Source organism: Folsomia candida, unplaced genomic scaffold (assembly GCF_002217175.1).
Source record: "Folsomia candida strain VU population unplaced genomic scaffold, ASM221717v1 Fcan01_Sc050, whole genome shotgun sequence".
In the NCBI taxonomy this organism is placed as follows: domain Eukaryota; kingdom Metazoa; phylum Arthropoda; class Collembola; order Entomobryomorpha; family Isotomidae; genus Folsomia; species Folsomia candida.
The window spans coordinates 468,625-530,318 of NW_019091242.1; the positions used below are offsets into that span (position 1 = coordinate 468,625).

The 61,694-nt window shown below is 37.3% G+C and overlaps 13 protein-coding genes across 17 annotated transcripts; 7 read left to right on the forward strand and 6 right to left on the reverse strand.

The window, feature by feature from the left end:
- The first annotated feature begins 6,672 nt into the window (after window positions 1-6,672).
- Window positions 6,673-7,172, forward strand: LOC118433383. Its single transcript, XM_035845295.1, has 2 exons — window positions 6,673-6,777; window positions 6,841-7,172. The coding sequence occupies exons 1-2, from the start codon at window positions 6,699-6,701 to the stop codon at window positions 7,170-7,172; spliced, it is 411 nt and encodes a 136-aa protein (XP_035701188.1). The 5' UTR covers window positions 6,673-6,698.
- Window positions 7,173-9,259: 2,087 nt separating this feature from the next.
- On the forward strand, window positions 9,260-10,678 carry LOC118433399. Its single transcript, XM_035845311.1, has 2 exons — window positions 9,260-9,657; window positions 10,222-10,678. Exons 1-2 carry the CDS (start codon window positions 9,338-9,340, stop codon window positions 10,436-10,438), a joined length of 537 nt encoding a protein of 178 aa, XP_035701204.1. The 5' UTR covers window positions 9,260-9,337; the 3' UTR covers window positions 10,439-10,678.
- LOC110862175 (PRKCA-binding protein) lies at window positions 10,428-15,163 on the reverse strand. 2 transcript variants are annotated; one of them, XM_022111352.2, is made up of 8 exons: window positions 14,977-15,152; window positions 14,798-14,869; window positions 14,493-14,709; window positions 14,155-14,398; window positions 13,307-13,714; window positions 12,591-12,784; window positions 12,386-12,519; window positions 10,428-11,423 (listed from the first exon to the last, which is right to left on the reverse strand). In XM_022111352.2, the coding sequence occupies exons 3-8, from the start codon at window positions 14,612-14,614 to the stop codon at window positions 11,164-11,166; spliced, it is 1,362 nt and encodes a 453-aa protein (XP_021967044.1). In that variant the 5' UTR covers window positions 14,615-14,709; window positions 14,798-14,869; window positions 14,977-15,152; the 3' UTR covers window positions 10,428-11,163. The 2 variants fall into 2 exon arrangements, with proteins under 2 accessions (XP_021967044.1, XP_021967045.1); XM_022111353.2 differs by lacking the exons at window positions 14,493-14,709; window positions 14,798-14,869 and having other exon boundaries at window positions 14,977-15,163.
- Window positions 15,164-15,207: 44 nt separating this feature from the next.
- Window positions 15,208-19,750, forward strand: LOC110862174 (ruvB-like 2). The gene is made up of 7 exons (XM_022111350.2): window positions 15,208-15,454; window positions 15,533-15,804; window positions 16,274-16,469; window positions 16,538-16,614; window positions 16,773-17,004; window positions 18,565-18,924; window positions 19,317-19,750. The coding sequence occupies exons 1-7, from the start codon at window positions 15,338-15,340 to the stop codon at window positions 19,476-19,478; spliced, it is 1,416 nt and encodes a 471-aa protein (XP_021967042.1). The 5' UTR covers window positions 15,208-15,337; the 3' UTR covers window positions 19,479-19,750.
- A 668-nt stretch (window positions 19,751-20,418) lies between these two features.
- Window positions 20,419-22,502, reverse strand: LOC110862200 (trypsin-1). The gene is made up of 3 exons (XM_022111379.2): window positions 22,350-22,502; window positions 21,613-21,884; window positions 20,419-21,096 (listed from the first exon to the last, which is right to left on the reverse strand). Exons 1-3 carry the CDS (start codon window positions 22,429-22,431, stop codon window positions 20,566-20,568), a joined length of 885 nt encoding a protein of 294 aa, XP_021967071.1. The 5' UTR covers window positions 22,432-22,502; the 3' UTR covers window positions 20,419-20,565.
- A 2,177-nt stretch (window positions 22,503-24,679) lies between these two features.
- LOC110862201 (trypsin-3) lies at window positions 24,680-27,490 on the reverse strand. Its single transcript, XM_022111380.2, has 3 exons — window positions 26,884-27,490; window positions 26,561-26,820; window positions 24,680-25,433 (listed from the first exon to the last, which is right to left on the reverse strand). Exons 1-3 carry the CDS (start codon window positions 26,957-26,959, stop codon window positions 24,909-24,911), a joined length of 861 nt encoding a protein of 286 aa, XP_021967072.1. The 5' UTR covers window positions 26,960-27,490; the 3' UTR covers window positions 24,680-24,908.
- Window positions 27,491-29,844: 2,354 nt separating this feature from the next.
- On the forward strand, window positions 29,845-32,268 carry LOC110862198 (nuclear pore complex protein DDB_G0274915). Its single transcript, XM_022111377.2, has 3 exons — window positions 29,845-29,974; window positions 30,244-30,606; window positions 30,714-32,268. Exons 2-3 carry the CDS (start codon window positions 30,433-30,435, stop codon window positions 31,944-31,946), a joined length of 1,407 nt encoding a protein of 468 aa, XP_021967069.1. The 5' UTR covers window positions 29,845-29,974; window positions 30,244-30,432; the 3' UTR covers window positions 31,947-32,268.
- LOC110862199 (2-oxoisovalerate dehydrogenase subunit beta, mitochondrial) lies at window positions 32,175-34,906 on the reverse strand. The gene is made up of 6 exons (XM_022111378.2): window positions 34,500-34,906; window positions 34,323-34,436; window positions 34,140-34,240; window positions 33,396-33,746; window positions 33,224-33,334; window positions 32,175-32,818 (listed from the first exon to the last, which is right to left on the reverse strand). The coding sequence occupies exons 1-6, from the start codon at window positions 34,735-34,737 to the stop codon at window positions 32,591-32,593; spliced, it is 1,143 nt and encodes a 380-aa protein (XP_021967070.1). The 5' UTR covers window positions 34,738-34,906; the 3' UTR covers window positions 32,175-32,590.
- A 26-nt stretch (window positions 34,907-34,932) lies between these two features.
- Window positions 34,933-36,475, forward strand: LOC110862203 (mitochondrial import inner membrane translocase subunit Tim13-like). Of its 2 annotated transcripts, XM_035845312.1 has the most exons (5): window positions 34,933-35,124; window positions 35,213-35,277; window positions 35,387-35,482; window positions 35,570-35,618; window positions 36,077-36,475. In XM_035845312.1, the coding sequence occupies exons 3-5, from the start codon at window positions 35,408-35,410 to the stop codon at window positions 36,214-36,216; spliced, it is 264 nt and encodes an 87-aa protein (XP_035701205.1). In that variant the 5' UTR covers window positions 34,933-35,124; window positions 35,213-35,277; window positions 35,387-35,407; the 3' UTR covers window positions 36,217-36,475. The 2 variants fall into 2 exon arrangements, with proteins under 2 accessions (XP_035701205.1, XP_035701206.1); XM_035845313.1 differs by lacking the exon at window positions 35,213-35,277 and having other exon boundaries at window positions 34,942-35,124.
- LOC110862202 (nucleolin) lies at window positions 36,460-39,360 on the reverse strand. Its single transcript, XM_022111381.2, has 3 exons — window positions 38,931-39,360; window positions 38,238-38,441; window positions 36,460-37,728 (listed from the first exon to the last, which is right to left on the reverse strand). Exons 1-3 carry the CDS (start codon window positions 39,052-39,054, stop codon window positions 37,325-37,327), a joined length of 732 nt encoding a protein of 243 aa, XP_021967073.1. The 5' UTR covers window positions 39,055-39,360; the 3' UTR covers window positions 36,460-37,324.
- Window positions 39,361-47,041: 7,681 nt separating this feature from the next.
- On the forward strand, window positions 47,042-50,307 carry LOC110862185 (beta-1,3-galactosyltransferase brn). Of its 2 annotated transcripts, XM_035845303.1 has the most exons (6): window positions 47,042-47,228; window positions 47,645-47,815; window positions 48,256-48,761; window positions 49,427-49,751; window positions 49,837-49,860; window positions 50,168-50,307. In XM_035845303.1, exons 1-4 carry the CDS (start codon window positions 47,191-47,193, stop codon window positions 49,747-49,749), a joined length of 1,038 nt encoding a protein of 345 aa, XP_035701196.1. In that variant the 5' UTR covers window positions 47,042-47,190; the 3' UTR covers window positions 49,750-49,751; window positions 49,837-49,860; window positions 50,168-50,307. The 2 variants fall into 2 exon arrangements, with proteins under 2 accessions (XP_035701196.1, XP_035701197.1); XM_035845304.1 differs by lacking the exons at window positions 49,837-49,860; window positions 50,168-50,307 and having other exon boundaries at window positions 48,256-48,757; window positions 49,427-49,693.
- A 2,400-nt stretch (window positions 50,308-52,707) lies between these two features.
- LOC118433392 (beta-1,3-galactosyltransferase brn-like) lies at window positions 52,708-55,573 on the forward strand. The gene is made up of 5 exons (XM_035845305.1): window positions 52,708-52,941; window positions 53,326-53,514; window positions 53,932-54,222; window positions 54,509-54,726; window positions 55,224-55,573. The coding sequence occupies exons 1-5, from the start codon at window positions 52,904-52,906 to the stop codon at window positions 55,544-55,546; spliced, it is 1,059 nt and encodes a 352-aa protein (XP_035701198.1). The 5' UTR covers window positions 52,708-52,903; the 3' UTR covers window positions 55,547-55,573.
- On the reverse strand, window positions 55,564-58,137 carry LOC110862211. 2 transcript variants are annotated; one of them, XM_022111392.2, is made up of 4 exons: window positions 57,829-58,137; window positions 57,025-57,295; window positions 56,361-56,478; window positions 55,564-56,289 (listed from the first exon to the last, which is right to left on the reverse strand). In XM_022111392.2, the coding sequence occupies exons 1-3, from the start codon at window positions 58,063-58,065 to the stop codon at window positions 56,378-56,380; spliced, it is 609 nt and encodes a 202-aa protein (XP_021967084.1). In that variant the 5' UTR covers window positions 58,066-58,137; the 3' UTR covers window positions 55,564-56,289; window positions 56,361-56,377. The 2 variants fall into 2 exon arrangements, with proteins under 2 accessions (XP_021967084.1, XP_021967083.1); XM_022111391.2 differs by having other exon boundaries at window positions 56,384-56,478; window positions 57,829-58,136.
- Window positions 58,138-61,694: the final 3,557 nt, after the last annotated feature.

Consider the following 61,694-nt stretch of genomic DNA (forward strand, 5'->3'; position numbering starts at 1 on the left):
TTAATAGTAAAGAAAGCGGGGTCATGATCCACCCAGAAAGGATGAACGCTATTAAAATAGAGCCTAAAAGGTCGTCCCCCGCCTTAACCGAGTGGTAGATGGTGACCAATTTGGAGCGAAATGAAGTGTCCAAATTACGTCTTAAGGTGGTATTGTATTAGGGTTTTGAGTTTGAATTGTTATGTCTCAAGTTTCCCTTCTTGCATGGATTCAAACGGCGATTTTGAAACGTATTCATCTCCGTGGGTTTTTTACAATATGAAGATTTTAATGCACCTAAAAATCGATAAATTTTGGGTTTACAAAGTTAGGAGGTTAGAATTTTGATTTTTTTCTTAAATGAGAAAATATTTTAATTTTAATTTATTATTTTTCATCTATTTTATATTTATTTTCTCATGGAAGAAAAAATCAACATTCTACCCTCCTAACTTTGTAAATCTAAAAATTATCCATTTTTGGGTGCATTAAAATCTTCATATTGTAAAAAACCCACGGAGATGAATAGCTTTCAGAATCTCAATCTGAATACATGTAAGCATACCTGTTCAAAAATTTAGTGTTCATTCAAAAGTCAGTCATCCCAATTTCTGACTAAAGATTTTCATTCAAATTCAGTCATTTTCTTTCAAATTCATTTCACTTCATCTGACTTCATTTCTCACTTCATGTATTATTAAGCATAGGGTGAAAAATGAATGAGTGAGAAATCCTTCATTCACAGTCATTCATCTGAAATGACGGAATCCTTCAGTCATTTTCATTCAAACGACAGGAAAATCATTCTTATTCACCCAAATGAATGAATGTGAACAGGTATGTATGGAAGAAGGGAAAGTTGAGGTACAACAATTCAAACTATGACACCTTATATATTTCCAAGGATGGAACTTATTGTACAACTTGAGCATGCAATTCGTTCCTTCAACAATGTCTTCCAAGTGGAGAAAGCAACTACAGAATGCCGATACAGCCGAGATAAGCTCAAGATTAGCGTAGAAGATGGATACCCACAGTTTGCTGGTACTTATCACTTCATCATTTTCCCCAAAGGACAATCCTGTTTGATTGATAAGCAGAGCTTTATCCTCTGCTGGCGAGCCGTGGTGGGGGAATGGAAGATATAAGTCGAGAACTGTTAAGATATCCATGATAAGCAGGACGAGGGTGGGAACCAGCTTTCGAAGAAGTCCTATTCCTCGACGAGTATCACGGAGGAGGACTAAATAATGCGACTTCTTATCCAAGGTGAAGGGCCATCTGTACAAGAAAGGGTAGTGGTCTTGGTACAGATAGACGAGAAGTTGGACGGCTTGACACTGTAGGAAGGACATGTTTTCTGGAAAGTTTTTGGGGTATCCGAACTTTTTGGGGTATGGGAATTTTCACAGAATATAGATTCTACCAGAAGAATCGATCTTATGTATTTGAGTGACGCTTATGGAGGAACGGGGAGAGCCAACCAAATAACTCGGTGTACATTTCGCCCACCTCGGGGAGGCGCCTACGCATCATCATCATCGCCACATTTTCTGGCATCAAAAAAGATGATGAAATCACCATTTTTGTTACATAGGTGGCGGTGGCACCCCTAATTGTGCACCAGAACACACCATTCTGAGCTGCGTCTCCACAAACTTGATGCTCTACGACGGTGTGTTCTGGTGCACAATTAGGGGTGCCACCGCCACCTATGTAACAAAAATGGTGATTTCATCATCTTTTTTGATGCCAGAAAATGTGGCGATGATGATGATGCGTAGGCGCCTCCCCGAGGTGGGCGAAATGTACACCGAGTTATTTGGTTGGCTCTCCCCGTTCCTCCATAAGCGTCACTCAAATACATAAGATCGATTCTTCTGGTAGAATCTATATTCTGTGGGGAATTTTTCGGGGTGTGGGAACTTTTTGGGGTATGGGAACTGTTTGGAGTATGAGAATTTACTGTTTTGGGTATGATATTGCTAGTGTTTCTCACGGGTTCGGGTCCTTACTTCGGGTTTCGGGTTCGGGTTCGGGTTCGGGTTCTGCTTCGGAAATTTAAGAACCCGAAACTTTCGGGGTCGGGTTCGGGTCCGAAAAATGTCATGTCAAAATTTCGGGTTCTGGTCGGGTTCGGGTACGGATTAAGAACCCGAAACAAACTTTTTTGGATCGATATCACAAAAAGATATTAGAAAAATTGTTGAACTACATGTTCTTCAGCGGTTGCAATACTGAAGTAAGTAATTCCAATTTCTAGTTGTCTTAAATTCGTTTAATTTCAATGGTTTCCAAAAAGGTAAACGATTTACAAGAGCCTGATTCAATTAGTGTTACGGTGCGAACTATAAAAGAAATCGAATTTTTATCCTAATTTTGCTATGCAATTACCTGAATCATACCTAATGATATAAGTAATAATATTGGAAACGTCAAACTGGAAACAATTATCCAATTTTGGACTGATTTTCAAATTTCTAAAGGTCTCGGAAAGCCATTCTGGGGCAGTTTTTGAAATATTATAAATATTGTTGATTTTTAAGCTTTTAAATAATTTTTAAGTACAAATTCAGCCCATGCCTTAAAATTAAAAATATTTTCGGGTTTTTGGGTTCGGGTTTCGGATTTGAACCGCCAGTTCGGGTTCGGGTCCCTGCAAACGGGTACGGGTTCTTCGGGTTCGGGTTGGCCTCGGGTTTCGGATCAGTGGTACCGGGTTCGGGTTCGGGTTTCGGATTTGCAAGAACCCGACCCGTGAGAAACACTAGATATTGCACCTAGAACTTTGAGAATCTCGTGAAACATGAAGTTTTGTGAGGGTTTGTTGCAACGTTTGAAAGTTCTGATCTTGTTGCTTCACGTGATGATGAAAATGAAGTTGAAATTGATGTGTACAGTAGAAATGGTATGGCTCTCAACCCAGGTTCGACTTTAGGAAGTCTGAATTTAACGGCTAATACGCTAGGGATTGTTTCGGATAATAATAGATCCGTGTTTGTTTCGGCTCATGCGACCGAATTAATGCCTGAAATTTAGGTCATTCGGAGGCAATAATTCAGCCCCTGAAAAAATTTTTTTCCTCCTACGCCAGAAGGAGTATTTGTACGTAAAGAATATTTGGTAGGCAGACGTGCGGTCCCAAATTCTTAACCGGTAAGAATTGTAATAATTTCATAACACGAATGTTATGAAGTTCTTTTTTGGAGGAATGAATAAATGCGATATGGCAGGTTTACATAAATATCAAACATATATTTAGATATACACTTACTTCATTTACAATTAATCAAATATGTTTAAATAACTCGGCTGGAGTGGTCTTACTTTGTTCGATTGTATTTTACGATAGGTAGATGTAGGAAATTTAATAAAATTATTAAGCAACCCAGCTTCGACTTGTTACATTTTTATGGCGTGGTTGGCTGATAAAGGGTGTGCATTTAGTTCGATCTCATTTTTTTCCTGGAGATATTTGAAACATTGTTACACAAAAATGGTAAACGCTCAATTTTTTATATTTATATTCCCTACTTATATTTCCAAAAATATTCCTAATTTATATTCCAAATTTATTTCCAAATTTATATTCCCAATTTATTTCCCAATTTATTTCCCAATTTATTTCCCAATTTATATTCCCAATTTATTTCATAATTTATATTTCTAATTTATCTCCCAATTTATGTTCCCTGGTTCATGCAAAGGGTACCGCTGCATAATGCCGCTTGCATTTGGGTCATGCCTGCGTGCAAAAATCTTTGAGGTTGAATCTTATATTATTTATCCCTATGGATTGAATTAAATGCACACCCTTTAGACTTAATTGTTTCAATGTATTAAAAAATAATTTTCCGGTAGACGAGTTATTTAATAAGAGCAACCTTTGAAGTAGGTTAGTAAAATATTTGAGAATACAATACTCGGAGTCTTCATAACTAATTTAATTTAGCATGTACATGACATAATGTCAAACTTCGGTTTAGGCTTATCGATATTTTATTTTCATTTGATATCATAAAAGGTTAACAAACTAAGAAAACTTGTTCCAGAAATATAAATATTTATTTCGTTATGTACTATCCTTTTCGTTAGGCGTGTCACCTCATTTGCATAAATTATGCCAAGCAAAAATCGCAAATTTCTAGCCTCCTAACCCCTCCACCCTTAAAGATGTGTCACATAGGCACGATATCATTGGAGCCTTGGCACAGACTCCAAAATGGTTATTTTTTTGTTCAAAAATATTAAGGGTTGAATCCTACCATATATATATATATTCTTGACCAGAGTGACTCCGGGAATGTGCCTAATTTTTTTTGTGAGGTCACACCCCCAGGGGGGCGAACCACCCCCCTGGGGGGGTAAGTTGAGACTGACCCTTGAATATTGTTAAGCAACTATCGCTGATGTTACCTGCCAAATTTCAGAATTTTAGCTCGCATGGTTCGGGCGGTTCATGCATTTGAAGGTTGTAAAACAGGCGTTTTGGGGCTTTTTCGACCACACCCCCTACCCTAAGTACCATTTCCCATAGTATTATTTGCCTAAGTTTGAAAACTTGCTTTGGACGATTTCGACATGAAATATCTAGAGCATCCCGCTCGATTCCAAGGAACCTTTGTAGGATTATGTAGTACTCGAGGGGGTAAATCAGACAGCACCAAGTTCACTTCCCCATGCGTCCCACTTAGGGTAGGGGGTGTGGTCGAAAAAGCCCCAAAACGCCTGTTTTACAACCTTCAAATGCATGAACCGCCCGAACCATGCGAGCTAAAATTCTGAAATTTGGCAGGTAACATCAGCGATAGTTGCTTAACAATATTCAAGGGTCAGTCTCAACTTACCCCCCCAAGGGGGGGGGTGGTTCGCCCCCCTGGGGGTGTGACCTCACAAAAAAAATTAGGCACATTCCCGGAGTCACTCTGGTCAAGAATATATATATATATGGTAAGATTCGACCCCTAATATTTTTGAACAAAAAAATAACCATTTTGGACTCTGTGCTTGGGCCCTGCCTTCCCCCCTCTCGTGACATAATTTATGGACGGTCCCTGACCCAAAATTACATGGACATTTTGTTCCGTGCATTACTATCTTTCTTCAGCAACATAAAATAAAATAAAGTCTAGCTGACCTGATCACTCATCCTGATACCTGTATAATAATTACAACAAAATTTTAATTTAAGGTGCTGCCAATACTAATGGGATGGTGACGAATGCAATTCACTGACAATTGACAATTTTACACAATATGCGACGGGATGAGGGAGGAAATAATTTCATTTTGTTTGGATATAGATAGAGATTGTACGGTTTGTGTACAATATGATGATGATATTTTTCACTGTAATAGAGATTTGGTCTTCTCTCTCTTCCTGGTTTTGGAACAGGTATGGCGACAAGTCTCTGTACACATGCATACCTGTTCACTTTCATTCATGTGATTGATTATGATGGCGAATGATATTGAATGGAAATGAAGTTCCTATCATTTGAATGAAAATGAGTGAAACATTCCGTCATTTCAGATGAATGACTGTGAATGAAAGATTTCTCACTCATTTCATTTTTCACCCTATGCTTAATACATGGGGCGAAGTAAGAAATGAAGTCAGATGAAGTGAAGTGAAATGAGTTTGAAAGAAAATGACTGAATGTGAATGAAAATCTTCAGTCAGAAATCAGCATTTTGAATGAAAAAAGTTTTTTTGAACATGTTTGATAAAGACAGCAAAATAGCGTGCAAGAAAATATAATAAAACGAAAAAAATCTCACCTGTATGTAGGATGCAAGTGAGAAGAAGGATTTACGTTATGGCTGTACGTCTAGTTTATTTAAACTACACCCAAGTTGGGTGACCCAACCCGTTATATATATGCATGATGATATCATTTAATTTCAATCCTGAGATTACTAATTTGATTAGAGGGTTTATAATGAATGCCAAAAGCTATGTACACTCTTAGAAAACTAGTATTAAATCGCTGTACATATGTGACTCTACTGGCACGGGAATTACCCTTCAGTAACGTTGTGGTAATGAAAAATTTACCCCTCAGGAACAATTTACTACCAATCCGGTAGGAAATTATTACCAAATCAATACCAGCACGGAGTATCTTTGTGACTCTACCAGAGTTTTAATAGTGTATGTTCAAAACTCGACTCAAGAGTTTTCGCGAGATTTCATGAAGGTTAAATTACATATACCAATTTGGTGCATAGCGTTGCGTGGAGGTTAAACTGACGTTTTGTATAAGCCATTTTTTTGAAGTGTCTGGATGTTTGACATTTTCAGATCACGGTGTTGGGTGTTAACAAAGCAACTGAAATTAGATCATCATCCATTATAAATGCTAAAACAGGAGTGTTTGACGGTTCAATTTACAGAGTTATATATACTCAAAATAAGGTAGTAATGAATGATTACCATGCGGAATCACTATGTGTCTCTACCACGTCGGTTACGATTTGTCGTAGAAAGGGTAATAATAAGTTCAGGGAAATTCAAATTTAATACATAATGGTATTCATTCACTTCCTTAATATTTGGTAATAAATTTGAATTTCCCTGAACTTATTATTACCCTTTCTACGACAAATCGTAACCGACGTGGTAGAGACACATAGTGATTCCGCATGGTAATCATTCATTACTACCTTATTTTGAGTGTATGTAAGATCAGGCAAAGTTTGTTTCAACAATTTTGGAAATGCCTTCTTATCACACCCTTTCCTCCAGTGATGGTTCGGAAAATTCTGATTACGACCAAGCAGATAACTCGACGGAAGGTTCTAAATAATTGCTGGATCCGGTATAATTATTAATAATAATTGTATTTGAATTCTTCATAGATAACGGTCCCCGAAATTTTACTGAAGCATCTAATCGAACACTTGGTCAAGATAGAACGTTCACAAAGGGGGAATTGTATGATCTTTACTGCCGGCTGAGAGATGAGCTTGATCAAGTGAACAAAAATTTTCACATTGTTCATGAAAAGTTGGGAGAACTAAATAAGTCGCTATCGAACTTGAGAAAAGAACACGATGCTCTGGAAAATAAAGTAAATCGATCTTCCGGTTTTTTCTCCAGGATCTTAAATGCGATTCCATTCGGAGGAATGTGTCAGTCGGCGATTCAAACTGTCCAAGATGCATATAATACTGTTGCAGCAATTTTTTAAATATTTTAACGAGTAAATAAATCTGACATGTTTAACTTCCGGTTCTTTATTAACTTTGACATAGGTGACTCATCGCCTGTGACGTCACAGATGTAAAAATCTGCACATTTTTACTCATTTCTCGGCTCTGGGAATGTATTTTTAAATTCCATCGGGTCATTTTGTAGAGCAGGTCAGTACCAATTTATTAAAAATATGCACTCTAGATTTTGACAAGTTTTGAAGGAGAATCAATTTTTCTGAAGGCCTTCACTCTTTTTGGTTCTCCTCCTTCAAAACTTGTCAAAATCTAGAGTGCATATTTTTAATAAATTGGTACTGACCTGCTCTACAAAATGACCCGATGGAATTTAAAAATACATTCCCAGAGCCGAGAAATGAGTAAAAATGTGCAGATTTTTACATCTGTGACGTCACAGGCGATGAGTCACCTATATCAACGTTAAAAATCATGAAATGCTAATTGACCACTTGATTTCATGACAAGGTCCAGATATGCATACAAGAATCGTGTCATAAATTCTTCGAATTTTCAAGTTGAAAAACTTGGCGGATTCAGGAAGGAAGCCTAATAATGCATATATAGAGTAGAGACTAACTTATAGACATAAATTAACATACATAACTTATAGAGTTATGTATGCCAAAGCTTATCAAATCTCTCGGCAAAGTTTATTTATATAAAGTCGTAAAAAGGAGAGAGGATTTTCGTCTCGATCAAGTTGAACGTACGTATTTAACACAGAGCAGAGCCGTATTCATTACAAATACGCTTTTATATTTCATCTCTAAAATCAGTGGCCGCGGAAAGTGTGGGGACGTTAACATTGTAGGATGGGGGGAGGGAGGGGTTTATATAACATGGGCAGATGATGCGGACATCGAATAACCGTGGGAACATTGTCCCCACGCTGCCACGGGCAGTGACGGTCTATGTATGCAAATTATGATGATTTTTATTATTCCACGACCAAATTACCTTCGGGGTGGGGCAGATAAGCCCTTATCCATCCATCAGGGAGCCGAGCTATCATTGCGAAGCGTTACCTAGATACTAAACACCAAGTACATAATTGTGATCTCCGTTTTGTCCTCAAAAAATTAAATTATTTAATAAACTTATCATCGCAAAAAGAGACATCTCTTCTGTAAAAATGGCCAAATCCAAGAGTAAACCGAAATCGAAACCGAAGGGGAAATCCGCCCCGGGTGGCAAGAAGAAGGGGAAAGTTGGGGGAGGTGGGGGCAAAGGGAAAGGGAAGAAGGGAAAGAAAAGTAAGAAGAACAAAGTCAAGAAGGAAGTCACCCCTGTCGACATTCCCATCCCGGAACCCGTACGTAAATCAGTTATCGATAAGTATGCTTATCCACCCTTAAAATTCAATACACAATTTTGAACTTGCTTATCCATCCGTACAATTGAATCTTTTGGGTCATTTTACGCACAATTTTGAAGTAAATCTGACTTAACTGTCCAACATCCCAAATTTATGTCAGCGGCTCAATCAAGCTTTGACTTTCAAAAACTTCTGAACGGGCAGACTTTATTTTATTTTTGAAATAATCCCAATTTTTAGGTGGCTTTTTAACGTCGGGATGACCCCTCGCCAAATTCAGTACATTTTTAATCATTCCTCAGTTCTGGGAATTTATTCAAAAATTCTGAATGACAAATATGCATGTATTTAGTCGTTCCCAATTTTATAAATATGCATAAATCAAATCCAGATTTTAACACTTTTTGAAGGAGGATATCTCAAGTTTAAGGAATCCTTCAGAGAAATTGGAACTCGTCCAAATTGCCGTAAAAATACTACCATAATTCTATTAATCAGCTCACTAACTATGCAAATTTGTCGCCCATAATTTTAAAATAAATTCCCGGAGCTGATACATGATTAAAAATGATTTTCGTGATGATAAGTTATCGAGTCCTACGATTATTTTGAGTCAGATAACTCCAAAATATGACACAAAACGATACATTTTTTTCATTCGAGAGTTTTCCATGCTTATCTTCCATGTATATGCTTACCATCTCCTCAACTTACCCCCCACCCCCTTGTTTTTTTCCTCTGTAGGACGTCTACTTCTGGGTCCGCCGAAAAAATACGTCCATCCTCATCGAAACATACGAGGAGCAAACCCTGCCCGATTTTCGGGACATGCTCGCCAAAATCTTGGCGCAACCGGTCGACGCTTTCACCCTCTTTAAGGACAAGGTTGAGCTCGTTGACGTCAAGAAGGAGCCGCCCAACAAAAAAGATAAGAACGACAGTCGTGGGGGCGGATTTGGCGGAAAAAGTGACTCCAGCAAGAAGAAAGGGGGGTCAAAGGGGGGCAAGACTATGAGCAAGAAGAGTGACGACTCGGCAGGAAAAGAGGGCTCGGCTGAAGCCCCTGTGATCATGAGACTCGTCGATTATGGGATTTCTGTGTCCGGTTCGTCCATCTTCAACCCGGCCACGTTGGCGTTATCGATGAAGTAGGTGACGGGATGATAAGACCTTATCTTATACGCAAACAGACTTTCCCACCAGGGAATCTAAGTCAATTTCTTGAGTTACCAGCTAGGGATAATTTTGACAAAAATTTGTAGCACTTTAGAAATCAAAATTCGGGACAAATTAGCGTTTTGTGGGTCAAAATTGGGGACAAATTAGCGTTTTTTTTGTCAAAATTCGGGACACATTAGTTTTTTGTGTGTAAAAATTAGATGCTAATTAGCGTTTTGTGTCAAATTTTGGGACTAATTAACATTATCACTAATTGGTATTTTGTGTACCTAAATTCGGGAGTTAGCGTTTTGTGGATCAAAATTCTTGTTGTAAAAAACTTCTATACAAAATTTAGCTTTTTGTGCATCAAAATTCGTACTACATTCGTTAAAATTCTATAAAAATTAGTGTTTTGGACATCAAAATTCTGCATTTTGATGTCCAAAACGCTAATTTTTCGCGAATTTTTGAATTTTAAATTCACAAATTCGCCAAAATTTATCCATAATTTTTTCACAAATTAACGCCACAACATTTCTGTCCTAACCTAGAGACGCCACCACTGGAGCCTGGGAACCCGTTGAGATCACGCCATGGACAAAACCGGCAGAAATTCCGGACTCGGTGAAACCATACTTGCGAAATTATACGAGTGTGCTGAACGCGGATAACGCGACCACCAGCGCGGACGACATGACCCCACCGCCGGAAAAGGCACAAGGAAAAAATAACAAAAAGACGTCGGGTGGCAAAGAAGTAGGAATTTAAGAGCAGATTTATTTCATAAAATTGGAAAATATTGTACAATATTTAATTCATTCATGGTCGAAAAATGGATAATACATAAAAATTTATGCAGTAAATTTTCTTGATAAGCACGTGGACTAGAATTAGATAATTTTGGTTATCGATTCAATTTCATGGACTAGAAAGACAAAAAGCGTGTTGTATGTATATAGAAAAGAATTTGATGTCTGATGTGATTCGGTTTACAGGATCTAAAATAAACTAAACTTAATTAATTATAATTAATTAATTGATAATTAAACATTATTGGAAGTACGAGTTCTAGTTCAGTTTACAGTCAAACCAACTAAACACTTAATTAATTGACTGATAATTAAATACGATTGGAATTTTGATCATCGTGTTCTAGACTTATGGTTCAGTTTACAGTAGAACAAATTAAACTTAATTGATTAATTATAACTAATTAATTACCTGATAATTACATTAAATATGACTGAAATTATTAATGATCATCATGCAGAGATTAATGTTGATAACCGATTCAGAGACTAGACATTGCATTTTTTAATGGACTAGAGAGGCAAAAAGCGTGTCGTACAAAAGACTAAAGAATGTGAGGTCAGATCTGTTTCAGTTTAACTAAAATTAATTATGATCAATTAATTACTTGGAAATTATTTATATGATTGGAATTATATGATTATCATCATGGAATGAGTGGAGATTCCTGTTGTAGTAATTAATTATTCATCATCTAATAGATTACGACAGACGAGAAGGTCTTCATCAGTTCCATACTCGATGTCAGCACCACCCGCATTGTTATCACCACCGCCACCGGAAGTAGTTCCACCGTCCTCGTCGGGGTTATCCTCATCGGGTGGAAGGGTTTCGAAACTGTGCTCGTAAATGAACGCGTTGTCCGTTAGATCCACTTCGACGGGAAAAAGGCCCTCGTTTTCTTGAGTGAGTTGGTGTATATTGTCGTAAAATTCGGCCAGCCCTGTAAAAAAAATGTATATTTCAGTGGGGATGATTTTAAAGAAATTTTGAGCTGTGGCGCACTCAGAGCGACCAAAGCGCGCAAATACACTTTTGACAATTGCTGAATTAACATACGATTCGATGACGCATCGTCAGAATCAGAACATTTTAAATCATTTCTCGCGTTTGGGAATTTATTTTAAAATTCTGGACGACAAATTTCAAAACTTGAGCAGGTCGTTTCCAATTTTTTGAAAATATACACTCCAGATTTCGACACTTTGCGAAGGAGATTTCAATTTTAAGAAGACTTCAGAAAAATTATTATTAAACATTTTTCAAAATCACACTAAATTTGAGAATTGTATGATTTTAAAACCAATTAAAAAATAATCTTGTTTGAAAAATAAAATGTTATTAAACCAGATTTTTTTGTTTCGTTTGTTTGGGAATTGTGTGAGAAAATCGACAAAAGTATATATGTTTTTAAAAATCATGATTTAGAAATTTTTGAAAATTTCGTGAAAAAACGTTGTCTCGTGTAGGGCGAGTCGTCCCCAAAATCGTGAACATCAGCACATTTTTACTCATTTCTCGCTTCTGGGAATTCATTTTAAAATTCTGGACAACTAATTTGTAGTGCAGGACGTTGCTACTTTTTAAAAATATACACTCCAGATTTTGACCCTTTTTGAAGGATGAGATCTCAAGGTTAAGAAGCCCTCAGAAAAATTGGAACTCGTCGAAACTGGGTCAAAAAACTCAACGCCATTCCACTAGTCAACTAACTGATTACAAATCTGTCGTTCAGAATTTTAAAATAAATTAGAAATGATTGAAAAGTTGTTAACTTTTACGATTTTTGGCGATGAGCCATCGAGTCCTACGTTAAATTAGGTTTAGTCCAACTTTTGTAGATAAAAAGTCTAGTAAAATTAAAATACGGTCAGCAACTCAGTAAATTCAAGATCAACTCCTCACCCTTAGAAAATTTCTGCAACTGAGTCGCCACATCTTGGACATGTTTGTTATCCAACAGTTCCATTTTGACTTGCACGTCCGACCGTAACTGGGCGAATTTCATTCTTGCTTCTTGTCTACAGCGGAGAATCAACCTGATACAAATACAATTAGTATGTAACCTCGTTAATTAATTGCAATTAAACCGCTCCTCCTTCTTCCTCACCTGTACTCGTAGTTTCCCGTTTCCACCCGATATAATGGTTCTTGCACGGACGCATAGTTAAATTCCTCATCGTCCAACTCCTTAACTTTCAAGCAGAAGGAGAGATACTCAAATTTCGTGTCGGCATACTTTCCTATCGTCAACTTGGTGTCGGGCACCGCTTTAAAAAGATATGTTCCCAAGTCGCCAAGAACCTGTGGATATACATACATCATCAATAAAAAGTTAATTAACTAGCTAACTAACGATGGAGGTCTCCCGTCTCCCAACGTATGATCTCCGATTCTGAGGGTCAACATAGTCTCAATCGATCACAAGCTTAAATAATTTAAAATTTGCAAACAACATGATCGCCCAATGAGCACGTTTGGCAGAGATATTTGCATACGAAGAGGAGAAAACGTGATGTAAATTTAGAAAACGTAAAATCTGTCGATTATAAAACAGGTCATAAAGTCGACAAATTTTACGCTTATTCACCCACGTATTCTCCCCTTCGGATGCAAATATCTCTGCCAAACGTGCTCATTGGGCGATCGCGTCTTTCGCAAATTTCATATTAATCAAATTTGTCATCGATTGACACTAATTTATCAAGATCTGAGAGCACACGCTGGGAGACCTTTATTGTTAGTTAATCTGTTTGAAATAACTATTTGATTGTATCCTCGGTTAATAAACAATTAGTTAATTAAAACTTAAAACTTCCCACCCACCGGTTTTAACTGTTTCACCATGTCCAACCCCTTCTTCTCGATGTTCCTGTGGAAATCCGCAAACTGTGTAAAGGCCAGTGAAGCTCGTGGCTGTGGTTCCCTAACTCCAATTTGGGCGAAACATTCCGCAAACATTTTAACGACGCGGAGTAGGTCGAGGTACGCTCGGAGGAGGCGCGTCAGGTGGTGAACCATCCCGCGATACATGGTCTCCGTCTTCTCCAACTCGGCCAACTTTTTGACGAGGGAGTCGTTGCAGAGGATGGCGCGAGACAGGCCGAGCGCGTCGGCGGTGGAAGAACTCAGATTTTCGACGAGACGATGCTTCACTTTTTTTAGAATGATGTCCAAACTTTTTCCTTGAGAGGCTTCCGCGTGCAGTTTGTTGTACCCGATAGTGACGTCGCCCTGGGTAAAAAAAATCGGAGACAAGATAAGATTACAGCTTGTCGGGTGGATTGGATTGTTGCGTGGTCTATTATTTAACGTAAGTATGATTCGATAACTCGAAATCGTCAAAATCAAAATCAGTAAATTCTTAATCATTTCTCGTCGTTGGGAATCTATTTTACAATTCTGGATGACGAATTTGTATGGCAAATCGTTCCCAATTAAAAAAAATACACTCCAGATTTTGACACTTTTTGAAGTAGGAGATCTCAAGTTTAAGAAGCCTTCAGAAAAATTGGAACTGATCGAACCTGGGTCAAAAAGCTCGCCGCTATTCCATTAATCAACTCAGTGCCTACAAATTTGTCGCCCAGAATTTTAAAATAAATTCCCAGAACCGAGAAATGATTAAAAATATATTGATTTTGGTGATAAGTCATCCAGTCCTTCGTCTTTACCTTGACCGCCTGGATTAACTTGGCCACTTCGACCTTCGTCTTGCCCTTGACACTTTGATTATTCACTGCCGTGATTTCATCCCCACTTTGGAGCGTGGAATCCTTTGCGGCGGGCGTATTGTCGAAAATCTGGACAATATAGAGACACGGACAGTTCGGGGCGCCTCCTCCGATACTAATTCCAATCATGTTGGTCTTATCATCTTTGTGGATCGTGACGGATCCTGTGGTTATCTTGAGACCCCTGGGAAAAACATAATAATATAGCAAATGATGAGTTTATTTAGTAATTGATAAGACAATTTTAAATTTTAAAAATGATAAGAAAATGATAATACATCTGGTCCTCCCCGTAATACAACATATTATCGTCTTCTTCTGATCGGCTTAGAGGTTCATAATAATACGCGTGACGATGCAACGCTTGAACTAGACTGGCGTGTGGGTAATGATAAGACATCGACAAACGTGGCGACGTGGCGGCGGCGCCGAGGTTATTTGCTTGTCGACAAGACAAACTCACGAGCAAACAGATTTAAAACCGGTACTTTTTAACTAAACGAAATAAACGAAATAAAAAAATAAGCAATTTGATTTTGTAAATAAAAAAACAAATTACACAATAAATAATTCAAATTCTTACAATTTATCGCCGCGGCGCTCAGATTATTTGCTTATCGAGACAAACAGGTTTAAAACCGGTGCTTTTTATTAACTAAACAAAATAAACTAAATTCAACAAAGATAAATAAAAAATGATACGCAATTTAATTAAAATAAGCCAAAAAAAACACTTAGATTAAATATTTTAAAAATTCTTACAATTTATCCTCATCAAAGAAGAAATCGTCCGTGAGATCGGTCAGCATGATTGATAACCGGTGTCGACAATCGTATTTAAAAGTTAATGCTCCTTCATTATTTTTTTAAATGCACAATGTTGATTTGAAAAAATATAAAATTTCCTAGAAATATAAAATCCAGCCAAAATCAAAAGTTCACATCTGGCTGGAAATGAAAGTCTCCTTTCGCTCCTGGCCAGCGCTCCGCTCAAAGCACACGCAAAGCCGGGCTCACATTTTCATTTCACATCGAATCGATCCAACATTTCTTTTTCCTTCAAAGTTTCTCAAAAAGTTTACAATTTTTTCATAAAATTTCGAAAACTTTGTCTTTCTAAACAATGGCGGCGAGCGGTGTTGCACTTCCGGAAGTGAAGGAGGTCGCGTTTCTCGAAAGAATCGGGGCGCACTCACACATTCGTGGTTTGGGACTTGACGACTCGCTCGAAGCGCGACAGGTGAGCGACAAAATTAATTAATTATTGCAATTAATTAAGAAACGGACATTATATTAATTATTAATTGACGGGTCGCAGAGTTCGCAAGGGATGGTGGGTCAAGTCGCGGCTCGTCGCGCGGCCGGGGTAGTGCTTGAAATGATAAAAGATGGGAAAATTGCTGGTCGCGCTATGCTCCTCGCCGGATCGCCAGGAACGGGCAAGACGGCGATTGCGATGGCCATGTCGCGGGCGCTGAGTACGGACTCCCCCTTCACGAATATGAGTGCGAGTGAAATTTACTCGCTGGAAATGAGCAAGACGGAAGCGCTGACTCAATCTATCAGGAAATCGATCGGAGTTCGGATCAAGTACTTAATAATTAATTTAATAATTAATTAACTAATTCTTAATTAAGGGGTGGGTAAAGTAGTTTGTCAAAATAGAGTATTTTGAGCTCCGTTGCTCCCAGAGTTTGGATTTCCAGGGCTGTTACACCCACAAAAAGACGAAAATCTACGTAGAGAAGGCAAAATTCTTACGAAAATACGGGTTTTGTGAAGAAATTAACTTTTCATTACTGTCTAAATACATTATTTTCACAATTCTTTAAAAATAACGTAGTTTGACAGCGATTAAAATCTAATTTCTTCAAAAAACCTGTATTTTCGTACGACTGTTGCCTTCTCCACGTAGATTTTCGTCTTTTTGTGGGTGTAACAGCCCTGGAAATCCAAACCCTGGGATGAATGGAGCTCAAAATACGATATTTTGACAAAGTATGTTGTCCACCTCTGTAATTAACTAATTACGACATTATTGAATTCTTCTCGTTCGCAGGGAAGAGACTGAAATCATTGAGGGTGAAGTTGTCGAAATCATGGTGGACACTCCAGCCTCCGGAACGGGACAAAAGGTTGGGAAACTCACCTTGAAAACGACCGAGATGGAGACGGTGTACGATCTCGGGGGGAAGATGATTGATTCCCTCATGAAAGAGAAAGTCCAGGCCGGCGATGTCATCACGATTGATAAGGTAACAAATATTCAAATGGGTAGTATTTAAGCAATTAAATCTAACATTCGTCTGTCACGATTGATAAGGCTACCGGAAAGATAACCAAGTTGGGGAGGTCGTTCGCTCGTGCGAGGGATTATGATGCGACGGGGGCTCAAACAAGGTATTTATTTAGTAATTTACTACATAATTTGCATAATATTCTTCTATCGACACTTAAGTTGACAGTTAATTAACTAAATAATTAACATAACACACACACTAAAATCACACTAAAACTAAAACTAAAACCACACTAAAATTGAATTGTTCCCTTCCCAGATTTGTCCAGTGTCCCGAAGGTGAACTCCAAAAACGAAAGGAAGTCGTCCACACCGTCACTCTGCATGAAATTGACGTCATTAATTCAAGAACGCAAGGATTTCTGGCCCTCTTTTCTGGTGACACGGGTGAAATCAAGACCGAAGTTCGGGACCAGATTAACACCAAGGTCGCCGAATGGAGGGAGGAGGGAAAAGCGGAAATCGCTCCGGGAGTTTTGTTCATCGATGAGGTGTGTACCAGTCAATTAATGCCAATTAACGACTCGATGAATCATAAGCAAAATCGACACATTTTTTATCATTTCTCCGCTCTGGCAACTTATTTTACAATTCTTGACGACAAATTTGCCGTCAGTGAGTAGATTGATGCAATGGCGTTGAGGTTTTTCAGCCGGTTTCTACGAGTTTTAATTTTTCTAAAGGCTTCTTAAATTTGCAATCTCCTCCGTCAAAAAGTGTCAAAATCTGGAGCGCAGAGGTGGGCAATATACTTGTATATTCAATATACACGTATATAATATACTTTTTGTATATTGTATATTGTATCTAAAAATCTTCTAAAAAAAGTATATTGTATATTGTATATTCGACAAAAAACGGTCCTGTAAATATACAATATACATTTTGGTAAAAAGCCGCAGCGAATCGCTAGGTTTTATGTTTTCAAGTTCTGCTGAGATACATTTAACGTAGGACTCGATGACTCATCACCAAAATTGTCATCATTGTAGTTTTTATTTAATGGGAATTTATTTTAAAATTCTGGACGACCAATTTGTAGTCAGTAAGTTCATTAATACAAGCGCGGTGAGTTTTTTAAGCCAGTTTAGATAAGTTAAAATTTTTCTGAAGGCTTCTTAGCCTTGAGATCTCCCTCAAAAACTGTCTAAATCCGGTGTATGAATTTTTAGAAAATTGATAACGATCTGTTCTAAGAATTTCTTGCCCAGAATTTTAAAATAAATTCCCAGAAGTAGAGAAATGATTAAAAAGGTACTGATTCTGACGATTTTGGTGATGAGTCATCGAGTCTAACGTTTAAAAAATGTTTAGAGATGTTATGAATTATACGTGTTCAAAAAAAGTCTGGAAGGAATCTGAAAGTGGAGATCGGTTTGACGTGGCTACATACATACTGTATACATGGGACACGACACAATTTTTTAACTGAGTTGAAAATTTTCGATTTTAGGAAAAACGGTCATTATTCTCTTAAATTATAAGGAAACTGCACATTGCATTCAATTATAAGGGTAGAATCTAAATTGTGTAGCATTTCTAAAGGTCAAGTAAATTTTGCGTGTCCAACGATAAGAGAAATTCCGTTTAATTTTGCGCTGGCGACTATTCCAAGCCACCTTCTTAAAACAATCTTTAGGTCCAACGAAAAATTTTGAACTGGAAACATTAAATTAAACTTTGTATCTCATTTTCTGCAAAGTATATTGGAATTGTATATTCAATATACATGTATAGTATATTGAACCTAAAATCCTGTATATTATATACGTATATTTCTATATTGTATATTGTATATTGGTATAGTATATTTAGAGAATATTTGAGTATATTGGCGAAGTATATTCAATATACATTTGCATGTATATTGCCCACCTCTGCAGTGGAGCGTAGATTTTTTTAATCAGGAACAATCTGCAAATTAGTCGTCCAGAATTATAAAATTCCCAGAGCCGAAAATTGATCAAGAATGTGCTGATTTTTACGATGAGTAATCCAGTCCTGCATTAAAGTTAATTATTATTTAATTAACTATAATTTCCTTATTATAGGCACACATGCTGGACATTGAATGTTTCTCTTTCTTAAACCGAGCCCTTGAAAACGAAATGTCTCCCATCATCATAATGGCGACGAATCGTGGCATAACTCGGATTCGTGGGACGAACTACAAATCTCCGCACGGGATCCCGATCGACCTCTTGGATCGGATGATCATCATCAAAACCGTTCCATACGATGAGAAAGAGTTGAAACAGATTCTCAAGATTCGCTCGGAAGAAGAAGACGTCGAAATTTCGGATGATGCGCTCGCCGTTCTTACTCGGATTGCGGGAGACACATCGCTCCGATATGCGATCCAGTTGATCACAACGGCCGGGGTGGTGGCCAGACGAAGAAAGGCGACGGAGGTGCATACTATTTTATTTTAATGATGAATCGTGGTGAAAATCAGCACATTTTTAATCATTCATTTCTCCGCTCTGGGAACTTATTTTAAAATTCTGGACGACGAATTTGTAGACCAGGGAGTTGCAAATTTTCCAAAATATTCACTCCAGATTTTAACAGTTTTTTAAGGAGGAGAACTCAAGTTCAGAAAAATTAGAACTCGTCGAAACTGGCTGAAAAACTCATCGCTATTCAATTAATCAACTCACTGACTACAAATTTGCGTCCAGAATTTTAAAATACATTTCTAGAGCGGAGAAATGATTAAAAATGTGCTGTTTTTGCTGATAAGTCATCAGGTCCTACATTAAGAAATATGTGATCATGCTTCTAAATCTGTTTTTCTGCTCAGGTCGGAATGGACGACGTCAAGAAAGTGTACTCCCTCTTTTTGGACGAAAACAGATCAATGCAGTACCTCAAGGAGCACCAGAGCGAGTACATGTTCAGCGAAATTGGGGGTGGAGATGCGCCCCTCGGATCGAAATCAGAGCAGATGGAAATCTCGTCGTAATTATGTCAAGTATTCTTTTTCATACGTCTTATTTCTATTACTAAATGTGTAATTTAAGCCATTTCAAAACTAAATAGGCAACATTTTCAAAACTAAATATGGAACATTTTCAAAATAGGCAGCATTTTCTTATAATGAAAATCAATTTAAAAACTGTTATCAGCAAAATTCCCCAAAATCCCCAGTCTTGTTATTATCTTTCCTTTTATCGTACGAGAAGAATGTGCGAGATAAAATAAATGTTATTTTTGATTTTTTTTATGTCAACCAAATTCTGCTGGGCCATATGTCATCGATTTTCTGGTATTTCTCTGATATTACATGTTATGTACGATAAATGAAATGCACGCACCTCTGATCCTGATGGGATGATGAGTGAGTAATCCTATTATTTACTCTTTTCGTTTATAGTCACAATTGGTGGAAGATGACTAATTTGTTGGATGATGAGCTCATGCCTCAAATTTCGTGTTATTATTATTCGCAGGATTGTTTTTTGCATGTCTGGAAAGCTGGAGTGTCGTCTGGCCCAAATTTGCGATGCCGTTTTACTTTTACTCTTGGCGACTTCCTTGTTTGTTAAGTTTGGGGTCAGACGGATGATTAGTCATCATTAAAAATCTGTCATTTATTAATCTGAGGAAGAAAAACTGTCATTATCGATTAACACTAACTTTCATTTCCGTAGAAATTTGCAAAATGTCGGTAAAAATTGCTCATCATTTTTTAGCTTCAAGTTTCTCTTTCATAATTTGCGTAAAATATGCCAAAACTGCCCATGCTTTTGTAGTATCAAGTTTAATTACCCGTCTCTTTTGTTATAATCATAATTTGCATACCTATTTTAAACAATCAATCTCCTGTCATTTATTAAACAGCTTGCGAAAAAATGGCATGACTTTCTCCCCCTCCGAAATTTACAAAATTATGCTAAAATCGCTTTCTTGAGTATCAAGTTTATTTCATCCCCATAAATAATTTACATAATAAAAAAACAAACATAAACTAAATCAGATCCACTTTTAGCAACCAAACGTAAAAAATATACATAATTAGCAAACTAATTAACAATTTAACTAATTATCAATTAGTGTTCATGACCCAACACTTTCATCACGTAATTAATCCACTCCACATATTTTGCCACTTTCGTATAAACCCCCAGATAACCCTGCTGCCCACACCCCGACCCCGGCCCCCAGCTCACCAGCCCTGCCACGATCTTCTCCCCCGAATAGAACGAGACCAAACCGCCCCCCGAATCCCCCGCGCATGCGTCCTGTCCTCCGTCCAAATTCCCTGCGCAGAGCATCATACTCGACACGAAATCTTCACCGTAAATGTCGCCACACTTTTCGTCCAGGTAGAACGGAATGGTCAATTTGTTCAGGGTGTTGCTCCCTCCACCGGAATGCGTGTCGCCCACGATGGGTTGCAACATGGCGTCGGAGGTGACCCCCCATCCCGCCACGATGGCGGAACCCCGCCCCTCGTACGACGAAGGGGGCAGCGCCACCGGTCCGACAGAGTCGGTGAAGACGAGGGGGCTGTTGGGCGAGAGGAAGTAGAGGGCGATGTCGTTGTAGTAGGCGAAATCGTCAAAACCGTTGTGGATTACCTGGAGGAAGAAGAGGAAAAGGAGATTTTAGTAAGTTGTCGTTTGCGCCACGTGTTAAAATAAGGAGTCATTGTAAAAAGGAAATTTTTAGTAATGTCACATTTGCGACACGTGTTAAATAAAATATTTATTTATAATTTTTAAGAGAAAATCGCATATTTGCGCCACGTGTTACACAAAAAAATGTATAATTTTAAAGAGGAAATCCCCCATTTTCGCCACGTGTTACAAAAATTATTGGTAATTTTAAACAAAATCTCCCATTTGCGCCACGTGTTACAAAAAATACAAAATTCAAGTGGAAATCTCCAATTTCCGCCACATTTTACAAAAATAATTTAAAATTTGAATGAGGAAATCTCCCATTTGCGCCACTTGTTACAAAAATAATTTAAAATTTTAACGACGAAATCTCTCATTTGCGCTACATGTTAAAATTGTAGTTAATAATTTTAAAGAGGAAATCATTGAAATCAACTTCCCCATTTGCATCATAACTAATTTTTGCTCTCTTACCACATGTTCCACCGTTCTGAATTGTTCCGTCCCCTCATTATCCGAGGAGAGGTCGTGTTCTCCAGCAACTACCCGATAAAGACCGTCCGGGTCGACGAGGGTGCAATGTGCAGCGGACAAAACGGTCGTCGGGTTCAAGATGACGCCACCGCAGATCGGAATAAAGTCACGACTCGCCCTGTCATACGCTTGGATGGAGACTTGGTACGGAAATTCCCCCGGAGAGGCGGGCTGACCCCCCATTATGCGGCCTATACTTGGGGCTGAGCAGGCTAAAAAGTTGGCAAAAAAAATTGCGAATTAGTATTTTAATATGCAAATAATGATGAGAAATGAATTGGAAAGTTTAGTCTTTTTTGCAAAAAAATTATGCGGCATACATAAATTGCAAATTTGCCTTGTTTGCAAAAATAATGATGAGAATTAAATTGTAAATTGGCATTTTTTGCAAAAAAACTATGAGAAATAAATAGCAAATTAGTCTATTTTTTTACAAAAAATGATGGTAAATTAATACCAAATTAGTCTTTTTTGCAAACAAAATGACCGTAAATAAATTGCAAATTAGTCTTGTTTGCAAAAAATAGTGAGTAAATCAGAGGTCAACGCCACCAATTGTACACCGCCGTCGCCCCCGACGCAGCCAAAAAATCGCCAAAATAGGCACCACCGCCGCCGCAAAATTACTCGGCGTTGACTTCTGCACTAAATACCTTAATTCATTAAAAATGACTTACCTAATTGCACAATTAGCAGCAGAATTGTGAAAAAACCTGTGCCATTTTTGAGACTCTTTTGAGTAGACGATGAGAAGTTCATGATCAAACTTGTCGGAAATTTGTTGGTGGGGAAAGTACGAGATCGCTTGCATGAGCAAACGTTGTACGTACGTGAATGAGACTGAATCCCGACTTGTATGGACTTTTTATCTGAAAACGACGTATGGAAAACATGGGATATCAAGTGGTTTGACGGGTTAGGTTAGGATGGATAGATAAGTGTGCGGGACAGAGCAGAATGATAAGCACATATACATATTTAAATTAATAAATCCTCCATTCGTCCGTCCGCTCCAGCGTTGTGACGAGTTCTTTGTCATGACGTCACACCTGCAGGAAATTGGATTTCCATGTAAAACGCGTAGGTATACCGCAAATCCAGCTACGCCCGATTTTAATGATGCAAAAAGACTCAGAATGGACGTCTCCCAGCGTATGCGATCCGATTTTGAGCAAATTTATGGCAATCGATGGCAAATTTAATTAGGATGAAATTTGCGAAGGACGCGATCTCCGAATGGGCACGTTTGGCAAAGATATTTGCATCCGAGGAGGAGAAAAACACGCCTTAAAGTCGACAAATTTTGCACTTTCCAAATTTTCTCCTCTTCGGATGCAAACATCTCTGCCAAACGTGATCGTGTATTTCGCAAATTTCATCCTAATTAAATTTGTCATCGATTGACCCACCCTAATTTGCCCAAAATCATCGAGCATACGCTGGGCGACCTCTAATTGTTAGTCATCATACATAACTGAACCAATAAGCTTTGCCACCAAAATTGTTCCAAAAATTTTGCATTTACACCTTCTCGGGATGACTTTTGCCCTACATTACATATGCAGATTTCTATGAATTACATGCACATGTACGTATCTTATTTGCCTACATTTTATTTGTTACTTTGTGTCATGCCGTGTGTCCTGTGGAGTGGAGGAGAGAGTGTCAAGTTTGCCCTGCTTATCTTTCATGGTTAACATTTAATCTTCCTCTCCGTCCATCCATAGGTTATCCCTCCCTTATCTGACAGTATGGTAATAATTACTTGAACTCTGTGCACGTACGTATGTACATACTTACATACATACATTTCCGTACAATCTGCGATGCAATAACCCATTTCACGCACTAATCTACATATGTACACCCAGAGATTCCCCATTTTCAGTTAAATGTCACAGCCACACAACAACAAATACCAGGCTGGATAAGCCAGATTCGCTGAAAGTGATGAAATCCTGAGGCATACATACACATGACAGTCGCACGTCGGACTGACCAACCAACCGACGCCGATGCGTGTAATTCTCTGAAAAACGACGCGTTATTAAAGCTTGCAAATTTGCATGACGTCGCAAACGTACATGTTTAACAATTAATTATAATGTCTGTCCGTTAGTAAACGTTTGTCGGTTCATTTACTCGTCGTCCGTGGTGGTGGTGCTTATCATTGCGTCGTACTTATCAGCCATTGTCGTCTCTCTCTGAAAACTAGTAGTACTTGAATGATAAGCATGTTATGTTATATACAAAGTACGCAAGTTGTTACATATGAAAGTAAGTATGTACGTACGTATCTATCTAAAAATGGGTCAGGTCCAGGTCGCTGCTGCTGCTGCCTTTATTTTCGTTCTTATCGATGCACTTATCATCACATTGGTAATTAGCGGATGTGTGTAATAACAATAATTGCGTAAAACTTTATTTATTAATAGACTTGAAATTGGCATCTTTCTAGGTAATTATTCATGCTAAAGTTTTCATAATAATATGCAAATACTTATCTAAAAATGGGTCGCTACGGTTGTCGTTTTTTTAAATATCGATGCACTTATCATATCAAATAGTTAGCGGATATGGAAAAATGGTAATTGCGTAAAATCGAATTTTATAAATATCTAGATTGCAAATTGACGTCTTCTTACTACTTATCGATGCACTTATCATTAAATAGATAATTTTAGCGGATGTGTGTAAATAATAATTGAGTAAAAAGATAAGAAAGGTTTCAGATTAGGTGTAGATTGAAATTGACATCTTATTAACGATTTATGCTCCACTTATCATCAAATAATTAACGAATTTATGTATGTATGTAATACATATATTTGTAATTGGGTAAAAAGATGTGTAAAATTGTATTCATAGAATTTAAATAAATTGACATCTTACATAATTATTTATGCTAAACTTTCCCTGATAGCGTTACACAATTTTTAATATCGATGAGTACTTATAACATTAACTAATTAGCAAATTTGTGCAATAAAATGAAAGATAAGGAAAATTGTAAACTAAAATTTTATTAATATGTAGAATTTACATAAATTGACATCTTAAACGCTAAACGCTAAACATCTTACGCTAAACTTTCCCTCGTCAACAACTTTGATTACGAGCTGCTATTTTTATTTTTAATATCAATGTGTACTTATCAAATTAAACTAATTCGCGAATTTGTGCATAATAAAAAGATAATTAAAATTTTATAAAAAAGATTGACATGAATTGCCCCCCTACAAATTATTTCCTTCCTCCTCAATCAACCTGATCGCATGGTGGATCCACTTCACGTAATGCGAAACCCTGACGTACACGCCGAGACGGTCGACTTGACCGCACCCCTCTCCAAACGAGACGATCCCGACGACCACGCCGTCCACCACGAGGGGGGCGCCGGAATCTCCGTGACACGTGTCCCGTCCCCCGGCCAGCGTCCCCGCGCACAATTTCTGTCCCGCCGTGAACGCCCCGCCCCAGACGGATTCGCACACCTCGTCGGATTGCAGGGGGAGGTCGACCTTGTTCAAAATGGGGGAAAAATCCAGGTCAGAACCGTCCATGGAGCCCCACCCCGCGACACGACCGAGTTTCCCGACCAGATCCGAGTCGTAGGAGGACGACGGGAGGGAAATGGCGGATGCGAAGAGGCCGTCGAGGTGGAGCGGGTTATCAGCGGAGATGAGGGCGAGGGCGAGGTCGTTGTCGTACGTGGCGAAATCGAATCCCTCACGGAGCACGATTCGGTCCAAGACGCGGACCTAGTTTGCATTTAGGAAAGTGAAATTTCGAGTTTTTTTGAAGAGAAATACTACCAAATTTTTAATAATGCGGATTTTTTTAGTTGGGAAATTTTGAGTTTTTGTTTGTCATAATTTTAATTTATTTACGCTCACGTGCAAATTGTGAGGAAGTGATGCGTTAAATTTTTACGTAGGACTTGATAACTCGTCGCCAAAATTATCCACATTTTCACATTTTTAATCATTTCTCGCGTCTGGGAATTTATTTTAAAATTCTGGACGACAAATTCGCAGTCAGTGAGTTGATTAATGGAATGGCGTTCAGTTTTTTGACCCAGTTTCGACGAGTTCCAATTTTTCTGAAGGCTTCTTGAACTTGAGATCTACTCCTTCAAAAAGTGTCAAAATATGGAGTGTATATTTCTTGAAAAAATATCAACTCCTCCTGCTCTACAAATTTGTCGTCCAGAATTTTAAAACACATTCCCAGAGGCGAAAAATGATTAAAAACGTGCTGATTTTGAATCAGGTCCTACGTTAACAAACCAAGTAAAATTTGTCCTTTCATAGCAAACATGCAATGATGCAAATGTAATTACCAGCCTTCAATCTATTCTACTAATTAATCTATACTATTACTTCTATTTACTAATTTACAGCTAAAACTAAAAACGACTAATAAGTTGGACAGTTTTCTTCAGAAATTGCGTACAATTTCAAACCAAATCGACAAAAAAACACCACACGTTTTTTTTCAATTCTACACCCACTTATTGGTAAAAAACTTGACATCAACCGAGTGGCTTGTTTTTAAGAAACTATAAAAATTTTGATGTTCTTTTTTCTGTCAAGGAACGCCATATTTTCTGCAAAAATCTGACATTTACCGAATTTCATGTTTTTAAGACTTTAAAAATTTGGTTATTTTTTTTGTCAAAAAACGCTACATTTATTACAAAAACCTTACATCAACCGAATGGCTTGTTTTTAAGAAACTTTAAAATTTTGAAGTTTTTTTTCTGTCAAAAAACGCCACATTTTCTACAAAAACCTGACATCGACCGATTGGCTTGATTTTAAGAAACTTTAAGGATGTTTATTTTTTTCTGTAAAAAAACGCCACAGTTTCAAAAACACTTCCATACCTGTTCCGTCCCTTCGTCCCTGGTGAGGTCATACTCTCCCGCGACGACGCGCCAGCTTGTCGAATGCACGGATAAAAAACAATGCGCCGCGCTCAGGATGGTCGTCGGATTTAAAATCGCTCCGCCACAAATTGGTTCGTACCTTCCCGTCGATTCTTCCCCTTGCCACGCCTCAAGTAAAACGAGATATGGAAACTCTCCAGGCCGAGCTGGGTTCCCGTCCATGATTTTTGGCAGAGGCCGTCGCCTGGCAGGATGACCTATTTTTTAAAATACTGATTAGTTAATTATTTCGCGAAATATTTTGCAAAAAATTCGCATACCGAGAGTCTCCGTGAGGAGGAGAAAGATCAGCACGACGAAGGTGGAGAAAGTTGGGCGACGAAAGAGGGAGGACATTTTGGATCTCAAAAATTTGTGGAAAACTTGTGCAAAATTGGGCAAAAATTGTAGCAAATTGTAAAAAAAACTTGTGAGAAATTGGGGAAAATTGTGCAAAAATTGTAGCAAATTGTAGAAAACTTGTTAGAAATTGAGGGAAATTGGTCAAAAATTGTAGAAGGTTGCTGAAGAATTATACAAAATTGTGGAAAAATCGTAGAAAATTTGTAGAAAGTTGTGCAAAAAATGCTCAAAAACCGTAGAAAGTTCCAAAAAAATGTGTAAAGTAGTGTAAAAATTACGGGAAAATTTGCAGCACCCTTCTTATCACACCAAGAGAAGGATTGGTTGTGATGGATAAGTGACTCGCTTATCGAGAGAGCTACAGATACCGTTCTTTCACTACCCCAGTTCATGAACCTTAATGAAAATAAAGGACTAAAAGTCCCCACAATTTATAAGCCCTGGATCTGGCCATATTTGAACACTTGCTGGAATATTTACACGATAAGGTGTCTCCAGACTGGATAAGTGCATGCACCAATTTTACTACGATCGTATCGTATTCGTATCGTTGACCGTCGTTCGTTCGTACTTATCATGTCATTACCTTTCATACTTATCAAAGTTATTTGATGTTTATTTGGTTCATGAAGTTTTAGCTCATGAGGATCATTATGATTCAATTGTTGACATCAGATAGTGCATCCCATTTCCTGGAAGTGACCAACTGATTGTTATTGTTATTTACATATTCATGAAAACAGTGAGTGAGTGAGAGATTATTTAATCGGCGGCCGTCTTTGATAAGTGCAGATTTTGATATGCATTATACGCTACTGAACTGAATTACTTAGATAAATATGCAATTTTACATATGCATTTCACCAGTTTGAAATGCATGCATGTTGCAAAAATTCCTTGCAAAAAAATGAACAGTTAGAAATTTTATGTCAACATCACAGCTTACTTATTTTGGTTACCTGTAAACTGAAACTGAACAATGGAACAGTTAACAATTTGTATCAATATGGTACGACCAATTGTTTTGGGGAATGTGTGCTTATCGAATAAATATCATGAAAACGTTTCTTACTTGAAAAAATGTTTTTGTAGACGCTCGTTTTTGTATTAACTGCATAATATTTGGAACAAATTGCGCATTTGCATATTAATATTAATGTGTTAGTTTGTTTTGTTACACGTGTGTTTGCACTTTGCATTTCCGATTTTGTAATGACATTGTTACTTATCAGGTCAAATTTTCATTTTCAAGTTTCATTTTTCAATGAATAATATTTGATACAAATAGTTGCATTTGTTACACGTGTGTTTGCATTTTCGATTTTTGGTTATCAATTCAGATTTTCATTTTTTAAGTAGTTTAATTTTTAGTTTTTTTATATGTCCAATCACATTTTATGTACAGGGATAATATGTTTTTGTCCAATGTTTTTGGCATAATTTTTGGCAAACTAAATACATATTTAGTTTGCGAATTTGAGGTGGGGAGGGCATAATCCGTCTGCATGGACAATATTTGGCCAATTGATCATCATTCATCAATCATCAGTTCAGTCACAAAGATATTTAAATAGTCTTTGGATGCGTCAGAATGGAAAATCCTGACATATTTGATCAATTTTATTTGTGGTGAGGATTTGTCATCGGTCAAATAACTTAATTGTTGTTCTCACATACAAATCATCAAATCATCCACGAACCAAACAGGACAAAGAGGTGCCGTCGTATCGTAAATAAATAGAACAATTGGGGAATCTCAGTGAATTTTAATTTTATTCTCGTGAAAACTTTGAGAGGTGACGAATTCAAAAGTTGATGAACTTTTACACGTGTTATTTACATTCTAAAATTATGTATGTATTTCATTAAGAGAAATGTTAAAAAAAAGTGTTGATTTTGTTGATTTTTGTGAATTTTAGTCTTGATTTTGAACTCTGCAAATTGAGCGATAATGATTTGATTAGATTTAATTGATGTAAAATTATGTATAATTAAATTATTAATTATTTAGCACCTCATGAAATTTTAGTTAAAAAATACATTCTAAAATTATATATTTCATTTTTCATTCCGAGAAAAGTAAAGTTGCTTTTGTCAAATTTTTGTCAATTTTAGTCTTGACTTGAACTCTCTAAATTGACCCATATTAATCATTAATTAGTGACTTGATGAGATCTAATTTATGTGAAATTATACTTGCAAAAATAAAATATTATCTATTATTTAGAAGTTTATGAATTTTTAATTTATATACATTCTAAATTTTTTTTTTCATTCTAAAATTATTTAATTCGTAAAGAACTGGACTTTTGTCGATTTTAATTCGCTTATGGAAAAAATTGGCTGATTTGATAAGGTTTAATTTATGCATAAAAATGCACAATATGCATAATTACTATTACTAATTTTTAGTTATCATCGTATTCATTCGTATCTTCAGAGTTTCATAATCAAAAACTTTTTCAATCGATTTGCATAATTTTTTTGTAAGAAAATGCGCGTTGCTACACAAGTTTCCTCGTATTTTTTTTGCTTACAAATTTTTTTCTCTTCCTTTCCATCAGAATTGCCTCTAATTAATTAAACAGGGTCATTAATTAATTGAGAGACAAATTAACGGATATAAAAATGTCGTCCGAGGAAGGGTCCCCACTAGTACAAGAATGTACGGAAGATAACCCATCGAAGAGTTTGTCAAAGAACGAGACACAGAACAATAACGGGACAAAGGAAGTTCCCGAGAACGATGCTTGTGGGGTGAGTATTTAATATGTTAAGTGGTTATCCAAAATAGTTATCTGATCGGTGAGGCAAATTGAGATTGAGAATTTCAATTAGGCTGAGACACAGGTAAAAGTGAGACAGGTACTTAAAAAGGTGAGAAATGTGAGGCAAGAACTGACAGACAGCCGAATTGTCCAGTATTTATTGACATCCACTTCTTCACCAGTTTAATTGTAATTAATTAATTATTGACAATTAATCGATCCGTATCCGGCTTTTGATAAGGTAAACAATTTCAAAAACGCTGTTAAACTGCTGTTATTCGCTTATTTAGATAATTTCACTAATCTCGTCATTTAAAACGTGTTTTGCATAAATACGTTTGAACTTAATTAATTATTGCTAATTAAACGATCCATAGAGTGATAACTGGTTTGTCTGGATAAGGTAAATCCAAATACGGACCATTTTCACAGAAAACAATTTTGAAAACACTGCTAATTTAGATAATTTAACTAATCTTGTCATCATTTAAAATTTCTTATTCTTTCCAGAACTCTTCCCCCACCAAGCCGCCCCCATTTTCGTCTCCATTCCATCAAAAACTTGCAGAAGTATACTGTTCCGAAGACTTGACGTTCTCCTCCCCCCCAATTTCGCCAATCCTCCCGTCCTACCACAATCGTTCGATCCCCATCATTAAAAACATTGCGGAAAGTGGACAACAACCCGGCGAAAGAACAATGTCCTCTCATTCTGACAATGACAATGGCGACGAAGAGTCCTTCATCTCGTATGACGCATCATTTCACGAGGAAGCCCTCCGATACATGAAATCCACCGGATTTATGGCGCAGGTCAAGGGCGAAATTTCCAAATATTTGTTCGACACGGTTAAAACGAGGTTGACCAGTTATGTGAGTAACAGTTGACTTAAAATTTGACATAATTGTGATGATTTTGATTAAGAAATAGTTAATCATGACGACAAATAGTTAAAATTTTGGCGTAATTTTGTTGACAGATTATTCCAGACCGCGCCGACAAAGAAATCCTTTCTCAGATTTACGATTATCTTCAGTGGGTCGGCATGAAGAGTACGGCCGGCGTCCTGCTCTCCGAAACCCCGGTCGAAGTGACCCCGACAGAAAGGAACAGTGACGACGAATCTCCTCCACCACTTGTCGACATGTTTGCCTCTCTACGACAAAAAGATGACAAGAAGTCGTCAAATCTGGACAATAAGTCACCAAATCTCAATGATAAATCGGCCGATTTCGATTTAACCTTCGACGACACCCTACCAAATGAGCACAAAGAGGACAAAATTATCGAGCAAATTCCCAATGAAACGTTCACCTTACAAGAAGAACCGGAAACCATCTTAAAAGATGTCGAGACTCCGATACCCCTCGTAAACAGGAATCTTCTCCTCCCTCCTTCCGGCGATCTCTTGACCGGTTCCCCACTCTCGACTCCGGTCGCCTCCAGCATTACAAAACTCCCGATCCGACCACAAAAATCGCAAGAACAAGAAAAACCCACTTCCGGGGACAAATTTCCTCTTTCTATTTCTTCCTCCAAGAAGAAGGAAAGCTTTGAAGATTTATTACTTGCATATGTCGGAAATGACGACACGATGGAGGAGACTCCCACGAAATCCGACAAAACTCTCCAGGACGAATCATCCCTCTTCAAGACGCCAGCAGGCGTAGGACCACCATCAAAACCTTCATCGGACAGTAATCTGATCGCGTTCACTACATCGACACCAATTAATGACAATGATAATACGCCATCTCGCACGTGGGAGCAGCAGCAACAAGTCACGACGACGCCCTTATCGACACCCTTATCATCCTCCCTGCCCACGACGGACAAAACGTTCACCATTCTCAAGTCGGGGGGAGAACCGGAACGGAATTTCTTCTCAAAACAGCAACCCCATCACGAACAAGAACACGACGAAAGTCCGGAATCCAGTTGGTCCTCGGCGTCGATCTCGTTACCGAAGAAATCTGAGTCGTCACCTCCTCCACCTCCAGTCGAACCATCTTCACGCCCACCCCCACCACCGTCCGACGAAGAAGAAGACGATGTCAAGTCGACTGACGGGAAAAAATCCGCCGCCTCCACGTCCGACGTGGTTTCGCTGGATCTCGAAGTGGACAACGACGACATCACGCAGGACATCTCGCTAGCTTCGGATGCAATTGGAATGTCGGAATGTGACCATTTCGTCAACATAATCAAGTAATTATCTAATTGAGTAATTAAAATTATGCAGAATGCTTATTTATGTAATTTCATCCGTCCATTCCATGATTTTGTATAACCTTTTTTTGTAATTATCAAAATACATGCATAAAAAATATGGTGTTTTTTTAAAATTAATTTCCTTGTGATAAACAATTAAGTATTATTTACTTACTAAACTAATGCGCTTATCATTAATTAGTCATATGAAGTATTTTACGACGGCGTGTTGTTTGTAAGATTTCTTATATTTCTTATTTACTGTGCACTTTTACATACAATCAAAAAATTAATAAACTAATTATCTGGAATTTTTATACGCCGAATGTATGTCGATTCTATATAATCTATTTAGAAAAATATATTTCCATCCGTTCGAGATAACTGATGAAGAAAGCACTATTAATTAATGAATGATTATATTTTAAAGCTAAATAGCTGTCATTGATTTGGTTATTTAAAATTTAATCACAATGGAAGTACATATTTAGTTCAGAGTTAATATTCCTTCGTTTCGTCATGGCTTAATTGTTGTACTAATTAGTTAACTATTGACATCATGATGATGAAGATTCGTCTTCTACTTCGTCCTTGACTCTTTCCCTGACTGGCAGTTTGTTTGAGGCAGGTTTTATGTATTGTCAATTAGAATTCCACCGCGACCCTCACAGCTTCCAAACACCTCCATTTATCGGGAAGGTAGAAAGGTTCGAAAACATGGGGAAACGGGGTGTCGTGTCCAGCCACGCGCTGCACGGGCGCTTCAAGTTGGAGGAAGCAGTCCTTCTGTACGGAAGCAGCAATTTCAGCACCAAATCCGGAAGTTAATGGAGCCTCGTGTGCAATGACGAGGCGGCCCGTTTTTTTGACCGACTATGGAAAAATCAAGGAATTAGGTTTTATCATTAATTAATTAACGTCAATTAACAAAGGATACGATACTCATCGTCAAAATCAGCACATTTTTAACCATTTCTCGGCTCTGGGAATTTATTTTAAAATTCTGGAGGACAAAAATTTGTAGAGCAGGTCGTTGTCAATTTATTTAAAATATACACTCCAGATTTCGACACATTTCGAAGGAGATTTCAAGTTTAGGAAGCCTTCAGAAAAATTGGAACTCGTCGAAATTGGCTCAAAACCCCAACGCCATTCCATTAATCAACTCACTGACTACAAATTTTTCCAGAATTTTAAAATAAATTCCCAGAGCAGAGAAATCATTAAAAATGTGTCAATTTTGATGCAGAGTCTTCGTTCTACGTTAGTTATCCTCACATTATAAATCGTCTCCTTATCCCACGGCGCAATTGTGACGAGATCTATCACTTCGCAGGAAACATTCAGTCTATCTTGCGCTAGTTGGGCGACTTCTCGCAAAACGTGAACCTGCACAAAAGCGGTTATCAGTTATCATAAAATACAGTCCACAACGGATAAGATAACCAACCTGTGTCCCCCATCCCACCAAAGTTACTGTATCCCCCTCAATGAGAATGTCCGCCTTGCCGATGGGGTGCTCATAGTCTTTCGAGGGGACCATTTCCACCGCCGTTCTGTACAATATCTTTGGTTCGAAAAAGATGCAGGGGTCCGGGGAGCGAATGCAGGAGAGGAGGAGACCCTTCGCTTTCACCGCGCTGCGAGGAATTACCACCTTCAGGCCGGGCGTGTGGGCAAAGTAGGCCTCCGGAGACTGGCTGTGGTACAAAGCACCGTGTCCGACGGCTGAACAAGGGGAACGGATCGTCATTTTTCCACAATCAAATTGGTTTCCGCATCGGTATCGGAATTTGGCAGCCTAAAATTAGTCATTCGAAGTTACAATGGAGGTCTCCCAGTGTAGCTGTCCAATTTTGAGCAAGTTAGGGTCAATCGATCGCGAATTTAATTAGGATGAAATTTGCGAAAGACGCTATCTCCCAATGGGCACGTTTAGCGAAGAGGTTTGCACCCGAAGAGGAGAATACGCACAGTAAATTTGGAAAGTGCAAAATTTGTTAACTTTAGGGCTACATTTTCTCCCACAAATATCTGCGCCAAACGTAAGATCATGCCTTTTGCAAATTTCATACCCATTAAATTTGTGTTCGAGTGACACTAATTTGCTCAAAATTGGACAGCATACGCTGTGAATTGTAAGTGATCTAATTTCCTAGTAGTTAATTTAGTAGTTAATCAAGTTTGACCGGACCTCATTAACTAGCTGGTCAAACGCTGGGAAAATATAGTCGGCAAACTGAATCTCTGCAATTGCTGTGCTCCCCGAGACCGCAAGACCGATAGCAAATCCAGCTGTGGTAGTGGATTATTAATAAAGAATTTCAGTTAAAAAACATAGACCCCAATTAATTAACTAATTGAAATTAGGTCTCACCAATTCCTTGCTCGCACAGTGGCGTGTTGAAGACGCGATCCTTGCCGTGTTTCTCTTGTAGATTTAATGTACACCTGAACACCCCACCGAAGGCGACGTCCTCCCCAAAGATTACTACATAAATAATTAATTAAATTGTGTTTATCACCAATTAATTAAACCAATTTAAACACTTACCTGCACTCGGATCGCTCGTCATTGCAATATCCATCGCGTTATTAATCGCTTGAAACATGTTCATCCGAACGGTTTCCCCCTCCGAGGGGGACACCGTGTCCGGAACGTATGTAAAGTGGGACGAGAGCCGTGAAAAAACTTTGGGGGACGATAAGAAGTTATCCGCATTTTGTAATTTTTGAAATTTGGAATTACGCAGAGTAATAGTTGCACTACGGAGAAGAGTTCGGTGCAGCATTTTTATTAGATAATTACACTTAAGTGATGGTGTTATGTAAATGATAAGCCTTTGATAAGTACGACAAAATTAAAATTTTATTTTATATAATCACCTATCCGAAACTTGGAAATCTAAATTTTTATTTTTTTAATCCAATTTTATCTGGAAATCTATTACTGGAGTCAAGCTGCCCGCTCCAGTTCAGATTTTTTGGGAGAGATTTTCTGCTGCAACGTGCTCTTTACATTGCCGGCACTTAATAACTTAATTGTTGACAAATTTAATAATTTTTGAAAATTTAACTGTTCTCGTAACATTTCTTGATAGTCGAGGAATTGTGTGGATTGACCGGTTAGTTGTTTTAGCTCGGTATAAAACTTGACATTTTTGGAATTCTCTAAAAAAGTAAGTTAATTTCAATTTAACTGATTTGTAAAATATTTTAATTTAATTGCAATGAAATTCTATTTACTTGTTATTTTAAAATTTGTAGAAGCTGTCTTATCATCGTTGAGATAACTAAATAAGAAATAACGTGAATCAATTCATCAATAGAAAGTAAAAAGAAACAGTATTTTAAATTAAAATTTTTAATATACATAGTTTTAAAACTTAAATACTCATGGTTTAATGGATCCAAACTAACAAAACTATTTCTAAATTTCAGAAACGTAATCCTCCGTTTAAAATGGCGAATAAAGATGAATTAATGGATCAAGTCAAAGCCCAAATTGCAATAGTCAATGCGCAAGAACTTATTAGCGTAAATTTTATTTTAATATCAGTGCATTATGAACATTATTAACAAGTTCACTAAAATTAACGAATATCAATTGTTCCCTTGTTGCAGAAAATGACGGATAAATGTTTTAAAAAGTGCATAGTCAAACCAGGATCATGTAAGCATTTTCATCTAACAATAAAATTCTATTCACTATTAACGTAGGAATCGATCGCGACGATTTATCGCCAAACTTGTCAAAATTAGCACATTTCTACTCATTTTTCTCGGCTCTGGGAATACCAATGTAGTTAAAATTCTGGGCGACAAATTTGCCGTCAGTGAGTTGATTAATTAATGGAATGGCGATGAGTTTTTTTAGGCCAGTTCCAATTTTTCTGAAGGCTTTATAAACTTGAGATCTCCTTGTTCAAAAAGTGTCAAAATCAGGGGTGTATATTTTTAAAAATTGGAAACTCCCTGCTCAACAAATGAGTCGTCCAGAATTTTAAAATAAATTCCCAGAGCAGAGAAATGATTAGAAATGTGCTGATTTTTGCGAGTCCTACGTTAATAACTGAAAACAATACAAAAATTAACCACTCTTCTTATCTGATCTATCTTATCTATTCCCAGCTCTGGATAGCGGTGAACAAAAATGCATCGCGATGTGCATGGATCGCTACATGGATTCTTGGAACGCCGTATCCAAAGCGTACGCCAACCGCCTCGCGAAAGAAAGGAGTCGCGGTGGTGGGGGTGGATTTGGTGGATAATGAATACTTATCTTTAGCCCATTATTAAATATGTAGTAAATCCTTCAGAGTTAACTTTAGAAACATTTTATAATCAGTTAGTAGCAGCCAAAAAAAGTTCCATTCAGCTCAAAAACTTTGATCGTGTTCAGTTTATCAAGAAATATTAGGGTAAACTAATATGTAAATGAGTGGATGACAGTTATAGAGCTTTATTATTATCAAGATAAGCCATAAATAAATGGAATTTCACGACGTAATTGGTTCCCCTAAAACTCTAGAAGATTCAGTTTTATTGCATAATTAATTTCAATCAATTCTTATTCTTACAAGGCAGGATGTGTAGTTGGCTCATTTGATAAAATTACCTAACTGACTGATAAGGTCACGTATAAGCGCTGGCTGTCTATATTTACATAAACAGATAACCTACAAAATTACTTAATGGTTAATTAACGAACAATAATTAATTAATCTAAAGTTCAGACAAAGGTATTAGGAAATTAAAAAGCATTTAACTCTATAATAATCTCAAATTACAGTTTATTTAAAAGCAGTTCAAGTGGAAGTCAAAACCAAAATGTAAATGGGGCACATTTTCCAAATTAAGTGGTCTTAAATTTGCGAAAAGTTTGCCATTATCTTCTCTCTTTTCGCCATGATATGCGCAAATTCTCGCATTAATGCGTCATAATTAATTAGCTAATTAATTGCAACAAAGTCGTCATAATCCCCACGTGCATACACATATAAATGATGCATAGCATAGCAAATAACGTTATAGTTATAATTTTCTTCCTACTACAAAATATATTTCAAGTATTTTAACCAAGCTAAAAATTAAGCATTTATTTAATTAATACAAGCTAAAAATATTTAACTGATTTGAAGTGAATACAGTTGGTTGGGTTTTCAAGAAGTGAAATTACCTAAATCCGAGGTCGACGCCGCGCCGCGCCGCCGTCGCAGATCGTACGTCGCCGGTAGGATTTTACGCGGCGCCGCCCAAAAACTATTAAAATTGGCGTCGGCGTCGACCTTTGATCTAAATCCTATACATATCACTAAATACTTACTCTGCTTATAGCTTAATAATTAATTTAATTAATTAATTGTATCTGTCAAAAATTTAAAGTGACGCTTCCGAATCCTCCTCCTCCTCTTCTTCTTCTTCTTCCTCGTCAGATTCTTGCGGTGGTGGCGCTGCTGCTGGGACCGGGCGACGAGCGGGCTGCTGCTGTTGCGCGTTCCTATTTGGGGCCTGTGGTCCTTTTGGTGGTGGTTGCTGCTGTTGCTGTTGTTGACCTGGTTTGAAGGGTTGACCATCCGGTCCAACCTCGGCGAGCGTGCCTTTCCCAATGTCCACATTTTCGAAGGACAGCACGCCCCGTTCCGCGACCACGTGCAACGTTCCGGGCGGAACTTTATAGCTTTTCCCCCCCTCGGGAGCCTTGTTCTTGCTGAAGAAGACCGTGTAATCGCGGATGGCGCGTTTTGGTCGGGACGCGTCGTGAATGACGCGTTCGCTCGTGTCTAAAATGATCAGTTATTTTACGTATGAATTTTATATGAGTATTTTCTTAGCGTTTGTGAGACTCAAAATCAGGATATTTTAAATCATTTCTACGCTCTGGGAATTTATTTTGAAAGTTTGGACGACAAATTTGTAGAGCAGAGGTCGTTCCCAATTTTTTGAAAATATATACTCCAGATTTTGACCCTTTTTGAAGGAGGAGATCTCAAGTTTAAGAAGCCTTCAGAAAAATTGGAACTCGTCGAAACTGGCTCAAAAAACTCAACGCCATTCCATTAATCAACTCACTGACTACAAATTTGTCGTCCAGAATTTTAAAATAAGTTCCCAGAACCGAAACGTTACTAAAAATGTGCTAATTTTAGTGATGAGTTCTAATTATTCTGAAGACTTCCTACAAATTCGTTCTCTAGAATTTTAGAATACATAAATTGCCGGAGCCGAGAAATGATTGAAAATGTGTTGATTTTGGGGATGAGTCACCACGCTAAAAACGACGCTGTCTCACCAATTCCTTCCGGTGGTGGCCAGACGTCTTCGTTGAGCTGTGCGGGTTGTTCGGCGTAAATGGTGGGGGCGGCCTTGTACGTTCCGCAGGGTTTCCAACGCTCGTCATTCATCTGCATTTCGTCCTGCAGTTGAACCAGCGACACGGGCTGGTCGACCGGTTGAGACTCGTCATCCTTTGGGGGCCAGGACACCTTCTTGAATTCTATAATCAAAGTTCGGATATGTATTTACGAAAAGAACGTCAAAATATTTATGAAATATGTACGAAAAAAATATAAAGTTGTCGCAAAATTTGTATATTTCAGAATATGATGCTGGATTTTTTGTGGGCAAATTTCTTTGAGCATGCAAATTTCTTTGAGCATGCAAATTTCTTTGAGCATGCAAATTTCTTCTCGTGTCATTTAAATATTTACAAAATATATGAATTTTTTTAGTATGTGAATTATTTCCGTATTTTTTAAATAATAGCGGAAGTATTTATATTTCTGAAAACCTCGAAATATGTTCTAGTTTGTGAAAGATATTTTGAAATTTTTGTAATCTATGCGAGTTAAGGAACACACCCGCAAAATTTGGTCGTGGGTCGTCAAAAAATGAGAAGCTTAAAAACAAATATGTAACCCTCCTCTGGTCATAATTCTTCTAAATTACCCGTTCAAAAATTACTAATATTTTCCAGAATTCTTACTTTCCGAACACTTGGAGAAAACTTTGGGGAGCGGAGTTTGGGAGGGTTGTGGGGGCCAATCCGGCTTGAATTTGGTGGGTCGACCTAACGCAATTTCTTGCTCTTCGTCTGGCGACATGGTCATAATCTACTTTTTAACTTTCACAGATTCACCTCTCAGAAAAAAACACTATTTTTCTCAAAATTCCTTCAATAATTAAATTTTTTGTCGCGAAAAAACCAAAAATCCAGAATCCAAATGCTCCCTTTTCCGAATCACTGTCCCGTTTTGTGTGATCCTGATCCTGAACTGAGATAAGTCTCGAGACGAAATATTTTCGTGCACCCAGAGGAATGAGCGTATATCACGTATTTAAAAAGATAAAGTACAAGTTTAAACACTTTATGGTATCCAATCCACTTGTTAAAAACTCTCCAAATTCCTTATTATAAGCGTTCGTCTGCTTACTTATATATCTTTTCCTCACTTCATCTCAACCCAACCCATCCATGATTTCAAAAGCAGGGGGACAAGATTAGCAAATAATCTTCAAGAACAAGAACAGATACGGTCCTCGCAAAAATCTAGATACGCTTTTCTAACTAAACATCTACCAGAAAGTGAGGAATTAGTTTCCTCATATGCAAATTTAGTCAAAATACCGGGTAAAACACGGGTGTTTTTTTTACAGTATATGAAAAATCTACATAAATACACGTCTAACTAACTAAACTTCTCACTCACTGTACCAGAAGATTTCCTCTCTTCTTATGCAAATTTAGTCACACTTTAGTTAATAATATACCGGGTAAAACCCGGGTGTTCTTTACGGTACATGTGAAATCTAGATACGCGTCTAACTAACTAAACTATACCAGAAAGTTTCCTCTGTACATATGCAAATTTAGCCACAGTTTATGTATTTAACTAATATACCGGGTAAAACCCGGGTGTTTTTTACGGTATGGGCATATGTCTTGAATAAATGGTGGGATGGTTGGTTGGTTGGTTTGGTTATCCCGACCAAAATAGACATGACGTGAAATAGGTGACATAGTCATGCAAACTTTACTCTCCGACTGAACACGGAGGTTCGAGAACACGTACAAAAAAAATGCTCCGAAAAAAAAATGTTGCGAATGAAAAATGTTGCATACGTAAAAATAAAAACAAACTGCTTCTTTTAATAAGTTGGGTGGTAAAACCACAGAAAAATCTATTTTTTCAATAGTACAGCCTTCAATTTTTGCAGAAAGCAGAGTATTAAGGAGAGAAAAAGAATTAAACAAGATGTAGTACCCTTTGCTTAAATTAAATATTTTTACTGAAAAAATAGGGGCAACCGTTGCTCATTTGTTTCATAGTGGTATTCAATATTGCCCAAATTCATTTTAACAGATAAATTATTTTCAAGAAGTGGACATGTACAGAGCAAGTTAATTAATACAAATATGTACATAATTCTTAGGCAAAGGAAACATGACAAACTAAACATTCTGAGTGTAAATAGCAAGCTATGATCTGCAAATTTATATGGAAGTTATAGAACTTACACAACCTAATTGTTGCCCCTATTTTTTCAGTAAAAATATTTAATTTAAGCAAAGGGTACTACATCTTGTTTAATTCTTTTTCTCTCCTTAATACTCTGCTTTCTATAAAAATTGAAGGCTGTACTATTGAAAAAATAGATTTTTCTGTGGTTTTACCACCCAACTTATTTGATGCTTTTCACCTTAACATTAGCATATACATATTATGGTTACACTTCCCTAATGTCACAACCTCCATAAAGTACTTGCCCCAACCTCCCAAGTTCCGGGAAAACAATTTAATTGCACTAATGTCAGTTATATCCAGAAGTACGAGGAAAACTCGCATCTCGACTGGATTTTTCAGCTCTTGTAGAAGATAAAGCTTGCGCTGCAACTCGGGTCAAACACACTGGCGTAGGGGACATCGGCTCGGCTTGACTGCAAGTATTCCAGGTTCAAACCGCAGCACGGTACAGATAAATTTACTTTTTGCAACCTAGTTTTGACCACAATGTTATACCGTTGTATAGGGGGTAAAGTTCTACTTGCAACATAGCCGGACCACCCCCGGGAAGATATTGGGGAGTGGTCAATATCATCATTTTTTCATACTGACCACACCCCCAAACGCTGTCGGTGCGGTTTGAATATCCTACTAATAGAACTTGACCTCTTATGGCAAAGTTAAAAGCATTTTAGTCAAAACTGGCTTGCAAAAATGTAAACTAGCCTCTACTGAGATTTGAACCCGCGTGCTTATGCTACAGACTGAGCCGATGTCCCTTATGCCAGCAATTTGACTCGGGTTGCAGCGCTAGCTTTATCTTCTACAAGAGCTGAAAAATCCAGTCGAGATGCGAGTTTCCCTCCTACTTCTGGATATAACTGACATTATTTGTCATCATTATAATCGATGTATTCATGCCTTAATTTTTCCCCAAACCACTCCCGACGACGCAAGAACATTAATCTTGCTACTATTCATCAATTTGAATAATAATATCAATTTACCCTGAACCACACCCCCTCATTTTCATAGGGGTGTGGTCGTGACTCATTATTAGCTCACCCTGCGTAGCACGGGAGCTATTGAATTCCTCTTGTCCGTCCGTCCGTCCGTCCGTTGACGAGTTTTTTGCATCAATTGATGCTGATTAAAAATCCCCTTGTCCATTATAGACTTGTTTGGTCCCACCATTGGTATAGAACAATCCGAGCGCAAATGGTGCAAGTTAATTCAGCAAATAGATCGAGATAGGACTATAATTTTGGAATAAGTAGTACCGTTAGTACCGAGCAATTGGTTATTAAAAATGATGCGTAACAATTGGGCCATCTATTTCCCCCCAAAAATTAATGATGCATAACAATTGGGCCGTCTATTTCCCTTCCAAAATCATGTCCATTTGTTCGATTATTCTGCACCATTGACGCTAAAATATATACATTTGATAATACATAATTGGGAAAGGGATGCCCTATGCACCAATGTTGCAGAATGTCGGGAGAAAAAACCATACGATTTTTTCAAAGTTTTCAAAACTTTGTATCCCGTTGGTCGCTAATGTTGCACTAGTGGTGCAAACTAATTCCGGATTTTTAAAATATATTTTTCCGTTTATATTGCACTATTGGTGCAAGAATCTATGAGAGTGATAATCTATTTTGTCGGCTTATTCCGTACCTTTGGTGGAAAGTTATATGCAAATCATTATGACAGGGTGAGCTACTTGTAACGTTACTACGGTTTATTAATTTATGATATCACATGGTGAAAGCAGAATAGAAAAATATTCACTACTTCACAAATTATTTTGATTTTACTGTATTGAATACAACCACTCCCCCTGAGGTCAAGGGGGAGTGGGCGTGGGCGGACAAATTCTTCGCATAAAGTTGCTGAAGTATAAAACTTGGATATTTTGGTTTGATTCCCACTCATCTGGGGCATTTAGGGACTGGTATACGGTAAAAAACTATTCAGTGAAAATTTCAAAAAATTGCTATTACAATACCGCCACGGTCAAATTTATAAGTCGACGGCCACGTTGCACTCCTCATACATCTAAGGAATAGAAATCCGTGGTGATCGGCGATAAAAACCCATTCATGAAGGCTGTACATCGGTGAGATTGAGGAACAAAAAATTTTGAATTTTCAAATTTGTGGCCTCAAGGAGGCCTTAATTCGAAAGGGTCCCAATATAAATATTGTACATAAATTGCTTGCGGATGTAATTGTAATTTACTTCAACTCTCTATTATGCACCCAACTCATTCACGATAGAATTTTGTGATTTTTAGTCAAAAATACGTTTTAGCGGATATTTCATATTTCAAAAACTATTTGAAATTTCGAAAAACGGCACGCGTGCCCTATATCTATATTTGTGAGCTGGTTCTAATGGTTTTTACCGCATCCCCCTAGCTCATAAGGTCGAACCACACGGGCAAAAAAAAATTCACATTGAGCTTTGGTAAACGCATACTATATATTTCTCATATAGCACCAAATGTCTCACGTTGCTTCGACATTGGGGCTAAATGGAAAAAATAGAAAAAGAGATAAAACAATCGAGTAGGAAACTTAACTTTTGTTTTTCAGAGAGGTTACAAATTGCTGAAAAATCTCGTTCATGCTTATTCACACGTACGTCCTTGACCATCAATTTATGTATCTGGATCTCGATTTACTTACATAAAAGCTGTCTCACGCTCTATTTTTAATTCGACTACTTAATACGACCGACCCCAAAGTAGAGTGAGATAAACAAGGGGGAAAAAAGTAGCAAGAAAATGTGCAACAGTATGGTCACCAAGTAGAAAAGCTTGCCAAACGGTAGACATAGCCAAGAACAGAAGTCTCGTACATATGCAAATGAGTATGTGCCCCCACCCACGCGCGTGCAAACATGGGTCTTCCTCATCCTGATGGATAAATGATGATAAGTAGTCTGCATATCTAGATACATACAAGATGCAAATATTCTGCTGCTCTGATAAAATAAACAGATAACACAAATTACAAAATTGTATGTATGTCTGCAGTTTCTCAATTTTTGAAAATATTTATGTCAGCCGACGCTATGCAAAATTTGATATCGATGCAATTTCTCAATTTCTGCAAAAATAAATATCTAAAAATCATATGTAAGAGTGATTTTTCAATTAACAAAAAATGCACAAATATGACTCCAATTTCGTATTGAAAATTTTTTATTAATAATGTTTAACGCAGGTTAGCCTCGTTTATCAAACAAAATTATATTTTGGATGTTAAAAAATATCCAGAATATTATAATTATTATTTTTTTAGTACACTACATTTTTTAGTATATTAGTAATTTACGTACTAATTTACTAATTTGCGTAACGCAAATAAATATAATGTCGGTTTTGTCAGTTCAAAAGCTATGCAAAATTCAATACGTCATATTTAATAGCAATTTTTCAATTTTTGAAAAACAAATCACAATCACGACTCCAACTTCTCAATCTAAAAAACCAACAAAATTCATGCAGGTCTGTCAATTCTACGAAAATGTACATATTTTTGGAAATTATGCCAGGACCACGTATGCATGTAAATAATGCCGGTTTAGACAGTTCAGGTGCCCACGCTGTGCAAAAATTTGATATGGATATCATTCTACTCACAATGGAACCTTTTTTCAAGCTACACCAGGATCAACTAGCGAGTTACGTCAAAAAATCAAGCCAAAAATTAAGAGTCACATGGCACTCATATTTCCGTTGAATGGCCCCTTTGAAGAAAAATATTGGGGGTCAAAGTTCTCCCTGGTTTTCGCCCCGTGGAGGAAAAAGCAAGGGAAAATGTGCTCAAAAATTGAACTTAACCGCCACTATTTTTCTTCAAAGGGGCCATTCAACGGAAAGAAAAGTGTCACGTGACTCATTATTTTTGGCGTGATTTTTTGACATAGCTCACTAGTCAATCCCGGTGTAGCTTGAAAAGAGGTTCCATTGTCAGTTCAGGATAACGATCACTTCAGTCAGTGCATGTTTACTCATCGGGAGTGGCCGCGGAAGTGTGAGTGAGGACAGAGGGACAAGGTCCCCACGGTTATTCGATGTCCGCATCATCTTCCCATGTTATGTAAACTCCTCCTTCCCCCCATCCCACAATATAAATATCCCAAGATATCCCCACGCTTCCGCGGCCACTGCACAAAGAAGTGAAATGTTAGACCATACCTGTTCACCTTCATTCATTTGACTGATTATGATAGTGAATGAAGATGAATTTCCTGTCATTTAAATGAAAATAAATGAAGGGTTCCGTCATTTCAGATGAATGACTGTGAATGAAAGGATTGTTCACTTATTTCATTTTTAGCCCGAACCAGGGCTTATGTAATCGTCATGTCCGTCCGTCTGTCCGTCTGTCCGTCCGTCTGTCTTTCGATAACTCTCGAACGAGTTGACCGATTTGGACCAAATTTGGTACAGACATGTATCTGGGCAATGCAACGACCGAGTTCGAAGATGGGTTCAATCAGAAAAGTTTTGGACCGGTGGGGGTCATCGGAGTGGGTGGGGTATTATGCACCAAAATTTCAAAATTGTCGTAGAAAGCTGAAATTTGGCACAGAGGTTACTAATGGCTCCTAATAGATAAAAATGAGTTAAAGTTGGAAAAATTTTCATCTTGAGGGACCCTAGAGGGTGACCCATACTGATTTTTCAAAATCATCATATCAAGCTGAAATTTGGTGGAGAGGTTGCTTATGGGTCCTAATGGAAGAATATGACATGAAATTGGTAAAATTTTTATCTAGAGCGACCCTATGGGGTGACCCATACCGATTTTTAGAAATTAACATAGAAAGCTGAAATTTGGACCAGAGATCCTTACTGCTTTCTCATGAAATAATACGAAGTTAAATATGAACACAAATTGACCATATGGGCTGTAGAGGCGACCCCCACTGGGAAGTAGTCAAGGGCAATGGATAGTAAATATTTTTAGAATTTGGAGCCTAGTAGTACGAAAGATTGATGCAAGTTAATGCAAAAATTAGTGTAAAATAGTAGCACATAATTTTATAGAAAACTACTGAGAAACATGGGTTTACTAAACCTGGTTCGGGCTAAGCAAAGCTGTACTGATAGGTTTTCACCCTATGCTTAATACATGGGGCGCAGTAAGAAATGAAGTCCAATGAAGTGAAATGAATGTGAATGACAATCTGTAGTCCGAAATCGGAATGACTGACTTTGAATGAAAACTGAATTTTTGTTGAACAGGTATGCGTTAGACTGGATAAAATAAAATTGCATGTTTATCTAAGTAATTCAGTTCAGTAGCGTGATCGTAATGTACAAAATAAGCAAATACATATCAAAATCCATACTTAATGTCCCCACAGCTTCCGCGGCCACTGCTCATCGTACGGACAAACAGACAGAGAATGACATCGACTAGCGAAACCAGGGGCGAGAGATGAGAGGTGCAGATTTATTTGTGACTCAGCCAAAATATCTACATACGTGACGCAATCCGGGTATTATGTTCCTTTCGAGAAGAAGATCTTTTGACTTTTGCAAAGTTATTGTTTCTCCGCAGAGACGAGTATTTGTGTATTTTTGTTGTTAAAAATCCCAAAGTTGACACCCCATTGACCATGAAGTGTTGTGACGATGGGATGATTAATTGCTTCCTCTTCTTCTTAACTCACTCATCCAGATAATTTAGGAAATTTTTGCTACCTTATCATCTCAAAAGCGTGATAATATAGTACCATCGTACCTGTTCACATTCACTCAATGAGGGCGAAATGAATTTTGAGTCAATTTTGGTTTAATTTTAAATGTATTTTTACTAAATTTTGATTTAATTTTGATTGACTTTTGCTTGAATTAAGAATTACTTTTGAATGAATTTTGATTGAATTTTAAATGACTTTTGATTGAATTTTGAATAAATTTTGAATGGATTTGGAATGGATTTGGAATGGATTTTGAATGAATTTTGATTGAATTTTGAACGAATTTTAAATAATGGATTGAACTTACAATTCAGCACAATTTTTCTAACAGATTATTATTTAACTATTTCCAATTTTATGTGACGACGATGCGGAATTTGGCGACATAAATTTCTCATGTCATTATCAAAATTATGTGCATTTGTATACATATATGTATACACGGGTAAATGAGTCAAATGCTCGTATGCAGATTTTCTTGCAAGTATGGCACCACGCCAAAAATACTTATTTGACAAAAACATTTATGCAAAACAATAATATTTGCATATTATGTACATATTTGATTTACATACGTATGCTCCAAAATGGGATTAGTGAATTAATTAAATTTGAATTTAGTAAATATTTGTATAGTAAAAGTTATCATTTAAATCAATGTCATGTTAAAAAAAATCCGGATCATGCATTTGGTGTGAATCTGAAATAAAATTTACATGAAATGGACACTCCTGGAAATTTTAAGCAAATTTTAAATCATAATTCAAATGATTCCCTACAAAACCAACATCCTCCATAAATTTTACAAAATGTAAAATCTGAACGCCAAAGTAGAGATTTGAGCCATAAATATTTTATTATTATAATTTGCATTTTTCGTGACTACACCTGATGATTTTAGAACAATAAATAAAAAAAGAATACTTATTTTTTCGCTGGTAGAATTCGCTTTTTTAAACTTTTTTAAAATTTTATTACCTGGATTTTATATTGGTTGGCAGCTGACTCGGAATCATCATGTGGGGTCAATATCTCCGGATAAGGTTCCAAATTCTGTTAGTAATTCACTAATTAATCATTGGACTCATCACCAGAATCGTGAAAATCAGCACATTTTTAAGAAATTCACCACTCTGGGAATTTATTTTAAAATTCTGGACCACAAATTTGTAGTCAGTGAGTTGATTATGGAATGGCGTTGAGTTTTTTTAAGCCAGTTTCGACGAGTTCGAATTTTTCTGAAGGTTTCGTAAACTTGAGATCTCCTTCAAAAAGTGTCAAAATTTGACTGGAGTGGATATTTTATTAAAATTTGGAACGACCTGCTCTACAAATATGTCGTCCAGAATTTGAAAATAAATTTCCAGACAAGAGAAATGTGCTGATTTAGACGATAAGTCAGAGTCCTAAGGTCCATCCAATGTTGATAAGAAATTTCAATTTAATCTTCACGATTTTATTTTCTGAACAGGAAACGACGACCAAAAACCTTGCTTCCCATCGCAGCAGCGTTTTTTATTTTAATTCTTCTTGTTTGGACGTTTGGAGTGGATTTGATTGTACGAGAAACGCCATATTCACAATTTACGTATCCATTGGCCGTCAGCAATGAAGATTTCTACAAAATCGTGACTAACTTCCGGTGAGGATAATTTTGCTGGAGGAGGACTCGTAAAAAAATGACATCGTCACATGTCATCGTGATCAATTAAAATCAGCACATTTTAATCATTTCTCGACTCTGGGAATTTATTTCAAATTCTGAACGACAAATTTGTAGAGCGGAAGTCGTTCCTAATTTTTTTAAAGAAATATACACTCCAGATTTTGACACTTTTTGAAGGAGGAGATCTCAAGGTTAAGAAGCCTTCAGAAAAATTGGAACTCGTCGAAACTGGCTCAAAAAACTCAACGCCATTCCATCAATCCACTCACCAACTATAAATTTGTCGCCCAGAATTTTAAAATACATTCCCAGAGGCGAGAAATGACTAAAAATATGCTGATTTTGACATCTTTAATTCATCTTCTCTCCTACTTATCCTCCCTTATTTACTAATTTTGACTGTATTTTATTTTCAGACACAAAACCCGCACCGCTTTCACCCCAACGAATCAATATTACTCCAAAATAGCAATTACCCCAAGTAAAACTACCTTCGGATGTGAAAATGACCACTTCTTCTTCCTCATCCTGGTTAAATCTGCGCCTCAAAATGCCGAAAATCGCGACGCCATCAGATCCACATGGAAAAAAGAGGTGTTCGGAATTTCCACAAAGACGCTATTTTTCATCGGCAACTCGAACAATGGAGTCCACCAGGAGGCTTCCCTGATTCTTGAAGAGGAACGCTTCCAAGACATCGTCCGACTCCAGTATGACGACACGTATTACAACAATACCATCAAAACGGTGGTCGAGATGCGATTTGCGGCCGAAATTTGTCCCAATTTTAACTACGTCATCTTACTTGATGACGATTACTACTTTTCGGTCCGACAACTGCGACAATTCACGGAGGAACAGGATCGAGAAAGGCTTTATGCGGGACATGTCCAGTTCCCGAAGCCTGTGCGGTTTCGAGTTAGTGAGTTATTTTTAGACAAAATCTTACCAGTTTTTGGGGTGGGGAGTTCAGAAATCGATATCATTTTTCGGGTACGAGGTTAAGAATGTCGAGTTTTTAATTTTAGACACGATTTGAGGTGGGTATTTCAGAAATTGCCGTTTCGAAAATTAATTGCATTGAAAATTTGAAAATTAGATCCATTGTCGTTTCGACCTGGTGACAGGTCGAAACGACATGACAGGTAGAGTAGGTCAAAGGTGGTGAAATATCGAATTTTTCTAGCAAAAATGATACCTCATCATTTTTCATAATTCATTTTTCATGATTCATACCTGTTCAAAAATTTAGTTTTCATTCAAAAGTCAGTCATCCCGATTTCTGAGTCAGAAATTCTGGCAGATTTGCATTCACATTCAGTCATTTTCTTTCAAATTCATTTCACTTCATCTGACTTCATTTCTTACTTCGCCCTATGTATTAAGCATAGGGTGAAAAATGAAATGAGTGAGGAATCCTTTCATTCATTCACTGTCATTCATATGAAATGACAGAATCTTTCAGTCATTTTCATTCATTATCATAATCAGTCAAATGAATGAAAGTGAACAGGTACAGATTATGCCTCGATTACGCGTTAAAATTTAAAATACTAAAAAATTTTCAATTTTGTTCTAATTTTTCAGATAATAAATTTTTCATCGACTTGGACGAATACCCTTTCGATTATTTTCCAAGATTTGTCAACGCTGGAAACATTCTGCTGTCTAAATCGGCCCTTTTGGACATTTACTACGCGACATTTTTCGTAACCCCGTTTCGCTTTGATGACGTCTATGTGGCCATCTGCGCCAAGAAAATGGGGATCGAACCAGTTCATTCGGATCGCTTTATACGTTTGAGAGAAAATGGGGATCAACCGAGGGAAGGCTTGATTGCGGCGCATGGCTACCCTCCAGAACGACTGAGAATGTATTGGGAAGTCCAAAAAGAGGCTGGATTCGTTTAACGGTGGATTCATCGCCATATTTTTAACTTTGGAAATTTATTTTTAAATTCTGGATTCATTTAATAACCAATTTTGTCATTTTCGTAGTTTTCCAATGGGGACGCAAACCATGTTCAACCCAGATTATTTTCTGACCAGCTCAGTTTGTAAAAGCAACTCTTTAGAAATAACATTTAGTGCGCAGATGTGAAAACTTCAGCGTGTTATTGGCGCCGCAAGTTCGCTAAAACGCTCGAGGAATAGGAATAGACACATGTTCCGCTGGAAAACTGAGCGTTTTCGCGAACGTGCGGCGCCCGTAATTTGCTGAATTTTTTGCACGTGCCATACTAAATGTTGAGTTTAAAGGGTTGGTCTTTCAAACTGAGACGAAGCGGGGCTGAACATGGTTTGTGACTAATTGTGACCCGATTTCCAGTTGGTTTTCTTACTTCAATTCATTCAACATTTTAAAAAGCTAACGTTGTTATTTATTTATATTATGAAAATTATCTTATAAACAGTTTACATATTATTTTAGATAAACGTACGTATGTAACAATTAAAAATGACTAAAAACAGGCAAAAATTCTTACAAAAATTCTGTGAGTAATGTAATTCATACTTAAAATAAAAAAAAACGAATGATCCAGTTATATTGTTCCGCAATGTTCCTATAAAACCACGATGTTCTTCAGAACTTACAACAACTTCATATCCTTGCATCACGACTACAATTTCAAAAAAATAGAAAATTTAGGCTGTAAACATATTTCAAGTAAAATTGCTCCAATTTAGATATACACGCTTGTCCAGATTTCATTCATACTTTAAAAAACGCATCATCCAAATATCTCGTTCCACGACGTTCCTTCAGCGCCACAATTTCTCTTTGTTCTTCGGAACGTTCGACAACTTGTATCACTGTGAGGAAAGAAAAGTGCATGAGAAAATTTGATTTGCGGATGATGCCACCCGATCAATCGCTCCCCGGCTAACGCACCCCACCATTGCCACCCCCGAGCAATCGCACCCGATCAATCGCACCCCTGCAGATGCCACCCCTTATCAATCACACCCCTATTTATTTGTGCCTGAGAATTTGTCAAAATCTAACGGGGGTGGGATACTCCTAGGGGTGTGATTGATAAGGGGTGGCATCTGCAGGGATGAGATTGATCGGGTGCGATTGCTCGGGGGTGGCATCATCCTCGGGGTGGCAATGGTGGGGTGCGTTAGCCGGGGTGCGATTGATCGGGTGACATCATCCGCACACCGAAAATTTAGATTTTTGGCAACGTAACATTTATTTCATGTAAATTTTCAGTGTTTCGGTTTCGGGTGTGAGTCACCACTTGCAAGAAATAGAGGGTCGAGAAAGTGGTTTCTTGCAGGTGTATATTTTGACCTGCAAGAAATGCATGGCGCAAGAAACGGCGCCCCGCCACCCGCCGATGTAAATACTTGATACGCGCATGGCTGGATGGCGCTTATTTCGTGCACCCTGAATTTTTGCGTTTTTTTTGCATTGTAGTGCAAGAAATGTATCAAACTTGACAGCTTTTTTTCGAATTTTGATCGTTTCTACCATTCTTTCGGGCGTAAGTAAGTAACCACTTGCAAGAAATACATGGAAGAAAGTGATTTCTTGCAGCTAAATAGATATTTTGACCTACCGTAAAAACTCAAATAGTGACCCTTGCTCAAATAGTAGCCGTGTTCAAATAGTAGCCCTGTCTTTTTTCATAATTTTAAAAATAGTGACCTTGCTCAAATAGTAGCCCTGTCCAAATAGTAGCCTTATTCAAATTATCGCCGTGCGTCAACTTCCAATGTAAATACAACCACATATGTACATCCTGGTCAGCTCATTTAAGCAATTCAATTAGAATTAAATTTAATCCCAGATGCACAAAATCCAAATGAACAAAAAATTCGCTTATTGAGGAAATTGATTATGAACAGGCCGAAACAATATGATCGACATCGATTACGATTGCAAGAGAGAAATTGTGCTGTTATTAAAATTTACTCTGAACTTGATTCTGGAAACAGAAATATAATAACTGTGCTAAAATTGTAGCCCCGCCGTTTTTCATAATTTTAAAAATAGTGACCTTGCTCAAATAGTAGCTTTGCTCAAATAGTAGCCGGGTCCCAGCCTCCCATTTTGTAAATAGTAGCGCCCGGCTACTATTTGAGTTTTTACGGTATTTTGAATGGATTTTAAATGAATTTTAAATATTTTTTTTAATGAATTTTGACTCGATTTAATTTTGAATGCATTTTTACTAAATTTTTGAATTTGGATTGAATTTTTGAATGAATTTTGATTTAATCTTTTACCCAAGTTCGATTTAATTTTGATTAAATTTAGAATTACTTTTGAACGAACTTTGATTGAATTTTGAATGAATTTTAAATAATGAATGATTCAACTTACAATTCATCACACTTTTTCTAACAGATTATTATTTAACTATTTCCAATTTTATGTGACGAAGATGCGGAATTTGGCGACATAAATTTCTCATGTCACCATCAAAATTATGTAAATTTGTATTTATGTAGATGGATATGTATGAGTCACAAATGCTCGTATTAATGCAGATTTTCTTGCGAGTGTGGCACCACGCCAAAAATACTTATTTGACAAAAACATTTATGCAAAACAATAATATTTGCATATTATATATGTAAATATTTTATTTACATATGCTTCAAGATGAGATTAATGAATTAATCAAATTTGAATTTAGTAAATATTTAAATATTTACTAAATAGTTATCATTTAAATCAATGTCATTTTTTCAATTCCGCATCATGCAATGCTTTCGTGTGAATTCTCTGGAACAAAATTTGCATCAAATGAACACTTCTGGAAATTTTAAGCAAATTTTAAATCATAATTCATAATTCTAATGATTCCCTACAAAACCAAAATCCTCCATAAATTTTACAAAATGTAAAATCTGAACGCCAAAGTAGAGATTTGAGCCATAAATATTTTATTATGATAATTTGCATTTTTCGTGACTACACCTGCTGATTTTAGAACAATAATAAATAATAAAAAATAATAATTTGTTCGCTGGTCAAATTCGTTTTTTTAAACTTTTTTAAAAATTTAACTACCTGGATTTTATATTGGTTGGCAGCTGACGCGGAATCATCATGTGGGGTCATTATCTCCGGAAAAGGTTCCAAATTCTGTAAGCAATTAACTAATTAATCATTGTTAACGTTAGACTCTTCACTAGAATTGTGAAAATCAGTACATTTTTAGGAATTTCACGGCTCTGGGAACTTATTTTGAAATTCTGGAAGACAAATTTGTAGTCAGTGAGTTGATTTGGAATGGCGACAAGTTTTTTGAGCCACTTCAAAATTTTCTACTTGAAATCTCCTCCTTCAAAAAGTTTCAAAATCTGGATGGAGTGGATATTTTTTTTAAATTGAGAATGATCTGTTCCACTAATTTGTCGTCCAGAATTTTAAAATAAATTTCCAGAGAAGAGAAACGTGCTGATTAAGTTCCATCCAATGTTGATGAGAAATTTCAATTTAATCATCAAGATTTAATTTTTTTTGAACAGGAAACGACGACCAAAAACATTGCTTCCGGTCGCAGCAGCCTTTTATTTTTTCATTCTTGGTTTCATTCTTGTTCATCATATTTGGAAGTTTGGAGTGGATATGTTGATACGAGAAACGCCATATTCACAATTTACGTATCCTTTGGCCGTAAGCGATGAAAATTTCTACAAAATCGTGACTAATTTCCGGTAAGGATAATTTTAACGAAGGAGGACTCGTCAAAGAAATGACATCGTCATCAATTAAATCAGCACATTTTTTAATAATTTCTCCACTCTGGGAATCTATTTTAAAATTCTGAACGACAAATTTGTGGAGCAGGTCGTCGTTCCCAATTTTTTTTTGAAATATACACTCCAGATTTTGACACTTTTTGGCGGAGGAGATCTCAAGTTTAAGAAACCTTCAGAAAATTTGGAACTCGTCGAGTAAACTGGCTCAAAAAACTCAACGCCATTCCATTAATCAATTCACCGACTACAAATTTGTCGCCCAGAATTTTAAAATAAATTCCCAGAGGCGAGAAATGACTAAAAATATGCTGATTTTGACATCTTTAATTCATTTTCTCTCCTACTTATTTCTAATTTTGACTACATTTTCAGAGACAAAACCCTCAGCCCTTTCACTCCAACGAATCAATACTACTCCAAAATAGCAATCACCCCAAGTAAAACTACCTTCGGCTGTGAAAATGACCACTTCTTCTTCCTCATCCTGGTTAAATCTGCGCCTCCAAATGTCGAAAGTCGCGACGCCATACGAGCCACGTGGAAAAATGAGGTGTCCGGAATTACCACAAAGACGCTATTTTTCATCGGTAACTCGAACAATGGATCCCACCAGGCTTCCCTGGTTGTTGAAGAGGAACGCTTCCAAGACATCGTCCGAATCCAGTATGACGACCTGTTCAAAAATTTAGTTTTCATTCAAAAGTCAATCATCCCAATTTCTGACTGAAGATTTTCGTTCACATTCAGTCATTTTTGTTCAGATTCATTTCATTTCACCAACTTCATTTTTTTTTTTACTTCGGATGAAAAATGAAATGAGTGAAAAATCCTTCATTCACAGTCATTCATCCGAAATGAAGGAATCTTTCACTCATTTTCATTCAAATAACAGGAATTTCATTTTCATTCACTATGTATTATAATCAGTCAAATGAATGAATATGAACAGGTATGACGACACGTATTACAACAACACCATCAAAACAGTGACCGAGATGCGATTTGCGGCCGAAGTTTGTCCCAATTTTAACTACGTCATGTTAATTGATGACGATTACTACTTCTCGGTCCGACAACTGCGACAATTCACGGAGGAGCAAGAACCCCATGGAGAAAGGCTTTATGCAGGAAATGCACAGTTCACGAAACCTTTGCGGAATCGATTTAGTGAGTTATTCTTCGTTAGATAGATACGTTGTCATTTATTTTTAGGCTAAATCTTACTAGTTTTTGGGGTTTAGAGTTCAGAAATCGCGATCATTTTCATGGTATGATGACCCATTGATCGTGGAAAGTAGGTCAAAGGTCAAAAATGTCGAATTTTTGGTAATTTGGGGCTCGGATTCCAGAAATCGCTATCATTTTCAACGTAAGATGGCTCCTTGAAAGTGGAAACGAGGTCAAAAGTAAAAAAAAATGTCTAATTTTTCGTTTTAGACGTAATTTTAGACGGGGATTTGAGAAATCACCATCATTCTCGACGTAAATCGCCCTGATGACTGTGTAAATGAGGTCAAAGGTCATAAAATGTAGAAAATGTCGAATTTTTCTAGAAAAACTAATGTACCTCGATCGATTGCACTACGTTCCGCGAGTTTATTATATCTGTTGACTATTTTGTTAAGTAAATACTCCAAATTTTTTAAATTTTGGTCTAATTTCAGATAATAAATTTTTCATCGACTTGGACGAATACCCTTTCGATTATTTTCCAAAATTTGTAAACGCTGGAAACGTCCTGCTGTCTAAATCGGCCCTTTTGGATATTTACTACGCGACATTTTTCGTAACTCCGTTTCGCTTTGATGACGTGTATGTGGCCATCTGCGCCAAGAAAATGGGGATCGAACCAGTTCATTCGGAACGCTTTCAGCATATGCAAGAGGATGGGGATCAGCCGAGGGAGGGCTTGATCGCGGCGCATGGCTACTCTCCAGAACGGCTGAGAATGTATTGGGAAGTCCAAAAAGAGGCTGGATTCGTTTAACGGTGGATTCATCGCCATATTTTTAACTTTGGAAATTTATTTTAAAATTCTGGATTCATTTAATAACCAATTTTGTCATTTTCATAGTTTTCCAATGGGGACCCAAACCATGTTCAACCCAGATTATTTTCTGACCATCTCAGGTTAAAAGAGCAACTCTTTAGAAATAACATTTAATGCGGAACTTAAGTAGATGCGAAAAATTCAGCAAATTATGGGCGCCGCAAGTTCGCTAAAACGCTCGAGGAATAGGAATAGACACATTTTCCGCTGGAAAACTGAGCGTTTTCGCGGACGTGAGGCGCCGATAATTTGCGAAATTTTTCGCATCTATGCAAGTGCCGCAGTAAATATTGTTTCTAAAGAGTTACCCTTTCAAATTGACCTGGTCAAAAAATAATCTGGGCTGAATATGGTTTGTGATCACCCCATTGCCAGTTGTTTTTCTTACTTCCAATTCATTCAACATTTTAAAAAGCTAACATTGTTATTTATTTATATTATGAAAATTATCTTATAAACAGTTTACATATTATTTTAGATAAACGTACGTATGTAAAAATTAAAAAAGTAACTAGATAAAAACAGGCAAAAATTCTTACTAAAATTATTAGCACAAAGTCTGAGTAATGTAATTCATACTGAAATTTTAAAAAAAAACGAATGATCCAGTTCCGCGCTTAGTACCAAGATTTCTCTGTGTTCTTCAGGACGGTCAACAACTTCATGTCCTTGCATCACGACTACGATTCCAAAAAAATAGAAAATTTAGGCTGTGTATTTCAAGTAAAATTGCTCAAATTTAGATATTAACCCTTGTCCAGATTTCATTCATACTTTAAAAAACGCATCATCCAAATATCTCGTTCCACGACGTTCCTTCAGCACCACAATTTCTCTTTGTTCTTCGGAACGTTCGACAACTTGTATCACTGTGTGGAAGCAAAGAAAAATGAGAAAATTTAGATCTTTGGCAACGTTTATTTCATGTAAATTTGCAGCGTTTCTTGTGCAAGAAATAACGGGGAGAAAATGGTTCCTTGCAGGTAAATATTTTGACCTGCAAGAAATGCAAGGCGCAAGAAATGACGCCCGACGCTATCCTTCGTATGGCGCGTGGGTAGATGGCGCCTACATATTTCTTGCACTATCTCACAGTTTCTTGCACCTCGCATATCTTGTGTTGCTTGCTTTGCAGTGCAAGAAATGTAGCAAATCTGCAAGAAATGCAACATGGGTTGCAAGACGAAATGGCAAGAAAGTGTTGTTTTCAGGGATTTTGCCCTGCAAGAAATTCAAGGCGTAAGAAACGACGCCCCGTCGCTGTAAATACTTCATACGGCGCGTGGCTGTATATTTCTTGCACTTTCTCCCAGTTTCTGGCACCCCACATTTCTTGCTTTCCAGTCCAAGAAATGTAGCAAATCCGTAAGAAACGAAACACTATAAATTTCCTAAAATTTATGATCCGTCCTTACACTCTGGTGTAGAATCGTTCTGATTTTCCTCCTCTTCCTGATCACATTTTCCCTTCTTTTCTGTGCCGGACGGCGTCTTGTTCTGGTGATCTCCTCTCCAGTGAAGAATGTCTGTCATGGCTTTGAAAATGATGTCATTATCGTTCCCAACCACGGCCAGGGTCAAGTCATCGACTCGTTTAAGAAGGTTGTCCAACTCGGTGGTGGTCACGTCTTTCTCTCGAAGAGGAACGTGCTGATCGCCGTACACGTGTCGTAACGGGTTCGTCCCCTAAATATTTCGATAAGGAGACTATTTTAAAATTTTATGGGATTTTGAATAACATCGTTTCGTTTATTGCTACATATCTTACGCTGGAAAGTAAGCCACGCAGGGAATGCGAGGTGCAAGAAAGTGGGAGAAAGTGCAAGAAATATGTGTCGTTTATATGAAGCATAGCGATGGGGCGTAGCTTGTTTCACCGTGCATTTCTTGCAGTTGCAGATCAAAATAGTTGCATAAAAAACACTTTCTTGCAGTTATTCCTTGTTATTTTGTTTCTTGCTGGTTTGCTACATTTCTTGCACTGCAACGCAAGAAATTCGAGGTGCAAAAAACTGGTAGAAATATGCGCCATCTTCGCGTCACGCGCCGTATGAAGTATAGCGCCGGGACGTCGTTTCTTGCGTCTCGCATTTCTTGCAGGTCAAATATTCACCTGCAAGAAACCACTTTCTCCCCATGATTTCTTGCAACTGGTTTCTTGCACCTGAATAATTTTCGAATACAAAAAATGCCACAAGCAATAAAATCCGAACTCATACCAAATAATCTCCATGAACCGCGGATGCTGCCAGAATTGCGGAATCTCTTCCGATAAGTGTCACATCCTCGGCGTCGTCGTTATCACTGCTGCTGTCGCCTAGATCAATTATAGGAATGGGATCCTTGACGTCGTGATGTTCCGGAGTAGTAGGTCGAGATGAGGAGGAGGATGACATGTCGAAAAAATTGGAGAAATTTCGAAAAAAGTACAAAATTTCCTTGGAATAAAATAACATACATAAAACAGAAACTGAACTGCTGGAGAGTAGCCTGCTGGAAGGGCAGAGACTGGACAAGGATAGAAAGTTAATTAGTTGTGGTGGTGGTTAATTAAAGCCACTTTTTACCCTTACCTAATTAAATTATGTAAATGACAGGTAAATATGTAAAGTAGTCAGATTTGTCATTGTCTTCATTGCTACGTATTTCGTGAAATTTCATGGCGTTCCTTCAAAATACATATTTACAGAAGCCAATAACGCCACCCCTGCTTGCAACGAAAGCAGGGGGCGGATAAAAAGTGTGAAAATTACAACTAAACTATGACCCATCGTCAAAATCGTCACATTTTTAACCACTTCTCTTCTCTGGGAACTTATTTTAAAATTCTGGACGACAAATTTGCAGTCAGTGAGTTGATTGATGGAATGGCATCGAGTTTTTTGAGCCAGTTTCGACTAGTTCCAATTTTTCTGAAGGCTTCTTAAACTTGAGATCTCCTCATTCAAAAAGTGTCAAAATCTGGAGTGTATATTTTAAAAAAATTGGCAACGTCCTGCCCTACAAATTTGTCGTCCAGAATTTTAAAATACATTTCCACTGTAAGTGTAAGTGTGAATTGAATTTGGAATACCTCTCTCTGAGATATCGACCCCACATAATGATCGCTAAGCCTGCAAAGTATTACGAGCCAGATTCCTACCTATGTAAAACCAAAGTCGTTAAAAAAGTTAGAAAAATTCGAAATCGACTAATGAAAAACTTTTTTTTTCTTGTTATCATTGTAAAATCAGTTCGATTCTAAAGTCCATCTCGAATAAAATAAAATACTCACCTCTCCCAAAATCTCGACTTTGGCGTTCAGATCTTATACTTTGTAAAATAAGGAGGAAACTATTAAAATTTTCAAAAATTGCTTAAAATCTGCAACAACCACCAACCCGAGGAGCATCCCTTTTCATGCAAATTTTGTTCCCGAAAATTCACACTAACTAAAACACTGCATGATGTGTTATTTAAAAAAACATGAGCATACAAAATGTATGCATTTTTGAAAACAAATATGTAAAAGATTTCCGTATTTTTCAAATAATGCCGGAAATGTTTCTAAATATTCATATTTTCGAAAACCTAGAAATATGTGAAGATATGTGAAAAATATTTTGAAATTTTTGTGCTGCATGCAAGTTAAAGTTAAGGGACACACTGACAAAGTTTGACTGTCGGTCGCATACCTGTTCAAAAAACACTTTTTTCATTCATAGTTCAGTCATCCCAATTTATGACTGAAGATTTTCAGTCATTTTCTTTCAAATTCATTTCATTTCACTTCACTTCATCTGACTTCATTTATTACTTGGGCCCATGTATTAAGCATAGGGAGGAGAGCCATACCAACTGTTCCACAAACCCTGTTTCCATTTTTAGCAAAAAGCAGAGTGAGAGTTGGACTCTGGTGGGTATCACCACCACCGGCGACTGTCGATGCGACAGTGCCGTATGGTGGTCTGTCTCACTTCTCACTCTCTGCAAATTGTTTACCGGGATTATGAACCAACTCGTGTTGAGATGCTTTTTATCTCTCACACGAGTTGGTTCATCTTTGGAATTCTCCAGTTTTTTAAAATATAACTAAAAAAGTGGGAGTTTTTTTTATAAAATATTAAAAAAGTGAATCATGGAGGCTCACTCCTCCCTCCCAAGAGAGCAGCCACCTTCACCACCACCCCCAATATCACCCCTGCCACCACCGCCACCCCCAATTTCGACATCACTTCCACCACCACCACCGGATACTACCACACCCACCGAAATAAGCCAAGGTAGGTACCTTTTAAGGTTGAATCTCTGAGAGCAACGGTCAAACGTGTCGAATTTTTTGTCTTGACCGTTTTAGATTGGTCGTGGATTTCAAAAATCGACTTTGTTTTGACTTGTCACGACCGTGTGACCGTGTCGCTTTACCTTTTTGCTACATTTCGATCGTTGTTTGCAACGGATTATTGAAAATGGTATGCTTTAAAAATCAGAGATGGGATAAATATTAAAATTGTTATATTATGTTATATTTTTAAAATTGTCAAAAACTCAGAGATGGGATAGTTTAAGTTGGGGTATATTTTAAAAATTTTCTAAAAAGCCGAGATAGCTTAATTATTTAAATTTTGCAATATTTTTAAAATTTTTAAACAAATAGAGATAGGATAATTATTTAAATTGGACAAGATTCCTGAAATTAAAAAAATCAGAGATGGGATAATTATTTAAATTGGGGAAGATTTTTAAAATTTTCAAAAGATCAGGGATGGGATAATTACTTAAATTTTGCAATATTTTTAAAATTTTCAAAAAATCAGCGATGGGATAATTATTTAACTTGGGCAGGATTTTTTAAATTTTCATAAAATCAGACATAGGGTAATTATTTAAATTTTGCAAGATAATTATTTAAATTAGGGAAGATTTTTAAAATTTTCAAAAAACAGATTGGGTTATTATTAACAGTTGGAAATTTTTACAAAAGTTTTGAATATTCAGAGACAGGTTAATTTTTAAAATTAGAACATGCTAATAAAATTCTATTGGAAGATTCCAATTAGTAAAAACGTTTCAAAGTATGTCAAAAATTCAAGTAGTGGTAATTGTTTTCTTTATAGTACGTCGCTGCGACATTGGACTCTTGATTGCCCACCACCGATGGACTTGTTCTGAAGACGAATCTCGACCTCTAGACAAGATTGTGCAAAGCAGAACTATGCAGTCTGTCAGGCAGTCATTTCCAGGTTTCAATTTCAAACTTATTTTCAGTGATAATTTTTTCTGTGCAAAATGCATTGAGTTTTTTGGACGGCGCCGTGTTCGCACATGTTGTCATCCAAAGCATAACAATAAATACAAAGGCAAAAATGTGAAATACATCACTGCGGAAGATTACTTTACCCAATACAAAGCCCTGGGATTATTACCAAATCAAGCGATATGCAAGGACGCAAAATTCTGCTATGATGATACCCAAGAAATTCAAGATCAAGATTCGGAAGATCCTACCTTTGAAGAACCAGCCTCAAAGAAGAGATTGGTCGAGACGTTAACAAGTATCAAGCAAACAATTTCCCCTTCGGCCCCTGCAATAGCATTGAACAGAAGAAATCTCAAGCAACAAAGTAATCTAGTCACAAGAGAACTTGAGCAAGTAACGAAGACAATCACCACAGGATTCCAAGATGTCGGACTACCAATTCCAGACAAAGAACAACACAATCAAGAACAACTTCTCCAGGATTCTACAGATCTCAACTGGATCATGAAGCACTTGAAGCTAAGATTGCAAGGATGTTCTCAAGCCGAAAAAAAACAACTGCTTACCTTAGTTCCACCGTCTTGGAGTATTAAGAAGACTCAAGATTTCTTCAATATTGGGAAACGCTTGGTCCAGGGAAGCCGCAAACGTCGTAAAGAAACCGACACAATCCTTCCTCCAATAAAACCAAAATCTGGATACAAAATTACCCAAGAAACCAAATCCAATATTCAAGATTTCTATTATCAAGATGATGTGTCAAGAGCCTGCCCAGGACAAAAGGATTTTCTGTCCATCAAGAACAAGGAAACAGGAAGACGAGAACACAAGCAGAAACGATATCTT

What these genes read in the sequence shown, in the direction of transcription:
- LOC118433383 (XM_035845295.1), top strand. Translation starts at nt 6,699, where the DNA reads ATGCCTTCTTATCACACCCTTTCCTCCAGTGATGGTTCGGAAAATTCT. An exon ending in AGCAGATAACTCGACGGAAG is followed by an intron (nt 6,778 to 6,840) that starts GTTCTAAATAAT and finishes AATTCTTCATAG; the next exon opens with ATAACGGTCCCCGAAATTTT.
- LOC118433399 (XM_035845311.1), top strand. Translation starts at nt 9,338, where the DNA reads ATGCTCGCCAAAATCTTGGCGCAACCGGTCGACGCTTTCACCCTCTTT. An exon ending in ACGTTGGCGTTATCGATGAA is followed by an intron (nt 9,658 to 10,221) that starts GTAGGTGACGGG and finishes GTCCTAACCTAG; the next exon opens with AGACGCCACCACTGGAGCCT.
- LOC110862175 (XM_022111352.2), bottom strand. Translation starts at nt 14,614, where the DNA reads ATGTCTTATCATTACCCACACGCCAGTCTAGTTCAAGCGTTGCATCGT. An exon ending in AGTTAATCCAGGCGGTCAAG is followed by an intron (nt 13,715 to 14,154) that starts GTAAAGACGAAG and finishes TTTTTTACCCAG; the next exon opens with GGCGACGTCACTATCGGGTA. An exon ending in GTTGCAGAAATTTTCTAAGG is followed by an intron (nt 11,424 to 12,385) that starts GTGAGGAGTTGA and finishes TTTTTTTTACAG; the next exon opens with GGCTGGCCGAATTTTACGAC.
- LOC110862174 (XM_022111350.2), top strand. Translation starts at nt 15,338, where the DNA reads ATGGCGGCGAGCGGTGTTGCACTTCCGGAAGTGAAGGAGGTCGCGTTT. An exon ending in TCGATCGGAGTTCGGATCAA is followed by an intron (nt 15,805 to 16,273) that starts GTACTTAATAAT and finishes TCTCGTTCGCAG; the next exon opens with GGAAGAGACTGAAATCATTG. An exon ending in GACGAAGAAAGGCGACGGAG is followed by an intron (nt 18,925 to 19,316) that starts GTGCATACTATT and finishes TTTTCTGCTCAG; the next exon opens with GTCGGAATGGACGACGTCAA.
- LOC110862200 (XM_022111379.2), bottom strand. Translation starts at nt 22,431, where the DNA reads ATGAACTTCTCATCGTCTACTCAAAAGAGTCTCAAAAATGGCACAGGT. An exon ending in GCTGCTAATTGTGCAATTAG is followed by an intron (nt 21,885 to 22,349) that starts GTAAGTCATTTT and finishes CCAACTTTTTAG; the next exon opens with CCTGCTCAGCCCCAAGTATA. An exon ending in TCAGAACGGTGGAACATGTG is followed by an intron (nt 21,097 to 21,612) that starts GTAAGAGAGCAA and finishes TTCTTCCTCCAG; the next exon opens with GTAATCCACAACGGTTTTGA.
- LOC110862201 (XM_022111380.2), bottom strand. Translation starts at nt 26,959, where the DNA reads ATGTCCTCCCTCTTTCGTCGCCCAACTTTCTCCACCTTCGTCGTGCTG. An exon ending in CCTCCTCACGGAGACTCTCG is followed by an intron (nt 26,821 to 26,883) that starts GTATGCGAATTT and finishes TTTAAAAAATAG; the next exon opens with GTCATCCTGCCAGGCGACGG. An exon ending in GGGACGAAGGGACGGAACAG is followed by an intron (nt 25,434 to 26,560) that starts GTATGGAAGTGT and finishes AATGCAAACTAG; the next exon opens with GTCCGCGTCTTGGACCGAAT.
- LOC110862198 (XM_022111377.2), top strand. Translation starts at nt 30,433, where the DNA reads ATGTCCTCTCATTCTGACAATGACAATGGCGACGAAGAGTCCTTCATC. An exon ending in AAACGAGGTTGACCAGTTAT is followed by an intron (nt 30,607 to 30,713) that starts GTGAGTAACAGT and finishes TTTTGTTGACAG; the next exon opens with ATTATTCCAGACCGCGCCGA.
- LOC110862199 (XM_022111378.2), bottom strand. Translation starts at nt 34,737, where the DNA reads ATGCTGCACCGAACTCTTCTCCGTAGTGCAACTATTACTCTGCGTAAT. An exon ending in TTGACCAGCTAGTTAATGAG is followed by an intron (nt 33,747 to 34,139) that starts GTCCGGTCAAAC and finishes GACTAATTTTAG; the next exon opens with GCTGCCAAATTCCGATACCG. An exon ending in ATAAGGAGACGATTTATAAT is followed by an intron (nt 32,819 to 33,223) that starts GTGAGGATAACT and finishes ATTTTTCCATAG; the next exon opens with TCGGTCAAAAAAACGGGCCG.
- LOC110862203 (XM_035845312.1), top strand. Translation starts at nt 35,408, where the DNA reads ATGGCGAATAAAGATGAATTAATGGATCAAGTCAAAGCCCAAATTGCA. An exon ending in ATGCGCAAGAACTTATTAGC is followed by an intron (nt 35,483 to 35,569) that starts GTAAATTTTATT and finishes CCCTTGTTGCAG; the next exon opens with AAAATGACGGATAAATGTTT. An exon ending in CATAGTCAAACCAGGATCAT is followed by an intron (nt 35,619 to 36,076) that starts GTAAGCATTTTC and finishes ATCTATTCCCAG; the next exon opens with CTCTGGATAGCGGTGAACAA.
- LOC110862202 (XM_022111381.2), bottom strand. Translation starts at nt 39,054, where the DNA reads ATGACCATGTCGCCAGACGAAGAGCAAGAAATTGCGTTAGGTCGACCC. An exon ending in TTTCTCCAAGTGTTCGGAAA is followed by an intron (nt 38,442 to 38,930) that starts GTAAGAATTCTG and finishes CTTTGATTATAG; the next exon opens with AATTCAAGAAGGTGTCCTGG. An exon ending in GCCACCACCGGAAGGAATTG is followed by an intron (nt 37,729 to 38,237) that starts GTGAGACAGCGT and finishes TGATCATTTTAG; the next exon opens with ACACGAGCGAACGCGTCATT.
- LOC110862185 (XM_035845303.1), top strand. Translation starts at nt 47,191, where the DNA reads ATGTGGGGTCAATATCTCCGGATAAGGTTCCAAATTCT. An exon ending in AAAATCGTGACTAACTTCCG is followed by an intron (nt 47,816 to 48,255) that starts GTGAGGATAATT and finishes TTTTATTTTCAG; the next exon opens with ACACAAAACCCGCACCGCTT. An exon ending in GCCTGTGCGGTTTCGAGTTA is followed by an intron (nt 48,762 to 49,426) that starts GTGAGTTATTTT and finishes CTAATTTTTCAG; the next exon opens with ATAATAAATTTTTCATCGAC.
- LOC118433392 (XM_035845305.1), top strand. Translation starts at nt 52,904, where the DNA reads ATGTGGGGTCATTATCTCCGGAAAAGGTTCCAAATTCT. An exon ending in CAAGACATCGTCCGAATCCA is followed by an intron (nt 54,223 to 54,508) that starts GTATGACGACCT and finishes GAATATGAACAG; the next exon opens with GTATGACGACACGTATTACA. An exon ending in ACCTTTGCGGAATCGATTTA is followed by an intron (nt 54,727 to 55,223) that starts GTGAGTTATTCT and finishes GTCTAATTTCAG; the next exon opens with ATAATAAATTTTTCATCGAC.
- LOC110862211 (XM_022111392.2), bottom strand. Translation starts at nt 58,065, where the DNA reads ATGTTATTTTATTCCAAGGAAATTTTGTACTTTTTTCGAAATTTCTCC. An exon ending in CGGTTCATGGAGATTATTTG is followed by an intron (nt 57,296 to 57,828) that starts GTATGAGTTCGG and finishes CGAAATATTTAG; the next exon opens with GGGACGAACCCGTTACGACA. An exon ending in GAACGATTCTACACCAGAGT is followed by an intron (nt 56,479 to 57,024) that starts GTAAGGACGGAT and finishes GCTTCCACACAG; the next exon opens with TGATACAAGTTGTCGAACGT.